Raw genomic sequence first — 72,089 nt, forward strand, 5'->3', positions numbered from 1 at the left:
TCAGGGAGGGGCGCAGGAGAGAAAGGATAATTAATGGGTACAAAAATAGATAAAATGAATAAAATCTAGTATTTGATAGCACAACAGGGTGACTACCGTCAACAATAATTTATTATAAATTTAAAAAATAAAGGATTATAATTAAACTCTTTGTAGCATAAAGGATAAATACTTGAGGTGTTCAATACTCCCTTTACACTGATGTGATTATTATGCATTGCATGCCTGTATCAAAGCATCTCATGTATCCCATAAATACATACACCTACTATGTTCCAACAAAAATTACAAATTAAAAAAAAGGCAGTGATTTTGCCCCAGAAAAATGGATTTCCTGATAAAAATATATTTTTTCAAAACCAATTCAATAAATTACTGACTGGTCTCTGCAACTCCTATTAATGCCCTGGCCAAAACTAAAAGAGGTTTTGAGGAAAGCATTCCAAACTGGAAATGGTTTTTAAATTCCTATCTTATAGTTTCACTGGTGTTATCAATGAAATATAAACATAGAAATGGGGGTCTAGGGTTCTAGAAAGGGTCCCATTATATTCAACATTACTAAAAAAAAAAGTGTATATCCTAGACTTTCACAGGCAACAGATTATGTAGAGTACTGGCCCTTTGGAGGAACAGATAAAAATTCAAAGTGACATTGAAAGAGTAAAGATGTATTGATGATATAAAAAGGTAAGTGTTTACCAGAAATCAATTAAAAGCTATTGATTCAGGGAGAAAAAAACAAGAAAGGGCAGGAATAATTACATGACATACATGAAATGTATGTTTCACATATTTCATGAAAGATGTATACATGAAAGGATCTTTTTCTCTTGAAGCCGGCCTGGGTGAATTAATACCAATTTTAACATCTTTAGTTTCATGATATTTTGTCTGGAGTCCCAAGTAAAACTCACTTATTGTAATTGTGGCACTAATAATAGTAATTATTATTTGAATGATTACTGTGTGCCAAACACTATGCTAAGTGTTTGAAAAATAGTATGTCATTTAAGTCTTACAATAACTCCATGAAATAGTCATTTAACAGTTCCATTTTATAATTATGATCAATGAGGATTAGAGAGTTAAGTGACTTGCTTAAGGTCACACAGCCAATAAGTGACAAAATTGAAAAGCAGTACAAAGTGTCTACAATGCCAGTTCTCTTACATTTCCCTTTGGGCTCTCCTCAAGGATGCTAAGGAGCCAATTGCTTTACCAGCTTCTTTTCCCTTCTTACATCTATTGATTTAAAGGCTGTCTATTGCTGCTAACTATAAGAAAACAGATGGGTGATAATAAAATATAACAAGTTGGAAAGCTAAAAGAAATCTTCAAGGGTAATGGATTACCCTGCATTTAATTGAAACATAAATTTACTAAGCCCATCCTCATCATATCCCTGGGTATGATGGATGTGTACTGCGGGCTAACCCCTACCCAATGGTCTCCCTAAGCTATAAATCTTGACAAAGTTACCCAGACATGAGCTAAAAGTGGATTCAGTGGAGTACCACTACTAGATAAGATGGAATTCTTAATTTTCCTCTTTAGATGAGCACCTCAACCCCTTGCCTTCAGTTTGTACTTATTTCTTCTCTGCTGCTTCCCTTGGCCCTATCTAGTCCTGAGTATGGACAAGGAAGGCACTTTTCTAAGTGGTATAGCATGGTGAAGAGGTGGTATTCCATAGCAGTTAAGAACAGGAACTCTAGCCAGACTGCCAAGTTTAAAGCCTGGCTTTGCTACTTACCGGTTGTGTAAGCTTGGGAAAATTATTTAATCTGTACATACCTGGTGTACTGTAAACACTATATAACCATTTGCTCTTGATACTATTAAGCTTTCATACATTACAAAGGAAGACCTTGTAATTCTTTTTTTTTTTTTTTGTCCCTGTGGGCAGTTCTGGCCACTGGCAGTGCTACTACTCCCTTTCCACCTGGTTTTATTTCCTATTGAATGGTCACAGATTAGTGGTTAACACAATAGGATATACCACACAGCAATTAAAAAAAAAAAACATCAACCTATTGATACAGGTACAACTTGGATGAATCTCAAGATTATTTTACTGAATGAAAACAGGACAATTTCAAAAGGTTACTTATTGTATAATTCCATTTATATAAGCATCTATATTATTTTATCATTTAAATAGTGAGAACAAATCAGTGGTAGCCAGGAATTAGAGAAAGAAAGTATGAGGTTAGTATAAGGGAGTATCTTTGTGGTAATGAAAAAGTTCCGAACCTTGGTTGTAGTGGTAGTTACCCAAATCCATATACGTTATAAAATTGCTTAGAAATACACTCACACACACACACACACATGAGTGCATGTAAAATCTAGTGCAATCCGAATAAGGTCTGTAGATTGTACCAATGTTAAAATATTTCCTAGTTTGAGTATTGCACTATAGTTGTGTAAAATGTTACCATTAGGGGCAGCTGGGTGAAGGGTACACAGGACCTTTCTGTTCTACATTTGCAATTGTTTATAAGTATTTAATTGTCTCAAAATAAAAAGTTAAGAAAAACTAGTGATTAAAAATGCTTTTACTTGTGGGTAAACCTGGGCTAATTTACTTATTTGGCCAAAGTCAGTATTCACCAAGCTAGTATTTCTGGAACAATATTTAGTTAGGAGAGTGGTTGATAGTTGTGCTGCAGAGAAAGTTTTCTGAGATCAATACAGTTAGAGGATACTACATACTTCCAACTTGAGATTCTCCTCAGTGTTGCTCTATGATTGTCAATCTTGGCTGTGCATCAGAATCACCTGAATAAAAAATAAAAGAAAAAAGGATCTTCAGTGAATCAAAGAAATAGCCACAACCCTACACTACACATTGAAAATAATATCTTCCTGTTACAGTGAAATTTGGACCAAAGCAATGCAGGAATCTGAGTTAATGTCTGCTTCCATAGATTTCAGGCAGGGTGTAGATTCTCTTAAATGTTCAAGCCCTGATGATTTGATTCGGGGCTGTGTTACACAGTGAAAGCAACAGGAATGACCCCTTAGGAAAACAGTCCTATAACACAGAAGGGGAGCTAGAGGAAAGGGGAAATTATACCGAAATATCATCTTCATTTTCTGAGCTCCTCCAGAGGAAGTAGGCAACACACAGTTACACAGATGTTGGCCAGTGAGTCGAAAACAAATTAACTAAACAAGATCACATTGAACACCTCTAAGTCAAGGCATTTCACTGAGTCACGCTGACCTGAAGCTCATTCCACAGATTGCAATGAGCTGTGGAATGAGCTTCCTCTCCTAAATTAAGAGGAAAAATAACCTCAGCGGAAGACGTGACAATGAAGAGTGAGATGATAGTGAGACAAACCTGAATTAAAGCTTCTGAGATGCCCAAGTTCATTTCCTCCCATCTCTTCACATATTGTACTTCAGCAAACAGTTACTTCCATTCAAAGCTGAAAAAAAGGACACAATGCCTAATCATAGATGATTTAAAAGTAACCAGCAAAACAGCATAGACAAAAGACAATCAAGTGGCGGAAAAAGTAAAAAGAAGTTTTTGAAAATGATTCAGACGTTATTTAACAATTAAACTTCAAAATTCTATTGAATGATATAAAAAAGACAATTAAATGGAAAAACACACCCTGACCTTGGATAAGAAGACTGAATAATATGAAGTTCCTGATTCTCTGTAAGTTGGTCTATAAATTCAAAACATGCCAATCTAAATATGAGTAGGTTTTGATGGGAGAGGGAGTTGAAAAAAAGTGATACTGCAAATCATGTGGGGAAAAAATAGGTGAAAATATCCAAGAAAATCTTAAAAACTAGATTTATAAGAAATTATTCTGACTAGATATTAAAATGTATATGAACAAATTTATGTTATAAGATTAACATATATAGTATAAGATTTATACTGCCACAAGAATAGCATCTCTGAATAGGAATACAAAAATAGGCCCAAACACATACAATAATAAATTAGATAATAATGGCAGCAATTAATTATATTGGATATTCAATATTTAATAAATGGTGTTGAAAAAACTGGTTAGTTGTGTTGAGAGAAAAAAAAAGTGGTGTAGCTATCTTGATCTTTACGTCAAAATTATTCCAAAAAGGTTAAGGCTTTAAATAGAACTATAAGAGTATTAGAAGAAACATAAGTAATTTTAAACAATGATCTTGGTGCAGAAAGATTTTTCTAACCAAAATACCCCAATTCCATAATGGGAAAAAATATAAATACAACTATTAAAACTTCTGTAGGGAAAAATATAAAAACAAGTGAAAAAAGTAATGTTTGTAACACATGCAACATTTTTTCTTAATTTGGTGCTTAAAATTACTAATCACATATAAAAAGATGCCTATAGCCAAAATGACATTATAAGGAACTGATGAAATAAATTATAAGATATCCATTTGATGTACATTATATAATGTATACGTGCTTTGAAACATCACACTGCACCCCCTAAATATGTACAATTACTGCCCAGATCGAAGATGGTCGAATAGGAACAGCTCCCTTCTGCAGCTCCTAGCGAGATCAACACAAAAGGCAGGTGATTTCTGCATTTCCAATTGAGGTACTCAGCTCATCTCATTGGGACTGGTTAGACAGTGGGTGCAGCCCATGGAGGGCGAGCAGAAGCACAGTGAGGCATCACCTCACCTAGAAAGCACAAGGGGTCAGGGAACTCCCTCCCCTAGACAAGGGAAGCCGTGAGGAACTGTGCCATGAGGAATGGTGCATTCCAGCCCAGACACTACACTTTACCCACAGTCTTCACAGTCCACAGACCAGGAGATTTCCTCCAGTGCCCATGCTACCAGGGCCTTGGGTTTCAAGCACAAAAGTGGGCGGCTGTTTGGGCAGACACCAAGCTAGCTGCAGGAGTTTTTTTTTCATGCCCCAGTGATGCCTGGAATGCCAGCAAGACAGAACTGTTCACTCCCCTGGAAAGGGGCCTGAAGCCAGGGAGCCAAGTGGTCTAGCTCAGTGGATCCCACCCCCATGGAGCCCAGCAAACTAAGATCCACCGGCTTGAAATTCTTGCTGCCAGCACAGCAGTCTAAAGTCTACCTGGGAAGCTCGAGCTTGGTTAGGGGAGGGGGATCCACCATTACTAAGGCTTGAGTAGGCGGTTTTCCCCCCACAGTGTAAACAAAGCCACTGGGAAGTTCGAACTTGGTGGAGCCCACCAGAGCTCAGCAAAGCTGCTGTAGCCAGACTGCCTCTTTAGATTCCTCCTCTCTGGCCAGGGCATCTCTGAAAGAAAGGCAGCAGCCCCACTCAGGGGCTTATAGATAAAACTCCCATCTTCCTGGGACAGAGCACCTGGGGGAAGGGGCGGCTGTGGGTGCAGCTTCAGCAGACTTAAACTTTCCTGCCTACCAGCTCTGAAGGCAGCAGTGGATCTCCCAGCTGAGTGATCGAGCTCTGCTAAGGGACAGACTGCCTTCTCAAGTGGGTCCCTGACCCCAGTGCCTCCTATGGGGAGACACCTCCCAGCAGGGGTCGAGAGACACCTCATACAGGAGAGCTCTGGCTGGCATCTGACAGGTGCCCCTCTGGGACAAAGATTCCAGAGGAACAGGCAGCAATCTTTGCTGTTCTACAGCCTCTGCTGGTGATACCCAGGCAAACAGAGTCTGGAGTGGACCTCCAGCAAAATCCAGCAGACCAGCAGCAGAGGGGCCTAACTATTAGGAGGAAAACTAGCAAACAGAAAGAAACAGCATCACCATCAACAAAAAGGACATTCAAACAGAAACCCCATCCAAAGGTCACCAACATCAAAGACTAAAAATAGACAAATCCACGAAGATGAAGAAAAACCAGTGCAAAAAGGCCGAAAACTCCAAAAACCAGAATGCCTCTTATCCTCCAAAGAATCACAACTCCTTGCTGGCAAGGGAACAAAACTGGATGTAGAATGAGTATGACGAATTGACAGAAGTAGGCTTCAGAAAGTGGGTAATAACAAACTCCTCCGAGCTAAAGAAGCACGTTCTAACCCAATGCAAGGAAGCTAAGAACCTTGAAAAAATGTTAGAGGAATTGCTAACTAGAATAATCAGTTTAGAGAAGAATATAAATGACCTGATGGAGCTGAAAAACAGCATGAGAACTTCGTGAAGCATACACTAATATCAATAGCCTAATCGATCAAGCAGAAGAAAGGATATCAGAGATTGAAGATCAACTTAATGAAATAAAGCATGAAAACAAGATCAGAGAAAAAGGAATGAAAAGGAATGAACAAAGCCTCCAAGAAATATGGGACTATGTGAAAGACCAAACCTACATTTGATTGATGTACCTGAAAGTGACAGGGAGAATGGAACCAAGTTGGAAAATACTCTTCAAGATATTATCCAGCAGAACTTCCCCAACCTAGCAAGACAGGCCAACATTCAAATTCAGGAAATACAGAGAACACCACAAAGATACTCCTCGAGAAGAACAACCCCAAGACACATAATCATCAGATTCACCAAGGTTGAAATGAAGAAAAAAATATTAAGGGCAGCTGGAGAATAAGGTCAGGTTACCCACAAAGGGAAACCCATCAGACTAACAGCGGATCTCTCTGCAGAAACCCTACAAGCCAGAAGAGAATGGGGGCCGATATTCAACATTCTTAAAGAAAATAATTTTCAGCCCAGAATTTCATATCCAGCCAAAATAAGCTTCATAAGCAAGGGAGAAATAACATCCTTTACAGACAAGCAAATGCTGAGAGATTTTGTCAAATTGGATAAAGAGCCAAGACCCATCAGTGTGTTGTATTCTGGAGACCCATCTCACGTGCAAAGACAAACATAGGCTGAAAATAAAGGGATGGAGGAATATCTACCAAGCAAATGGAAAGCAAAAAAAAAAAAAAAAAAAGCAGGGATTGCAATCCTAGTCTCTGATGAGACAGGCTTTAAACCAACAAAGATCAAATAAGACAAAGTAGGGCATTACATAATGGTAAAGGGATCAATGCAACAAGAAAAGCTAACTATCCTAAAGATATATGCACCCAATACAGGAGCACCCAGATTCATAAAACAAGTTCTTAGAGACCTACAAAGACGCTTAGACTACCACACAATAATAGTGGGAGACTTTAACAACCCACTGTCAATATTAGACAGATCAATGAGACAGAAAATTAACGAGGATATTCAGGACTTGAAACCACCTCTGGACCAAATGGACCTAACAGACATCTACAGAACTCTCCACCCCAAATCAATAGAATATACATTCTTTGCAGCACCACATCACACTTATTCTAAAATTGACCACATAATTGGAAGTAAAACACTCCTCAGCAAATGCAAAAGAACAGAAATCATAACAGTCTCTCAGACCACAGTGCAATCAAATTAGAACTCAGGATTAAGAAACTCACTCAAAACCGCACAACTACATGGAAACTGAACAACCTGCTCCTGAATGACTACTGGGTAAATAACGAAATTAAGGCAGAAATAAATATGTTCTTTGAAACCAATGAGAACAAAGACAGAATGTACCAGAATCTCAGGGGCACAGCTACAGCAGTGTTTAGAGGGAAATTTATAGCACTAAATGCCCACAGGAGAAAGCAGGAAAGATATAAAATTGACACGCTAACATCACTATTAAAAGAACTAGAGAAGCAAGAGCAAACAAATTCAAAAGCTAGCAGAAGACAAGAAATAACTAAGATCAGAGCAGAACTGAAGGAGATAGAGACATGAAAAACCCTTCAAAATATCAGTGAATCCAGGAGCTTATTTTTTGAAAAGATTAATAAAATAGATAGACCACTAGCCAGACTAATAAAGAAGAAAAGAGAGAAGAATCATGCAGACACATAAAAAATGAAAAAGGGGGATATCACCACTGATACCACAGAAATAGAAACTACCATCAGAGAATACTGTAAACAGCTCTATGCAAATAAACTAGAAAATCTAGAAGAAATGGATAAATTCCTGGACACATACACCCTCCCAGACTAAACCAGGAAGAAGTTGAATTCCTGAATAGATCAAAAACAAGTTCTGAAATTGAGGCAGTAATTAATAGCCTACCAACCAAAAAAAGCCGAGGACCAGACAGATTCACAGTCAAATTCTGCCAGATGTACAAAAAAGGAGCTGGTATCATTCCTTCTGAAACTATCCCAAACAATAGAAAAACAAGGACTCCTCCCTAACTCAATTTATGAGGCCAACATCATCCTGATACCAAAACCTCACAGAGACAAAATAAAAAAAGAAAATTTCAGGCCAATATCCCTGATGAATACCAATGCGAAAATCCTCAATAAAATACTGGTAAACCGAATCCAGCAGTACATCAAAAAGCTTATCCACCACCATCAAGTCAGCTTCATCCCTGGCATGCAAGGCTAGTTCAACATACACAAATCAAAAAACGTAATCCATCACATAAACAGAACCAATGACAAAAACCACATGATTATCTTAATAGATGCAGAAAAAGGCTTCGATAAAATTCAACACCAGTTCATGCTAAAAACTCAATAAGCTAGGTATTGATGGAACGTGTCTCAAAATAATAAGAGTTATTTATGAGAAACCCACAGCCAACATCATACTGAATGGGCAAAAGCTGGAAGCATTCCCTTTGAAAACCGGCACAAGACAAGGATGCCCTCTTTCACCACTCCTATTCAACATAGTATTGGAAGTTCTGGCCAGGGCAATAAGGCAAGAGAAAGAAATAAAGGTATTCAAATAGAAAGAGAGGAAGTCATATTGTCTCTGTTTGCAGATGACATGATCATATATTTAGAAAACCACATTGTCTGAGCCTAAGTCTCCTTAAGCTGATAAGCAACTTCAGCAAAGTCTCAGGATACAAAATCAATGTGCAAACATCACAAGCATTCCCAGACACCAATAATAGACAGAGGGCTAAATCATGAGTGAACTCCCATTTACAATTGCTACAAAAAGAATAAAATATCTAGGAATCCAACTTACAAGGGATGTGAAGGACCTCTTCAAGGAGAACTACAAACCACTGCTCAAGGAAATAAGAGAGGACACAAACAAATGGAAAAACATTTGATGCTAATGCATAGGAAGAATCAGTATCATGAAAATGGCCATGCTGCCCAAACTAATTTATAGATTCAATGCTATTCCCATCAAGATACCTTTGACTTTCTTCATAGAATTAGAAAAATCTACTTTAAATTTCATATGGAACCAAGAAAGAGCCTGTATAGCCAAGACGATCCTAAGAAAAAGAACAAAGCTGGAGGCAAAACGCTACCTGACTTCAAACTATTGTACAAGGCTACAGTAACCAAAAGAGCATGGTACTGGTACCTACACAGATATATAGACCAATGGAACAGAATAGAGGCTTCAGAAATAACGCCACACATCTACAACCACGTGATCTTTGAGAAGCTTGACAAAAAACAAGCAATGGGGAAAGGATTCCCTATTTTTTTTTTTTTTTTTTTTTGAGATGGAGTCTCGCTCTGTCGCCCAGGCTGGAGTGCAGTGGCGCAATCTCGGCTCACTGCAAGCTCTGCCTCCTGGGTTCACGCCATTCTCCTGCCTCAGCCTCTCCGAGTAGCTGAGACTACAGGCGCCCACCACCATGCCCGGCTAATTTTTTTTGTATTTTTAGTAGAGACGAGGTTTCACCGTGGTCTCGATCTCCTGACCTCGTGATCCGCCCGCCTCGGTCTCCCAAAGTGCTGGGATTACAAGCGTGAGCCACCGCACCCGGCCTAGGATTCCCTATTTAATAAATGGTGTTGAGAAAACTGGGTAGCCATATGCAGAAAACTGTAACTGGACCCCTTCCTTACAGTTTATACAAAAATTAATTCAAGATAGATTAAAGACTTAAACGTAAGACCTAAAACCTTAAAAACCCTATAAGGAAACCTAGGCAATATCATTCAGGACCTAGGCATGGACAAAGACTTTATGACTAAAACACCAAAAGCAATGGCAACAAAAGCCAAAATAGACAAATGGGATCTAATCAAGCTAAAGAGTTTCTGTACAGCAACAGAAACTGTCATCAGCGGGAACAAGCAACCTACAGAATGGGAGAAAATTTTTGCAATCTATCCATCTGACAAAGGGCTGATATCCAGAATCTACAAAGAACTTAAACAAATTTACAAGAAAAAAAAACCATCAAAAAGTGGGCAAAGTATATGAACAGACACTTGTCAAAATAAGGCATTTATGCAGCCAAAAATCATATAAAAAAAAGGGCATCATTACTGGTCATTAGAGAAATGCAAATGAGATACCATCTGATGCCAGTTAGAATGGCGATCATTAAAATGTCAGGAACAAACAGATGCTGGAGAGGATGTGGAGAAATAGGAACAACTTTATGCTGTTGGTGGGAGTGTAAATTAGTTCAACCATTGTGGAAGACAGTGTGGTGATTCCTCAAGGATCTGGAACCAGAAATACCATTTGACCCAGCAATCCCATTACTGGGTATATACCCAAAGGATTATAAATCATTCTACTATAAAGACACATGCACACGTATGTTTATTGCAGCACTGTTCACAATAGCAAAGACTTGGAACCAACCCAAATGCCCATTAATGATAGACTGGATAAAGAAAATGTGGCACATAAACACCACAGAATACTATGCAGCCATAAAAAAGGATGAGTTCATGTCCTTTGCAGGGACATGGATGAAGCTGGAAACCACCATTCTCAGCAAACTAACACAGGAACAGAAAACCAAACACCACATGTTCTCACTCATAAGTGGGAGTTGAACAATGAGAACACATGGACACAGGGAGGGGAACATCACACACCAGGACATGTCGGGAGGTGGGGGGCTAGGGGAGAGATAGCATTAGGAGAAATACCTAATGTAGATGATGGGTTGATGGGTGCAACAAACCACCATGGCACGTATATACCTATGTAACAAACCTGCACATTCTGCACATGTATCCCAGAACTTAAAGTATAATTAAAAAAAGAATACAAATATAAAAAATGTACAATTATTACACGTCCATTATAAATCCAATACAACTAAAATGAGTGAAGATTTACATGCACTGATACAGATAGTACTTCAAAATATAATAAATGAAATATGAAAGGTATAAAATAGTAATTATCATGTTTAAAGACATATACATAGATATGTTTTCGCATAAAGTGTCAAATTTCAAATAAAGTTTTAAATGATTTTTTACTTTTCAATATATCTTCCAAATTTTCTATAGTGAACACATTTTATAATCAGAAGATCTAATAAAACAATATAACTTTTAGTAAAGCACAATGCAAAGAAAATATGCTTAATCATCTTCAAACTAAGGTGATTAAGCATAATAATTTAAAGATTACAAATATAATTGAAGAGTAAAAGATGAATGAGAAAACCACTTGCAAACAGTAACTTTTAATAACACTACTATGGGAAGTAACAGCCTAATTATTATTATATTTTTCTTTATAAATTTGTGTCATGCAAAATTCAAAACTATAAATAATCTAGGAGAATTTATATTAATGGATTTCTGAAAATTCTTAGCTCTATGTTGCTTTATTCAAGAGGTAAAATTTTGGAATGTACCATTGCGTAATAAATAAGTCTATTTTTATAGCAAAATAATGCAGGTACACCTGGTACAAGATGACTTAAACCCTTCCTACTTCTGAGCTGGAGGCAAACATACACTTGGATTCATTCTTCAAGTGTATTTTTCCTCAAGTGAATATTAGCTTCACTGAAAATTTCTGATAATTTTTACCGTTGCTCTCTAATAGTTATATGATAAAAATACATCATAAGGACTAAACTGCATAGCAATAAATAAAGATTTTTTAGAGAATTTTTTGTGTTCTTCATCTCAAAGAAAGGTATACTTCTAAATACTATGCCTTTTAATACTAAAACATTTCACTTTTGACATTTTGAAAATATCTACAAAAAACACAAAATGTAAAATTTTAACTAATGCATAATTACGTTGAAATATTATACTGCAGGTTATACACTCTGCATCTTCAAATCATGTTGTTTTCTGAGTTCAGATGTTCAAAGTTTTCCAGATCTTGAAAACTCAGCTTTTCCATCTTATAAATAGTTGGGTCAAGATCTGTCAGCCTTTCAGTTTGCTGTCATCCTAGGCTCCAACAGACTCTTCTGTTTAGTGTAAATCTCATTTCTGAATTAACTTAAATCCAGCAATCACACAGTTATAAATGAACCTAACTTTTTTTCTTCATGGGTTCCACTTTCAAGCACTGTATTTCGAGAACTAAAGGAAATAAAGCACTGAAGGAAATAAATAGTCTTTGGGAACTTCTTCAGTTTGGGTTGGAGTGTCAGATTTAAAATGTGATTATCTTACTTTTAGAGGGATGTTTTTTATTTTCCTCTGGTCTACGTGACATTCTTTACAGACCTTATTTTCTGAATATTCAAAAAGGAAGGGATCAGGAAATCTCATTTTAACATCAGCTCCTATCTTCTTCAACACCTTAATTTTGAAATATTTTGTTCAAATAAAATATAAATTATAACTTCAGAAAGTCAGCACATGCTCAGTACTTTAAGGAGTTTTTTCCTAAATCATTTTTCTCCTTTCCCATCTTTGCCCCTCCTTTTGTTTCTCAGCTTTACTAGTTACCTCAGAATCCAGATTCTCCTTATTCAAAACCTCATCACTTTCAGGACATTCACTTTGTAATCTGTAGGCATAATCCCACATCTTCATACATGTGCTGGTGGGCTCAAACACCGCAGAAAGTGAAGATATATACCTTTTCCCAGAGCCTGCAATTCCTGATTAAAAATCAGCTTCTATCTTATCACATCACCCTGAAGCTTTTTAAGGGCAAATGAACTGGCATTGCCAGATAGTGTGGCACCTCCAGGCTTGGAGCACTCCAGGCTGCAGAATGGAACATTTGCATCCTTTGACTGTGTTGTCACTTTCTTCGCTCAGCTCAGGTACCTTCCATTACCATTTCAGTAGTCTCTGCTGCTGCTGCTGCTGCTTAGAGATGTCTCTTGTTATCTGAGTCTGCAACATTAAACAAAAAAGACCTACCTAACATTTAGAATGACTAGGTGGATGCTCAGAGCCCAACTCAGGAGGGAAATGAGCTCATTAACAAGGAGGTGGTCTGGACTGTAAAGGAAGATAAAGAGGGGGTGAAGGAGCAGTCTGGAGGAGGAGGTGACCTTTTCCTTGGCCTGAGGGCAGCTGGCCTCGGCTTTGGGTCACAGCAACAAGAAACAGCAAACCATAGGAAGGTGCAGAAGATGACCCATTGAACACTTCTCACTATCTCACCTTCCCCTTAGCTTAGTTCCCAGCGGGCTTCTCCTTTTAACATCATTCATTGTCTGAGCAAGTGTGATGGGCAAACATGCAGCCCAATACATGTGCCAGTCCAATGAGTTTTCTGGCTCTGCCCACCTTTCTTAACATGCAGAGGTGGTTGAAGCATCCACTGCCGGCTGATTGCATTTCCAGTATCCCAACTTTACTGATGCATAAATCTTTGGCTCTCTGCAACCCTGCCCCATCCCTAGATCTAACTTTAAAGTTAAAAAGAACAGTAATAAAACCTTATCAAGAGATAAACTGGGAAAAAATACACCAATCCACAAAAGAGCATATCTTAGTATAGTGTGCTTCTGAGTGATTTTTATCTTCTGCATTTCTGCTTCTGTTTTGCAAATATTCTATAATAACATGTGTTCCTTTAATACGGAGAACACAGAAAGGGAAGGTGCTAAATACTTTGCTAAGAGTTCTAAGATGCAAAAAGGATATTGCATCCTATGTAGAAGTTTTAAGGGCTCTGCTCTTTGTGATGTCTGGCAAGTACAGTATATATCCAATTTGGACACCTATGCAGCAGGAGCCAGGTGCACTATATTTGTTACGCTCTTCATTTTGGTTTTGGCATATAAGTAAATCTGCCATATCCATTCTTCATGGATGCAAAAATCTCAGAAATAAAATAGGCACTGTAAAAAAAATGTTGTGGGCCGGACGCAGTGGCTCACGCCTGTAATCCCAGAACTTTGGGAGGCCGAGGTGGGTGGATCACCTGAAGTTGGGAGTTCGAGACCAGCCTGACCAATGTGGAGGAACTCTGTCTCTACTAAAAATACAAAATTAGCTGGGTATGGTGGCACATGCCTGTAATCCCAGCTACTTGGGAGGCTGAGGCAGGAGAATCACTTGAACCCAGGAGGTGGAGGTTGCACTCCACCCTGGGCAATAAGAGTGAAACTGTCTAAAAAAACAAACAAACAAACAAAAAAACAAAAACACAAAAACGCTGTGGTATTGCTAAAAACAATAATTTGCTTCCTGATGTTGTGGAAAATCATAAAGCAAACCTAACTATCTGAACACATGTGGTTGGTTAAATATGACATTGGTTTTAATATTTTTACATTACAGAAATTGGGGAGTGACTATCATTAAGCAGAATAAAAGTGAGATGCTAAACTACATATGGTGGGGTATGGAAGACTATTATAGATCACTTTAGGCCTAGAGAGTCAGAAATTCTAAAATCCTGTCTTACTTCGGCTACAGTTTCCTATGAGGTTTTCAAGGAAAACATATGTGTACTGGGAAATGGCAAATGTGAAATAAGGTACCACTTTATTATATGCTGTGCTTCTCCCTTTATGCCAAGTGCAAAACTCCCTGGTAAACTGAGTTTAAGTGTGAGGGAACCTCCTCACACTTATCTCAAACCAAAATCTTAGGATCTCTTTGTGACCAGCTGCATGGTGAAGAGATGACAGCCTGGTGTCACTGTAAGAAAAAATGAGTCAAGGTAGTGTGACCTCCTCCCAAGTCAAGGTGAAGGGTGGGTCCATAGCTTGTCTTATATATAAGTGGCGTTGTGAGTGAGGCACTCCTGCTCTCCTTCCCCTCTTCTCTCCAGTTCCCTTTGCTGCCCCCCCATTCCTTCTGCTACCCACCTTCCTCCCTTTCCCTTTTTCACCTCTCTCTTCTTTCTTCTCCAGCCCTCCTTTTCCCCTCCTCCCTTACCCATCCCCACCCTCTTCTACCTTTCCCTTCCTTTCCCTCCATGCCCTGTTCCTTCTCCTTGTTCCATTGCTCTCCAAAATCTTGAATGAGTGTCCTCCAACAGAAAAGCTAAGATGTGGGAAATACATCAGAATGTTAATAATAGTTATCTTTTTATTAAATTGTCCTTTTCCTTGTGATCCTTTACTTTTTTCTATGATAAGCATCCCTCTTTTATAGTCAGGAGAAAAGGCTAGATTTTTATAGTGTAACACACTTTAATATTTATTTATTTTAGGTTGCAATACAAGAACATGAAAAACAGTATCAAATGAAGTGATCATTTTCAGTGAAAGGGAAGGTAGAACACAATACAAAGAAAACACGGTATCTTTAGTTTACAATTACACAATATAAGATGAAGAAACTTTTTCAAAAATACTATGTTATATTAACACCTCAGTGGTAAACAATAGCATCATTATGATTAAATTTATAGGCCACTATGTCACATACACAATGTCTCAGTTAAATCAAATGTGGTCTTTTCACATTAGATGTAGGCTAATCTTTTTCAAGCAGTCAAACTTCAAAATACACTGTTTTAGTTACTACAAGTACTGGATTTCTATAGCAAACTAATGAAGGCACAGCTAGTGCAAGCAGATTTAAACTCTTAGTCTTCTGGGCTGGAAAAAAGAAAAAAATAAAACACTTGCATTGGTACTTCATGAACTTTTTTTTCAAGCAAATATTTGTTTCAGTTAACAATTCTGACAGTTTCACAGCTACAGTCTAACAGAAACATGACCAACGGACATCACAAAAATCAACACTGTGTAGCACCAAACTAACATGCTTTAGATAATTGACAACAGCTTACATATTTTGAAGAATATTATACTACAACAGCCTAGATAGAATAAACTGGCACTTAGACACTTTTTAGGACAATTTTTAAAATACAGACTACCAAGAAACCACAAAAACATGACTATAAGGAATAATAGTGTTCAGGTTACAGGTCAGGGTTTTACTTTTTTCAAGGCTGTATGAATCTGCTTCACTTCTTGAGATTTTAAGATTCTTGAAAAATCTTTCAGATTGACTTATTTTCTGTATTTCTTGTTTCCATAATGTTTGCCAAATTGATAGTAGGTACCATTGACTTCTCCAGTATAGTAATAGACTGATTTCAGGATGACATTATCATGTAAAATCTGCCCAATTTCAAAGTCCTCATCCAGAATAGCATCTTCCCGTGGTTCCAGCTTCCCAATCACAGGAATCTCAGGAGGACTAAAGAAATTGAAGAATGATGCATTAGGAACCACTCTTGGCTGGATTTCAATTTCTCCAGTAGCAGTTGTGCGACTCTGGGTAGTTGTCACAGTAACATCTTTTCCTCTTCTCCAGTCTATCTTGCAGCCTTTGCAATCTTCAATTTCCCATCCCCAAGAAAAGAAGGGATCATTGTGATCTGGTTTTGACTTTATTATATATGTCTTCACCAGCACCTCATTTCTGAAGTATGGATTAGGTAGAAAATGAAATTCAAAGGTGTAACTTACAGGCTGGCCAGGTTTTGAGAACTTCAGGCTAACATCCGACAAGAACTTCAGAATGGGCTCATCATACTTCTGAATCATAGGCCCGAGCTTGTCAACATTCTTTAAAACAATCAGCCAATAGTCAGGAATGCCTTTAGGGTCTTCTCTTTTAGGCTTTCCCTTCCTAGCTCTTTTAAGATCTACACTGTCCTGAAGCCTTTCCTCAGGAACTCTTTTATGAGCCTCTCTTACTGCAGCCCTTGCCTTAGCCTCTGTTGCTTTAGGCTGTTCTTTACCATCTGCCTTTACCTGGGGGGCTTCTTTAGGATCTTCTTTTACTTCAGGGGTTGCCTCCATACAGTCTTTAGAATCTGCTTTTTCTTCAGCCTTTACCTCAGGAATTTCTTTAGGAAGTTCCTTTTCTTCATCCTTCACCTCAGGAATTTCTTTAGGAACTTCCTTCTCTTCAGCTTTCACCTCTGGGTTTTCTTTAGGGTTTTCTTCTTCCTCACCCTCTAAGGGAGGCATTTCACTAGGGGTGTTATCCAGCACCTCCTCATCACTGCTGAACTCCTCATCCTCTGAATTCCATTCACATTCTTCTTCTGTAGGCTCGTATTCTGCATTGATGATTTGAAACCGCCTATCATACAGAGGCTTGTTGAGTTCAGCATATTTTCTTTCAAGATCATGAATTGCTTTTAAGAACAGGGTATCTACCTTGTCACATTCATCTTGAATGTTTCTAAGCGCTTGCACACGATTTTTAACTGCCTGAGGCAGCCTATCCACGAAATTTGTTCCCAACGGGGCCCGCCGCGCCCTTCTGGAAGGCTCAGGTACCCTCTTCTTTCTATACAAGCGGCTGCGGCTGCTAGTGCTGCCGCTGCTGCTGCTGCCGCTGCTGCTGCCACTAGTGCTGCTGCCGCTGCTGCTGCCACTAGTGCTGCTGCTAGAGCTACTGCTGTCAGATTCTTCCCCAGAATCACTAGTCGAGCTAGCCATCTCCTCTTCGGCAACCCCATGGGCGACAGGTTCCGAGACCATTTTAAAATCTGCTTCTGACATCTTGCAAGCCTACAAACTCTACCGCGGAGACCGCGCGACCAGAGATGGGCAGAAAACGACTCACGGATGCTTGAGTGGCGGCGGCGGCGGAGGCCCGGGCTGCGGAGGTGGCAGCGGCGATGGCAGCAGCGGCGCAGAGCGGAGCTGGAGCTGGGGATGCAGAGGCCGGCGCTGAGGTGGCAGCGGCAGTGGAGGCCTGGGCGACAGCGGTGGCGGCAAGGCCTCTCCCGGCTGCAGCTACAGAGTGCCGAGATGTACCGCAGCCGAATGGCGCAGTATGAGACCCCGAGATCTCTTCTCGTTTTAGATCGCGAGCCCCCTCCCCTTGCAGTCAGACCTCCCGTTAATTTCGTTCCCAGTGTGCCTTTAGTTCGCTCCTCATTTGCTGGTCCACCTTAATTGACAAACCGTACGCCCAACGAACGGCCAAACGCCACTACTCCTGGCTCCGCCCACCTTCCCAGACGCTGCTCGCTGGCTGAGGTGCGACCCCCTGGAAGGTGTCCCCCTACCCACCAAAAAGTCTATGTTTATAGTTTTATAATTAAAAAAGGAAAAAAAAAGCGTAGACATGAGGTAAAAACACCAGCCATAGTTCCTAACAAGGGCAGAAGAGGCGTGTCTTCCTTCTCCCATCCGCCCACCCTGAATTCCCGTTTAGTTTGTCACGGGTCTCTTGACAAAAAACTGTAAAAAAAAAAAAAAAAAAAAAAAAAAAAAAATTGAATGAAAATGGTCCAAATGGCGTCATTGGGTAGTGTGACTATGGACGATTTAAAAACAAAACGATTTTCTCTAAATATTCTATGAGCGTGCATTTTTACACTGGATAAAAAAGGGGAGAGTCGGTTATTGGCAGAGGAGGGAGGGACTAGACAGCAGGCGTATTGCATTCCACGAAGCTGATTTAATAAGTGCTGTCTGTGATGTTTGGCAAGCCTGGTTTATATCCATCTACAAGGTTTGCGAACCCATGTTGCCGTGAGTCAGTTACACCGTTTTTATTATATTTCTCTTTTTAGGCTGGCATATTATATACCCCAACCTTGCTGCTAACTTGCCACGTAGCCCTTCTCAATGCTTGTAACAACCTTGTAGATAAAACAAAGAGATATTAAATGTTAGGTAGTATTGTTAAAAAGCAAATGATTTGCGTTATACTTTTGTGCAGCAGGTTTCAATTCCAAGAACAGTGGGATGGGAGGGGGAATTTGTGCTAATGAATGTGCATCTTCTGTCAGTGTATGCGATGTCATCTGCCACCAATTTCCTTCTAATGTTGTGAAATTCTAGCCATACTATAGTATGATTTACGAGTCCAGTAATATGTGAATAAACTTTTGCAAAATGAAGTTTAAAAACGGGTATTTGTTATTTTTATTTACAGGATTTTTTTTTCTGCTACAGAACAACTCCCTTGGTACAATAAAAAAGACGAGTATTTACTTTTCATTGAAAGGTAAGGATCATATTTAGCACATTTTAAAGAATGACAAAAATTACTCATCTCCATCTGAATAAAAGTTTACAGGATACAGTCATTTAAAGATTTATTTTAGAGAATTATCTTGATAATTCTATGGAAACAGGAAAATCCACAGAGGTAATTTGGCATACTAATGTAGACAATTACATACTTAACCGCATTAACTATCTAAACCTGGTCATAGAATACAAGTGGTAAATTAAAATATGAAATATGATAAATTATTCATTTCAAATGAGGAAATGTATTAAAGTTAGATTAATCTTTATAGAATTTGTGCTTTGTCATGTAATCACGTTTTTTAAAAGTTAGGAAACGCTTTTCTGTTTCATAAATGCATTTATTTTTATTGTTTATCTCTAATTGTCAAAGTCTGTGAACATTGCAAAGATAAAACCTCAATATAGAAAATTCCAACAGTAGTAAAAACACACAATCTTAACCAGCAAATGATAAGAATTACTAGCATTTTGATGCACTTCCTTCCAGAAATTTCCTTGTGCATATACATACATGTCTATTTATGTATACTGCTTTCTCTATGTGACACCATATTATGTTTTGTAATCTTTTCATTTAATTTCTCAATTACTAATGGCTATATTTTCATGGCAAATGATCGACATCTTATTTTTAAATAAGTGCATATTCCATGGAAATAATTGCCTTAATTTATTTGACCAGATTCCTGTTATAGGGTGGCTATTTCTATACCATCTCTCCCCTTAAATACTATTTTCCTGCTATAATAAAAGTGTCCCTGGATACCTAAAGCATGTATTTCTATGCACTTGTGAAAATTGGTCATAAGATAAATTCCTAGAAATGGATGGCTTGGGGATGATCATTTCATATTATGAAATTATTATTGTATACATATTGCCAAACTCTCTGCAGAATGATTATCACAATTTACAGTTCCATCAGTGCATAAAGGTTCATTTTTTTGTCATTCAACTAATATATTTTTGTGCCTGTCATATGCCGGGCAAATGTGGTAGAGGATTGTAGTATAATGGTGAATGAAATTTACTAAGTGCATATCCTTTCGTTGAATAATTTTAATCAAAACATATGTTATAGAAACAATGATTTACATCATTGGTGTTATACCATAAATATTGTTCTGAAACTTACTATTTTCATTTTAAATTGTGGAGATTTAAAAAAAATGTATGCTCTTATGTTTTAAACTTCGTAGCATCAGGAATTAGTATTTTAGAGTCAGTCATGAGTTAGGGATCCAGATTTTTAAAATATTTATTTTTATTAGCTAGCTAATTCTTCTAGTACCATTTATTTGGTAATCTTTCTATCTCCTGCTTACTTGAAATGCTATTTTGATCACATTAAATAAATTGCTTGGGTCTGTTTCTAAATTCTTTTCTGATCCATTGGTCAGATGTTTTCTGCAAACAACTAATGAGTCGGTTTTAAGATAACTTTACATTTTGTGAAAATGATATGTGTTCATTGATAAAGTCAGACAATACATTGAAATACAAAGAAGACATTAAAAGTAACTCAAAATACCACTGAGAAGTAATCACTACTTACATTTGTAATCAACATCTCCAAATTAATTTATCAATATTATGTATTTGTATTTCTTAGTGGTAAGATTGTCTTTTCATATGTTTATGTTTTTTTGAGAATTGTCTATTCATATTTTTTGTTTTCCATTGAATTAAGCAAGAAATTAATAAATGGTGAAATCCTAAAGGTAAAATGATTTTGGCCTTGACTTACTTAAGACAACTATGATTTCTTCAGGAAATAACGCATGATATTGGGCAAATGTGACTAAATTACTTTCAGTTACTTTCATATTAAAATTGGTTGGCTTTTTTTTGGATGCTTGGGGGGTTTTTTGGATGCTTTTCAAGGATTACAGATTACTACTTAACCACTCACACTGATCCTGGAAAAGTTTGGAATGGAACATGGAGATGAAAAATAGAAAAAAGCTTACAAAAACATCATACAAAAATAATATACTAATCAACAATTGTTATTTTCAATTTGGAATTATTTTTTCCTAGATATAGGCAATGAAAATGGTTGAAAGTAGATGACTTTCTAATCACAATTCTCTAATTGTGTATACATAAGTATCTTGTAACACACTTATTTTTGTAGTCTTTTTTTTGGTCGATTAGTTTATTTAATTTTATGTAGTAGGTATCTAAAAGAAAATAAGCTTTTTCTTCATAATCAATTTAATTGATGCATTATATCCTATTTGTTCTACTGTGAAATATAAGTATTAGTTTTATCATATCATATGCTTGTTTTTCTTAATAAGTTTATATATAAATTATTTGCATAGTGATATGTTTTTTGTTCAATTAATAGATGATTTTTGGGGGGGGCTAAATGTTCATGCTTCTACATGAGATGATACATAACACAGAATCTGATAGTATACTCAGACTGAACATGGTACATTAACATCTGTTGATACCTCCCTTAATATGAACATACACACAATCCCTTCCACCACCCACTCCTACCACACAAACACACAAAGTATATAAAGACAAGTGTAGCAGCATTATCTTTTTTTGTAGGTATCTAAGAAGCAAAGCATTGCAAGTTCATTTATTTTTGAATGACTCTTCCTCCTGTTCTTCTTGGACAAGTTCTATCTGAATACACAAGTTAATTCTTTTTTAAAAACCATTTAATTGATGTATAATAGGCACACAATAAATGTGTGTATCTGTAAAAGTATCACCACAGACAAGATAATGAAAATTGTATCATCCCTGAAAGTTTCCTCATATGCCTTTGAATCCCTCCTCTTGTCCCTAGACAATCACTGATCTGTTTTCTGTTCCTATAGATGAATTTGCATTTTCTAAAATTTTATATAAGTGGAATAATGTAGTATGTTCCTCTTTTTGCCTCTCGTTGCAGACTTATTTTGAAATTTACCCATGTTGTTGTGTGTATCAGGAGTTTATTTTTCCTGTTTACTGCTGAGTAATTATTCATTACTTGGCAATATTACAGTTTGTTGATGGACATTTTTGTTGTTTTGAGTTCTGGGCTACTACAAATAAGGCTGCTATGATCATTTGTATATAAGTTTTGTATGGACATGTTTTAATTTCTTTTAGAAAAATACATAGGAGTGGAATGACTGGATCACATGGTAGGTGTATGTTTCACTTTTTAAGAAATTACCTATTTTCCAAAGGGGTTGTTTTGCACTTCCACCAACAGTGCTAACATTTGATATGGGCAATGTTTTAAAAGTTAGCCATTCTAATAAGTATTCAGTAGTATTTCATTGTGATCTTAATTTATATTTCTTTGATGGCTAATGATATTGAATACCTTTTCATATGCTGATTTGCCATCCACATATCTTTTTTGGTGAAGTGGCCATTTGTATTTTGTCCATTTAAAAAATAGGATTGTTGTTTTATCATTAAGTTTTGATAGTTCTTTATATACTCTGGATGCAAGTTCTTTATCAGTTATAGCTTCTGCAAATATTTTCTCTCAGACTGCATATTTTCTTTGCATTCTCTTAAGGGTGCCTTTTACTGTTTTTAAAGAGGAAATGTTAGTAATTTTTATATTGATACATCATATTTTGGGGGCACATGTGATTTTGATACATGAATACAATGTGTAATGGTCAAATCAGGGTAATTGGGATAAGAAGTTTGAAATTTTGGTGAAGTCCAGTTTATCTTGTTTTTCTTCTATGGAGCATACTTTGTGTGTCATCTCTTAGAAATCTTTGCTTAACCCAAAGTCACAATTATTTTCTTCCTTTTTTTAAGTTTTATACTTTTAGGTGTTGCATTTAGGTCTGATACATTTTTGCAAAAAATACAAGGTATGGATTGAAGGTTTCTTTCTTTTGATATAGATATGCAGTTGTTACAGCACTATTTGTTGAATAGACTGTCTTTTCACCACTGATTTGCCTTTGCACATTTGTCAAAAATTAGCTGTCCTTGTATGTGTGGGTCTATGTTGGACGATCTAATCTATTCCTTTGTGTACTGATTTTAATGACACAATCAGTAGTTATCCATTTGTTAGATACATTTGGGAAAGAATGAGAACAAAATTGTGTGATAACAGAATTTCATTGCAATGGAGACAGTCACAGGAGCTGGATCTTCATTTCATCCTTGACATTTCACTTCTGCTCCCAACTATGTGAGATAAAGGGTCAGATAACAGCAGTAAAAACCTAGAAAAGAAATAACAAAAAGAAACATAAATGTTCTTCAATTTTGTGGAGTTGCCAGTGTGTCGATGTCCATAGCCCAGCCACAAGAATGGTAGTTAGCATTATTCAGGAGCACAAATAATGCTCTTGTTTTTCTCACATCTGATAAAGAAAGACCTGCTTGTAAAAATGGAAATATTGAATAGAAAGTATCTTCAAGCTGTTAATAAATTATAGTTAAAAAAAGAATAGTAATAAAACATTGGTTGTTATGATGTTACTATTATTAATAGTAATAAATAAAACATTGGTTGTTTTATAACATTTCAAACCATAGCAGTGGTTTTCAAACAAAAATATTTCATTTTATACTTATTCCTATAATACGGATATACTCAAATTAACAGAATATGGTATGTTGTTATAGATTTTTATTTTTTAAGGAAATATTTCTGAATTGCGTTTCTAGCAATATACCCTTAACTGCATGGAATTTAAAAGGGAAGTTTAATGCAACATAAGATAAGGAAAATTGTTTCCCAATTTGGATATTTAACATAGCGCTATTTTTTCAAAGAAATTTTAATTGTCATGTAAAAATTACATATATTTTTGCCATATAACATGATGTTTTGGTATATGTATACATTGTTGAATGACTAAATCAAGCATTTTAACATATATAACACCTTAAATACTTATTTTTTTCTGGTGAGAACACTCAAAATCTCTCGTACCTCACTCCTGTCTAACTGAAATGTTGTGTCTTTTTTTTTTTTTTTTTTTTTTTTTGAGACGGAGTCTTGCTTTGTCGCCCAGGCTGGAGTGCAGTTCGTGATCTCGGCTTACTGCAACCTCCACCTCCCAGGTTCAAGTGATTCTCCTGCCTCAGCCTCCCGTGTAGCTGGGACTACAGGTGCATACCACCACTCCTGGCAATTTTTTTTTTTTTTTTTTTTTTTTTTAGTAGAGACAGGGTTTCACCGTACTAGCCACGATCTGATAAAGAAAGACCTCCATCTCCTGATCTCATGATCCGCCCACCTTGGTCTCCCAAATTGCTGGGATTACAGGCATGAGCCACTGCACCAGGCCATGTTGTTTCTTTTGAACAATATCTCCTCAAACCCCAAACTCCCAATCATCTAGTAACCACCCATTTTACTCTTTGTTTCTATGAATGTGACATTTTTATGCTCCACATGTAAGTGAGATCATATGGTATTTGTCTGTGCCTGGCTTATTTCACTTAGCATATTGTTCTCCAGATTTGTCTATGTTGCCACAAATGACAAGATTTCCCTTTTTAAAGTCTGATCAATACTTTACAGTGTATACATATCATATTTTCTTTATCCATTCATCAATCGATGGACACTTAGGTTTATTCCATATCTTGGCTATTGTACCTAATGCTGCAATGAAAATGGGAGTACAGATATCTCTTCAATGTATTGATTTCATATCCTTTGGATATATACTCAGTACTGGGATTACTGGATCATATGGTAGTTTCATTCTTACGGTAGTTTTGAGGAATGTCCATACTGTGTTCCATAATGGCTATACTAATCCACATTACCAGCAACAGTTTACAAGGGTTAACTTTTCTCCACATCCTCACCAACACTTATTCGTCTTTTTGATAATAGCTGTCCTAACAGGCGTGAGATGATATCTCATTATGGTTTTAATTTGCATTTGCCTGATGATTAGTGATGTCAAGTATTTTTTCATATACCTATTGGCCATTTGTATGCCTTTTGAAAAACATCTCTTTAGATCTTTTACTCATTTTAAAAAATTATATTTTTTTAAATTACCGAGTTGTTTGAGTTCCTTATATATTTTGAATATTTAACTCCTTATCATATGTTTGGTTTGCAAATATATTCTGCCATTCCATATGTTGCTTCTTTACTCATTTACTTCCTTTATTGTGCAAAAACTTTTTAGTTTGATGTGATGCCTTTTGTCTATTTTTGCTTTTGTTGCTAATGCTAGTTTTGAATGTACAAACAGCATACATTTTTCAAAAACGTAAAACCACATCATGGAAGAATACTTTTACAAGGGTAATTAAGAATTTTTTGCCTGTAGTACTCATCTGAAGAATTTCCATCCTAAAATTCAAATAAAGCAAGCCTTTTTATTGCAAGTTTGAAATTATTTTATTTGATTTTACTAAAAAAGAAGGAAAAATCCAAAGACTTTGAAAAATGAACAATGAACAATGTTTACAATATATATAGATAGATATATCTTACGTGCATATGATATATATGTATATATCTTATATGATATCTTAGATATATTCATTCTGTCTATCTATCTATCTACCTATCTATCTATCTATCTATCTATCTTTGCAATGGCTATTTCCCCATTTTGCAATTTATTTGGACAAAGTGGAGGAAGCCCAAAGTGACATTTTCTGCTGATTTTTTTCCAGACTATCCAAATATATTTAATTAATTTCATTAGGTACCTCCTCTCAGAAAAAAATTAGTTGTTCTCCATTCTGGCAGATGTTTCTGTGAAAGTATATGTTTAGTAAGTAGTATAGACTAATGCTTCGGCAAATCTAGTATTGATACTTTCAAGGTGATGATAGCTAACACTTCACAATTCTCTAAGAAGTGAGTAAACAAACAAGATGTCAATGAACTAATTGTTGCTTTTGGTTAAAAAATCTGCTTCTCAGAGAAAGAAGAAATAAAGGCATACATTCTCTAGATTCATTACTTTGATTTAGCAACTCTCTAATTCATTACTTTGATTTAGCAACTCTCAGGTGTAAACAAAATTTTAAAATTATAATATTGACCACATTTGTCTGTCTTCTCTTATAATCAGCATTTGTCTATCTAAAAGAATAAGCATTTTTTTGTTTGTTTAGAGGTAACTGGATACCTTAATTAAAACTGTTTCATTATCTACATCATGAGAATGTGTTTAGCCTTCTTTGTAAGAAAGATTAAATATGACATGACAAGAGAATTACATAAATGATTAGACTAGCTGACCAATCTGCTTGTAGCAGCCCCCAAACTGCTCCTTAGCCTCTCAGATATGCTATACATAGTTCTTTGAAAGGTCTTTCTGAAAACACTTATATCCTTGCTCTAATCCCAAACTTTTAGGGATACTTCACTGTCTTGAATCAAACCAGTGTATAAGTACAAGCTGTGTCCTTTACCCTCCAGTTTGGGCACATTTCTTAACTCTCTATGCCTCGATTTCCTCATCTGTAGAATGGGGATAATAATAGTACCCATCTCACAGAGCAATGGTGAGCTTGAAATGACATAATACATGTAAAATTCTGATAACATCGTGCATGTCCAAACAGTTTTTACTAAACTTATCTTCTCCAGGAATAGTTACCCAGTGGAACATAGTTCTTTAACTCTTTCTTCCCTTCAGAGCTTATTTGCTTGGAGTGTATTACATTTTTGTGTGCTTTATGATAAACATTATAACAGAACCACATAGGTCATTTATTGTGTGTACACACACATGTTCTTTTCCTATGTATATTTTAAATTTACCTAGGAGAGGGACCAAGATATTTTCTTATTTATAATCCTCTGTCCTTGCTTAGAGTATTGCTCTGCACAAGAATACATTTAGTACTGTACTAATTAACTTCTTAAACAAATGAACTGGCTTCCTTACAACAGTACCATTTTTTCTTTTTTGAGACAAAGTTTTGCTCTTGTTGCTCATGCTGGAGTGCAATGGTGTGATCTCAGCTCACTGCAACCTCCATCTCCCGGGTTCAAGCCATTCTCCTGCCTCAGCCTCCCAAAGAGCTGGGATTACAGGCGTTCACCACCATGCCCACTAATTTTTGTATTTTTGATAGAGACGGGGTTTAACCATGTTGGTCAGTTGGTCTCGAACTCCTGACTTCAAGTGATCCACCTGCCTCGGCCTCCCAAAGTGCTGGGATTACAGGAGTGAGCCACCACGTTCAGCCAGCAGTACCATTTTTACTTGCTGTTCAAATAAAATTCATTTTTAGCCTTTAATTGCACTCTAATTTTATTTAACAGTTGTCTCTTAATTGTGCCTGATTTACTAATGCATAATTGTCATGCAACAAATTACATTAGTTTACTAAATTTTCAGGTTTTTTTAATAAATTTAATAAGGTGATTTACTATAAACAAAGCATAACAAACACGACATTATGAGTCACATTCATACAAATTGAATGCAGTACATCTTTTTTTTTTTTTTTTTTTTTTTTTTTTGAGATGGAGTTTTGCTCTTTTTTTTTTTTTTTTTTTTTTTTTTTATTTATTTATTTTTTATTATACTTTAGGGTTTTAGGGTACATGTGCACAATGTGCAGGTTTGTTACATATGTATCCATGTGCCATGTTGATTTCCTGCACCCATTAACTCGTCATTTAGCATTAGGTGTATCTCCTAATGCTGTCCCTCCCCCCTCCCCCCACCCCACAACAGTCCCCGGAGTGTGATGTTCCCCTTCCTGTGTCCATGAGTTCTCATTGTTCAATTCCCACCTATGAGTGAGAACATGCGGTGTTTGGTTTTTTGTCCTTGCGATAGTTTACTGAGAATGATGTTTTCCAGTTTCATCCATGTCCCTACAAAGGACACGAACTCATCATTTTTTATGGCTGCATAGTATTCCATGGTGTATATGTGCCACATTTTCTTAATCCAGTCTATCGTTGTTGGACATTTGGGTTGGTTCCAGCTCTTTGCTATTGTGAATAGTGCCGCAATAAACATACGTGTGCATGTGTCTTTATAGCAGCATGATTTATAGTCCTTTGGGTATATACCCAGTAATGGGATGGCTGGGTCAAATGGTATTTCTAGTTCGAGATCCCTGAGGAATCGCCACACTGACTTCCACAATGGTTGAACTAGTTTACAGTCCCACCAACAGTGTAAAAGTGTTCCTATTTCTCCACATCCTCTCCAGCACCTGTTGTTTCCTGATTTTTTAATGATGGCCATTCTAACTGGTGTGAGATGGTATCTCACTGTGGTTTTGATTTGCATTTCTCTGATGGCCAGTGATGATGAGCATTTCTTCATGTGTTTTCTGGCTGCATAAATGTCTTCTTTTGAGAAGTGTCTGTTCATGTCCTCTGCCCACTTTTCGATGGGGTTGTTTGTTTTTTTCTTGTAAATTTGTTTGAGTTCATTATAGATTCTGGATATTAGCCCTTTGTCAGATGAGTAGGTTGCAAAAATTTTCTCCCATTCTGTAGGTTGCCTGTTAATTCTGATGATAGTTTCTTTTGCTGTGCAGAAGCTCTTTAGTTTAATGAGATCCCATTTGTCGATTTTGGCTTTTGTTGCCATTGCTTTTGGTGTTTTAGACATGAAGTCCTTGCCCACGCCTATGTCTTGAATGGTATTGCCTAGGTTTTCTTGTAGGATTTTAATGGTTTTAGGTCTAACATATAAGTGTTTAATCCATCTTGAATTAATTTTTGTATAAGGTGTAAGGAAGGGATCCAGTTGCAGCTTTCTACATATGGCTAGCCAGTTTTCCCAGCACCATTTATTAAATAGGGAATCCTTTCCCCATTTCTTGTTTTTGTCAGGTTTGTCAAAGATCAGATAGTTGTAGCTATGCGGCATCATTTCTGAGGGCTCTGTTCTGTTCCATTGATCTATGTCTCTGTTGTGGTACCAGTACCATGCTGTTTTGGTTACTGTAGCCTTGTAGTATAGTTTAAAGTCAGGTAGCGTGATGCCTCCAGCTTTGTTCTTTTGGCTTAGGATTGACTTGGCGATGCGGGCTCTTTTTTGGTTCCATATGAACTTTAAAGTAGTTTTTTCCAATTCTGTGAAGAAAGTCATTGGTAGCTTGATGGGGATGGCATTGAATCTATAAATTACCTTGGGCAGTATGGCCATTTTCACGATATTGATTCTTCCAACCCATGAGCATGGAATGTTCTTCCATTTGTTTGTATCCTCTTTTATTTCATTGAGCAGTGGTTTGTAGTTCTCCTTGAAGAGGTCCTTCACATCCCTTGTAAGTTGGATTCCTAGGTATTTTATTCTCTTTGAAGCAATTGTGAATGGGAGTTCACTCATGATTTGGCTCTCTGTTTGTCTGTTATTGGTGTACAAGAATGCTTGTGATTTTTGTACATTAATTTTGTATCCTGAGACTTCGCTGAAGTTGCTAATCAGCTTAAGGAGATTTTGGGCTGAGACAATGGGGTTTTCTAGATATACAATCATGTCATCTGCAAACAGGGACAATTTGACTTCCTCTTTTCCTAATTGAATACCTTTTATTTCCTTCTCCTGCCTGATTGCTCTGGCCAGAACTTCCAGCACTATGTTGAACAGGAGCGGTGAGAGAGGGCATCCCTGTCTTGTGCCAGTTTTCAGAGGGAATGCTTCCAGTTTTTGCCCATTCAGTATGATATTGGCTGTGGGTTTGTCGTAGATAGCTCTTATTATTTTAAGATACGTCCCATCAATACCTAATTTATTGAGAGTTTTTAGCATGAAGGGTTGTTGAATTTTGTCAAAGGCCTTTTCTGCATCTATTGAGATAATCATGTGGTTTTTGTCTTTGGTTCTGTTTATATGTTGGATTACATTTATTGATTTGCGTATGTTGAACCAGCCTTGCATCCCAGGGATGAAGCCCACTTGATCATGGTGGATAAGCTTTTTGATGTGCTGCTGGATTCGGTTTGCCAGTATTTTATTGAGGATTTTTGCATCAATGTTCATCAAGGATATTGGTCGAATGCAGTACATCTTCATTGACTACTTCCAAACTACAAAGCTCACTGCAAGGTGTTCTAGGGATTGAAAAGAGTAAGGTTCAGGCCTTATTGTTTTTTTTTCTTTTCTTTTCTTTTTTAATTTTTTTATTATTATACTTTAGGTTTTAAAGAATTGGTGTTTTACCAACCAACTTCTAAATAGTAACACCTCACAAACTATTAATAGGAGGACACACAGGGTCTTCAGAAGAAAAATTTTGGAATCTAATGATGATCCACATTTAATATTAAATTAAAATTTCTTTATTTAACCCTTTTATTTCATTAGTATTTTCTTTCTAAAGGACGATATTTTAGATAATTATTGCAAAATTGCTTTACATATAATGAGCATTTAAAGGAAAATATATATCAAATTACCAGAGCTGCTTATTTTAATAAACAGTACTCTATCTCATAAAATGGCTACCCTAATAACCCAGTTACTTTTATTCTTATCAGAATCTGTTGCTTGAATTAAGCATAATCAAACTTGCCACATTGCATTTTCCTGTCTCATAAATTACTGAAAACAACTTCCCTCCAATTTCTTTATTGTTTGAAAGATACTTTTCTTTGGAAAGTCAAATCATATTTCTATTATAATTATAAAAATTATACATGCTTGTTTTTTGAGGAACCTCCATAATGTTCTCCCCAGTGGCTGTACTAGTTCACTACTTAAAGTGTGTAAGAGTTCCTTTTTCTATGCATCATCACCTGCATTTGTTAATTTTTATCTTTTTTATAACAGCCATCCTAACTGGCGTGAGATGATATCTCTTTATGGTTTTGACTTGCATATCCCTGATGATTAGTGATGTTGAACATGTTTTCATATATTTGTTGGCCATTTGTATGTCTTCTTTTGAAATGTCTATTCAGATAATTTGCCAATTTTTGAAATGTGTTTTTTTTGTGGCTGTTTTGAGTTCTTTGTATATTCTGGATATTAATTCCCTGTTGGATGAATACTTTGCAAATATTTTCTCCCATTCTCTAGGTAGACTTTTCACATTGTTGATTGTTTCCTTTGCTGTGCATAAGCTGTTTAGTTTGATATATTCCCATTTGTTTATTTTTGCTTTTGTTGCCTGTGTTTTTGAGGTCTTATTCATAAAGTCTTTTCCCAAACCAGTGTCCTGAAGCATTTATTCTATGTTTTCTTCTAATAGATTTATAGTCTTGTGTCTTACATTTAAGTCTGATCCATTTTGAGTTTATTGTTGTGTAGGGAGAGAGGTGGGGGAGTCGAGTTTCAGTGTTCTGCCTATGGTTATCCAATTTTCCCAGCACTATTTATTGAAGAGTCTGCCCTTTCCCAGTGAGTGTTTTTGGAGCCTTTGTCAAAAATCAGTTGGCTGTAGATATGTGGATTAATTTTTTGATTTTCTGTTCTGTTCTATTGAACTATGTGCCTCTTTTTATGCCAGAAGTCAAATTTTTTTAATACAAAAATCAGTTATTGAAACATTTAGATGGTTGGGAAAATGCCAGAAACCAGAACTTGAGGACATATCTGCCTTGGTAACTTAAAACAAAAGAGCTGGTTCTCAATATGTAAAAAAGATGTCCATAATAGAGTTTCAAATGAAAAAAGCAAGTTGTGAGACAATATCAATTATTTTCTCCATCTATATAAAAAGTATAGATGTATATATGTTATGTGCATGTGTGTTTGTTTTCATTTACATAGAAAAATGTCTGACAATATATACACCGAACCAGTGAAATTAGATTGAAGGAAAAGCTTTAACTTTTTATTTTCTATTCTGAATCAGTTTTTGAATTTTTAAAACAAGCATGTATTATTTTTATAATAAAAAAACAAACATTTAAGACAATAATGAATAACATTGTTTAAATTGGGTCATTATTTGGTCAAAGTTTATATAGAGAGCTGAAGTACTGTTTCAATTACTACTTTTGCAAAGGAGGAACTATCTTTCACTTGAACAGCACTCATACAGGCTGCTCTGAGGTATCATCATACATGGGTGCCATGTAAATTGTACCATTTTTAAACAGTTTATGCTTTATTGTGATTGGTATTTGAAGCTTTTATGTATCATTGTTCTTTCCAAAAAGCATGATATTTTCTTGGGATGACAATAAACTTATCAGAGGCAGTACTATCCTCCTCTCCATTATGTTCACAGTCTAAGTTCTGTGAAATTACTTTTATTTTAATTGTTTCTTCTTATTTCAAAACTTCTATTCTTTTTCTTATTGACTCGTACAGCTGTTTTTAATGGAGAAAAATGACTCTTGCTTCTAGAGACTTTTCTTACCTTAAAAATGAAGATCATGAGTTGGCTAACCATTCTTCTGAAAAGTTTATTTTTACTCTTGTAGGAAAAACTTGAGCCAATTTCTACAAATGTCTATCTTAATTTTATGATACCCTTTTTTCCTGTAGTTTTGTGACGATTTGAAGAAATTTCAACCTATAAAATATTGCTTGATCATAAAATCACTGGGCAGATTGCACTTTTTCTGCAAATGATGTGTACCTAATTTAGCTGCAAATGATCTATGCATGCTTTTAAGTTTATAATATGCTTACCAAGAGATTCTGTTTAATTCAGTAAGACTTATGCTTACTGGACTGAAATTTGAAGTCATTGGACCAAAGTTATTATAAAATAGTAAAAAGAAAAATTAATAGGATGCAAATTTCAGAGAGATAGCCATGAAAACTGATAGAATATTCTAATAATTGTTCCCTTCTACACTGTCTTATGTTCCAACCATCATTTCTCTGTTTAGACTTCTGTCATTTCCCACATGGATTATTCACCTCACCTTCTTCATTTATCTTCCAACCTCAAACTCTCTTGCTTCCCTTCCAGCCTACATACTCTGAAATTAACCCTTTTGCCAGGCATGCTGGCTCATGCCTGTAATCCCAGCACTTTGGGAGGCCAAGGCAGGCAGATCACCTGAGGTCAGGGGTTCAAGACCAGCCTGGCCAACATGGTGAAACCTGGTCTCTACTGAAAATACAAAAATTAGCTGGGCGTAATGGCAGGCACCTGTAATCCCAGTTACTCGGGAGACTGAGGCAGAAAATCACTTGAACCTGGGAGGCGGAGGCTGCAGTGAGCCTAGATGGCGCCACTGCACTCCAGCCAGGGTGACAGAGTGAGACTCCATCTCAAAAAAAAAAAAAAAATCTTTTAAAATGTAATTTTCTTTATATCATACCCTTCTCTAAAATCTGCAATCACTTCTCATTTAAAGCCAGAATGACATAGGGATAAGAACATCAGTTTTGAAGATTTAAATTACAGTTTAAACCTTGGCCTGACACATAGCCTCTAGTAGGTAATTTTATACAACTTAGATTCCAGAGTCAAACATACCCACATTTACCACTTGCTAGCTGTGTGGCCTTGGGAATTTACTAAATTTCACAAATACAAAGTCTTCTTTTCAGTGAAATGTGGAAAATAATACATAGCTATGTCAATTAGGACTTTTTAGTTACAAGCAACAGAAATAGACTCTGGCTAACTTATGTAATATTTAATTCATTGGAAAAATATCAGGGTCTCACAGAATCAACGGGAGGCTAGTGAGTCAGGTGTGGAAACAGGCAGAAACTGAAGTATCCCTGCAGACCAAAGAAACAGGGAATACAACATGGCCCCATAGCCAGAATAGTCTAATCATGATGTTGAGGCTGAGATAAACTGGAACGTCAGTCATTTTAAATTCAATTACTTGCTACTTGGCTATAGGAGGATGAGGCTGCTAGTCATAGTCTCACTTGGCTACTCTCAAAAGAAAACAAGAGTGCCATGAGACAGAGGAAATGGATTTCCAATATCTAATGTACAAAAGATGCCCACTAGGCATGTTACCCACCAGTCACATAATAGTGCTTAGTAAAGGGCTATTTTAACAAGCCTAGACTCATTTATCAGACTTTCATGGCCATTCACTGTCTGGCTTCAGCCTACTTTTCCAAACTTAATTTTCCTCTGCATAAGCCCTGAATTTTCCTATCTGCTTTTCTCACTCAGCCCATTCCCACTGCCTGCAATGCTTTTGACCTGTTACTTTGTAAAAAGATGTATGACTGCACATGCATGTTTAATAGCAGTGTAATTCACAATTGCAAAAATATGGAACCAACCTAAATGCCCATCAACCAATGAGTGGATAAAGAAAATGTGGTATATATACAACAGCCATAAAATGGATTAAAATGGCCTTTGCTTCAACTTGGATAGAGCTGGAGGCTATTTTTCTAAGTGAAGTAACTCAAAAACGGAAAAAGAAATACCGTGTGTTCTCACTTATAAGTGGGAGCTAAGTATGAAGATGCAAAGGCATAAGAGTGATATAATGGACTTTGAGGACTCAAATGGAGGGGTGGGAAGAGGTGAGGGATAAACAACTACATATTGGGCACAGTGTACACTGCTCAGGTGATTAGTGCACCAAAATCTCAGAAATCAGCACTAAAGAATTTATCCATGTAACCAAAGACCACCTGTGCCCCAAAAACTATTGAAATAAAATTTAAAATGTTTTAAAAATTTAAAAAGAAGTGTGATTGACACATAATGGTTATACATATTTATGGGTTACAACATGGTGTTTTGGTATATGTATATATATTGTATAATGATCAACTAGAGCAATTAACATATGCATCACCTTAAACATCATTTCTTTGTGATGAACATTCAGTAACCTTTCTTCTAGCGATTTTGAAATATACCATGCATTGTCGATAACTCTAGTCATCTTACTATGCAATAGAACACCAGAATTTATTCTTCCTAACTGAAACTTTGTAGCAATAACCAATCTCTTCCCATCTGCCGACTAACTCACTACCTTCCTCATCCTCTGGTAACCACTGACCTACATTCTACTTCCATAAGAACAACTTTTTAAATTCTACATATTAGTGAGACCGTGTTGAATATTTCTCTTGATTATTTCACTTAACATAATCTTCAGATTCATCCATGTTGCTGCAAATGACAGGATTTCACTCTTTTTATGGCTGAATAGTATTCCATTATGTTTGTATATCACATTTTCTTTGTCCATTCATTTGTTGATGGACATTTAGGTTGATTCTATATCATGGCTATTATGAAAATTGCTTCAATAAACATGGGAATATAGATACATCTTTAATATACTGATTTTTCTTTTTTTTCTTTTTTTCTTTTCTTTTTTTTTTTTTTTTTTGGCTAAGGGATATGCACCCAGCAGTGGGATTGCTGGATCATATGGTAGTTCAATTTTTAGTTTTTTAAGGCACCACCAAACTGTCTTTTCAAAATGACTATACTAATTTATATTCCCATCAGTAGTGTGTAAGGGTTGCCTTTTCTCCAAATCTCTCATGTTTTAATATTCAACTTCTCTTTTCTAAGACTTCGCTTTCCTTTTACTGGTCTGTGAATCACTGATTTTCTGTTTCCTCATTTTCTTTTAATCATGTATTGCTTGTTAGTATCTTTTTTGAATGGTAGTCTTGTATATTTGTCTATTTATGTGCCTTACTTTCCCCATATAGATTATAAACCCCTTGAGAGGAGAGATCATGTATCATTTATTTATTTGTTTTCTTGATAACCCAGTGTTATGTATGTAGTAGATGTTCATTAACTTATAATAAATGTTTTTCATTTCATTTCACTTCCTCCAAATCATTTTTGCCAGATGAACTTATGATGAATGAATGCAAGAATGTGAGTCATTAATTTAAATCAATACTAATTTAATTACCTACTGTATATGTAGCACTATATTGATTGCTTTGTGGGGATAGAAAAAACAAACTTGAAAATTGCTTTAGGAGTAGCTCACAATCTAATTTAGGAGAGAAAAAAATACAAATATGAGACAGCCCCAGAACAATTATATAAATAAGTAAAATAAATAATCTAAAAATTTTAAATATCAGTGCTAAGGATATAAGAAAATGTAAATGCATGACTTAACTATATATATATATGTGTGGTACAAGCAGATTGCTTTGTCTGGCATAAAGGGATTATGTTGGAACATATAGAGATGGTATTGGAGAATACAAGGGTTATACATTTAGATTTAATATAATAGGTAACAGCAATCTTTTTTTTTTTTTTTATGAGACAAAGTCTCACTCTTGTCTCCAAGGCTGAAGTGCGATGGCACGATCTCAGCTCACTGCAACCTCCGCCTCCCAGGTTCAAGCGATTCTCCTGCCTGCCTCAGCCTCCCGAGTAGCTGGGATTACAGGCACCTGCCACCATGCCTGGCTAATTTTTGTATTTTTAGTAGAGACGAGGTTTCACCATGTTGGCCAGTCTGGTCTCGAACTCCTGACTTCAGGTGATCCTCCCACCTCGGCCTCCCAAAGTGCTGGGATTACAGGCATGAGCCACTGCACCTGGCCACAGCAATCATTTTTTAATTAATTTTAAAAAATTTTGGTAAAAGTAATAGTTGATTAAATAAAGTCCATCTATCCAAAGGAATACTAATCTGCTATCAATAGTGATAAGTAGTTATTGACTTAGAAAGATGATCATGATATAGTATTTAGTCATGCAAACAGGTTACAAAATATTATGTATATAAACTTGTTTTTTTAAATAAAGGGTATAAATATGCATTAAAATATCTGGAAGTATAATCAACAAGGTATGTTTACATATCAGTAGTGTACTCCATGGTTATTTTTTGTTTATCTGTATTTTTTTCAGCAGATATTTTTGGTTGAAAAAATGCATATGTAAATTTAAAGACACTACAAGTTTTCAAGGACTGTAGTGATATGAAGATAGAACATGAGGTTGATTGCTTTAGCACCTATGCATAAGGATATCAAACCAGCAAGACTTATTTGATGAGATAATGGAAAGGGCACATTTAAGAGATGCTTTGGAGAAAATCAGTTTTACTAGGTTTCTAATTTAATGTGGGATTAAGATAAGGAGACTGAAAACAACACTGAATTGTGAGAAACATAGGAAAATATAGGTGCCATTAATAGGTATGGGAAAATTGAGAAGGAAAGCAAGAGGTGGAGGAGTTAACTTTTGCCAGGAGTAGTATAAGAGGTAACCAACTATATGAGATGAAAACTGGAAAAAAAAAAAAGGCTTAGAAGTCAGGGCTGGAGATACAGACTTGGGTGTAAGAGTGTTAGTATAGAAGTAGAAATTATGAAAATGGGTGCATACGGTGAGCCTAAAAAAGCTAAGTAAGGACTTAAGAAAATCCACTAAATTGTTTTTATTTACTATATCCCTGTGTGTTTTTTAAAAACCTTTATTGAAATATAATTACATACCATAAATTTCACTCATTATATAGGTATAATTCAATAATTTTAGTAAATTTATAGAGAGTTGTGTGACCATCACCATAATTGTTAGAATTTTCCTGTCTCCCCAAAAAGTTATCTAGGGCCTGTTAGCAGTCAATCCTTGTTTTTACATCCAGGCTTAAGCAAACACTCTTCTGTTTTCTGTCTATATGAATTTGCCTTTTCTGTACATTTTATCTAAATAGAATCATACAGTGTATTCCTCATTGTGCCTGGCTTCTTTCACTTATGTTTTTGAGGTCCGTCCATGTTATAGCATGGATCAGTAGTTTTTCTTTTTAATTGATGAATACTATTCCATTGTATGACTGTATCACATTTTATTCATCCATTTACTATGTGGTGGATATTTGGACTGTTTCCAGTTATTTTTGTTATTATGTGTAATGCTATTGTACATGTTTACATACATGTATTTCTGTAGACAGATGTTTTTGTTTCTCATGGATATATTTCTAGGAGTAGAATTGCTGTGTTGTATGGTATATTTGTGATTAATTTGTTAAGAAACTACCAAAATATTTTCCAATGTGGCTGTACTACATGACATTACCACCAGCAAATGCACCATGGGCCACTTTCTGTGCGTCCTCATCAACACTTGGTATAATTTGCTTTTTTTATTATGGCCATTCTAGTGTATGTGTAGTAGTTTCTTGTTGGACTTCTGATTTGCATTTCCCTAATGTATTTTCTTTGAAGAACGATTTATTCAAGTTATTTGCCAATTTTTAATTTTTTGGTCTTAATAATTATTGACTTGTAAGAGTTTTTCAAATATTCTGGATATGATCAGATGTATGATTTGCAATATTTTCTCTTATGTTCTTTTAATGATGACTTTTGAGTAACACAAGTTGATGAAGTCCAATTTATAATTTTTTTCTTCTTTGAAACATGCTTTCAATATTTTACCTAAGAACTCTTTGCCCAACCCCAACTCATGAAAATGTTCTCCTATATTCTCTTCTAGAATTTTATAATTTTAGCTCTTATCTTTAGATCTTACATTTAGGTCTGTGATCTATTTTGAGTTAACTTTTTATATATGGTGTGAAGTGTCTAATTTCTTTCTTTTCAAAAAAGATGGATACACAAATGTCCATTTGTTGAAAAGACTATCCTTTTCACCACTGAAATGTCTTTGTCCTTTTGTAGAAAATCAATTGACCATAAATATATGGATTTGTTTTTAAACTATCAATTCTGATCCACTTATTTATATGTCAACACCACATTGCCTTAACTGTGGCTTTATAGTAAGTTCTGAAATCAGAAAGTATGAGTCATCCAATTTTACTCTACTTTTTCAAGATTGTTTCAGCTATTCTGAATCCCTTGTACTCATATGAATTTTCCAATCAATGTGTCAGTTTTAGGATCAACTTGTCAATTTCTGTGAAGAAGCCAGCTGGTATTTTTATAGGGGTTGGATTTAATCTATCAGTCAAACTAGGGAGAATTGCCATGTTGACAGTGTTGATCCTTCCATCCCAAGAGTATGAAATGTCTCTTCATTTAGTTAGATATTCTTTAATTTCTTTCAGTAATGTTTTGTGTTTTTCGGTGTATGAGTCCTGATAGAACCTCTGAGCTAAATGAGCTAAGGGTGGGGAGTTATGGGAGCTGCTGTAGGCCACTGTTACCTACTATTCTTATCCAAAAGTCAGAGATTTTTCAAGCATAAATGCTTCTCAGATGGAGGTATGTTTTTGGTTAATTTCCAGAGTACCAAAATGGTTGCTTTTGTTAATTTTGTCCAGGCTTATACAGGTCGAATATTCCTTATTCAAAAGACTTGGGACCAGAAATGTTTCAGATTTTGGATTTTTTGGATTTTGAAGTATTTACATTATACTTACCGATTCTATAGCCCTAATCAAAAATTCAAAATCCAAAATGCTCCAATGAATATTTCCTGTGAATATTGTGTTGCCACTCAGAACCTTTTGGGTTTTGAAGCACTTTGGATTTCTGATGTTCACATTAGGTATACTCAACCTGTAATACTTCTATGGGAAAGGATTTCCTGATCTCCTCATCTAGTCATAACTGAAAGTTCTGTCGTCTGTGTATTTTTATGAGAATTTATGTTCCAAGCGCTTCTAGCTCCAAATGCTCAGTAACATAATATGTATTGAGATGCCAATTCAGTCAAAAAACATGTTAAACTACCACTTGTGTTATAAAGACAAAACATTTAGGTTACTGAATAATTTCCTTTTTTTGCATTGAATAGACTATGTTTAGCATGGTGATGAAACAGTTACTGAGATTGGCTATGTAATTTAAATAAACAAACAGATATATTCCAGCACTTCTTATATGTTCAATACCACAGGAAATAATGGATTAATAAATCATCATTGCTGCCCTAAGGATCCTGTAGACTAGGTAGTAGTTATGTGCTGCCATTGAACCATTATGGCACTGTCATATTTTTAATTATGTAGTTACTTGTGATTTATTTAATATGAACATCCATAAAATCTATGAGGTTAGGAACCATGATTGTATTGTTTACTTCCATGTTGTCAGCATTTCCTAGCACAGTGTTTGGAACATAATAGACACTCCGTAAATATTGTTTGAATGAATGAGTGAACAACATGCCATGGAAATATAGGGTAGAAGGAAATTATTTCCTACTAAGAGGATCAGAAAAGTCAGGGATTAAAGGAAAGGTTTCCAGCCAAAGGAAACAATATGATTGTTTAAAGTCAAAGAGTTAGAAAAGACCCAGAAATATTTGAGGAACTGTAAGGTATTTTCTAGGGTTGTAGCATAGGAGTCATAGTGATGAGTCAAAGAAGAAAAGAGAATAAGAGGAAGGAAGTTAAGGGGAGATGAGTTTGGAGAAGCAAGTGGAAGCCAGGGTCTTTCTGACAAACTAATGACATTTTAAAAAGTCAGGGTTTTATTTTAAAGTAGGTAACTAGAGTTGGCAGTATGGAAGATGGACTGGACAGAGAAAAGAATAAATAATATGTATGCAAGCTGGGCAAACCCAGTGTACAATATTTGTATAGCCATCTGTATTATGTATAGGAGCCTCCTAAAAGCTTACGAGAGAGAGAGAGAGGGAGTGTAATGTCACTGAGATATATATTCTTTAATTTCAAAATTTGCTTTGGAATTTTTGTTAAATAGAGCCACATGGTCCTCCCTTTATATCCTTGTGACAGCCTGATAATTCTTAATATTAACAGTTCTAACAATGTGAAATTACATCAGTATGACACATTTGCCTTTTTGAAATGTGCCCCTATTAGTACTATATTTGATTTTCACAAAAACCCACAAGGTAGAGACAGCATTTTTCATTTTACCAATGTGAAGACTATCCTAATAAAGACTAAAAGATCAGCCTATGGTTTCATAACCAGTACAAGTTAAGATGCAACATTAGAACCCTTTTTGAAGTCCAAACCCCTTTTAAAGGTAGCATTCATCCATGCATTTTAGTGCTAATTTTACTGCTTTTGCTTTTTGTAACTAATGTTTCTTATAAAAGTTTTATAAGAAAATTTTAACTTTGAAGTAACAACAAGGTTAGCATTTGCTTCTTTCAAATTGCTCTTTTGAAGTATTTCCACAGTGTAAAAGGTTGAATAAAGAATTACCTAGATAATAGATTATGAATATAATATTTGTTAAAATTAAAATGTTGATTATTATCCAGTACGATAAAGCACCTGTATTTTAGACCTTTTACAAAACCCAAGGTGTGTATATATATATATATTTTTTTTAAAGGGAAAGAACAAGTGAGCACAGAGAAAAAATAACATTGGGTTGGCAGCACAGGGATCATCTTGTATGTTTAGAAGGTGAGAGTAAGATCAAGAGAAGCAGAGGTAGAAACGCAAAATGCAGATGAAAAATGTCAGTATTACTGAGCATCTTTTGAGAAAGATGATATTACATTCTTGTTTATAATATTTTCATATGGAATATCTTTTGATGCAGTAAACCACTTTGAAAATATTCTCCAGTTAATATAACACAATGAAAAACTTCTGCCATGGGATTTTTCCAATTAATAGACATTATACTAAACATTCTTGAGATCTCTTTAAAAGTTGATTGCTTGTACTTTAAAAATTCAATGTATCGTGTGAAATCAATACAAAGGGGTCAGAAATTCAAGGTGAAATTAGGAAAAATTTAAATCCCCAGTAAGATAAAACACCTGCAAAATTAACCCAAGAGATGACTGGTGAGTAGATAATTCAATTTGGAAACACCCAGAGTTTTTGTTGAGTCTGAAGGAGACACAAATAGACCGTGATTATAAATTGAAAAAGTAAAATCTAATCATTTAACATGAGAATGAATTATCAGAAAGAAAACTGCTCCATTAGGGAAAGTCAGAGAGCTAGTTGGAGGTTTCCAGCACTGTCTGGGAAAGAGGGTGTCCTGATTAGTAGATTGGAATATTCCAGTCCCTATCTCAATGATAGAGATGGGTAAGTACATCAAATTAAACCTTGAGGCAGTGATCATTAAAAAAATCTACTGACTCTCTTTTTAATGATTCCAGGCTCACCAAGGAAAACTCTGCTTATGATTTTAATGTATGATGTACATACAAAAGTATGTATATCCTTTAATAGAGACATAATATGCTGGTTATCAAACTAAACATTCCTGTGTTTATAATATTTCCCAGTATAAGCTATTGCATGGGCATTCTAATTTACACTTAAATATCTTATGACTTTAGACAGGGAGAATTAGCCGCACTCCTGGTGCTACTGGGACACTGCAGAATAATAGCGTCTAATTGGAAGAAAATAAATATATCTATATAGAAGGGCATGTTGATGACAACATCCATCTGTTTGCAATTGGTAAAAGAACTAGGTGATGATAGAGAATATGCATATTTTTCCTATTCTCTGTATTGTTTTTATGTGAAATTTTTCCTATGGCAATGGTTTTCAGACTTTAGTTTCTATCATAATAACCTGAAGACTTTTTTTTTTTTTGAGATGGAGTCTCACGGTTGTCGCCCAGGCAGGAGTTCAATGGCGCAATCTTGGCTCACTGCAACCTCTGCCTCCTGGATTCAAACGATTCTCCTGCCTCAGCTTCCCAAGTAGCTGGGATTACAGGCACGTGCCACCACGCCTGGCTAATTTTTGTAGTTTTAATAGAGATGGGGTTTCACCACGTTGGCCAGGCTGGTCGCGAACTCCTGGCCTCAGGTGATCTACCCGCCTAGGCCTCCCAAAGTGCTGGGATTACAGGCATGAGCCACCATGCCAGGCCCCTGAAGACATTTTTTAAATTCCTAGGTCTTATTCCCAGAGATTCTGATACACTTGGTCTGGGATGAAACACAGGAATCTGCTTTTTTTTTTTTTTTTGAGACGGTGTCTTGCTCTTTCGCCCAGGCTGGAGTGCAGAGGCGCGATCTCCACTCACTGCAAGTTCCACCTCCCGGGTTCATGCCATTCTCCTGCCTCAGCCTCCCGAGTAGCTGGTACTACAGGCGCCTGCCACCACGCCTGGCTAATTTTTTTTTTTTTTTGTATTTTTAGTAGAGACAGTGTTTCACCATGTTAGCCAGGATGGTCTCGATCTCCTGACCTTGTGTTCCACCCGCCTCAGCCTCCCAAAGTGCTGGGATTACAGGCGTGAGCCACCGCGCCCAGCCAGGAATCTGCATTTTTAAACATCACTCTGTATAATTCTCATCCTGAGGGTTAATGAACTATGAGCAGCACTTTTATACAGAGGAAAACTTTCTTAAAAGGATGGTTCACTGCTGGGCAAAATTTCATGGGTTTCTGTTAGGTTTCTGTTAACTGACTGAATTGGTAACATTCTAACCAGTTCTAAGCCTGTGATTGGTCAAAACTGTGTATTCAAACCACAGCGAGCGTTGAGGAGTTAGCAGGTAGCTCGGTAAGAATAACTGATTTGGGTTGGGGCTAGGGCAAGACAAAATGGCTGCCATCCTCGCCCGCCGTATGCTTGGAGGTGAAGAATAGAAAATAAAATCCTTTGAGGGGGCCCTCCCTGTCCAATAGCAGAAGCAAATAGGTAAGTGTTGATGCCAAGGAGTAGCCTGGGAGACAGAATCCCATTAAAATCGCCACCATCTTCTCATAGCCACCTCAAAACAATTTAAGTAAAAACAACGCGCTTCTTATGGAAGTGCAAGTTTCCTTTCCAGTGTTCTTTCCCTCAGACCCAGATTACTGCCTCTAAAACTTCTCTGATAGAAAATCTTGGAGCTTCTCCAAGAAATGAGCAATTATTTAATTGAGTATATGCAGTTAGAATAGGATTCGGGACATAGGGGGAGGGGAAACTAAGAGCTGGAAATTGCTTAAGAGTAGTATAGGCGGCCGAGTGCAGTGGCTCTCGCCTGTAATCCCAGCAATTTGGGAGGCCGAGGCAGGGGGATCATGAGGTCAGGAGATGGAGACCATCCTGGCTAACACAGTGAAACCCCGTCTCTGCTAAAAATGCAAAAAATTAGACGGGCGTGGTGGCGGGTGCCTGTAGTCCCAGCTACTCGGGAGGCTGAGGCAGGAGAATGGCGTGAACCCGGGAAGCGGAGCTGGCAGTGAGCCGAGATCGCGCCACTGCACTCCAGCCTGGGCGACAGAGTGAGACAACGTCTCAAAAAGAAAAAAAAAAAAAAAAAGTAGTATAGGCTGGGGTTACAACCAGGAAGTGTCCGAACTAGAGTTTGAATTAATCAGACTTCAAAGTCTATATACCCCTTCCCTTGATTTTTCTAATTTTTTTTTTTTTTTTTTTTGAGACGGAGTCTCGCTCTGTCGCCCAGGCTGGAGTGCAGTGGCACAATCTCGGCTCACTGCAAGCTCCGCCTCCCGGGTTCACGCCATTCTCCTGCCTCAGCCTCTCCGAGTAGCTGGGACTACAGGCGCCCGCCACTACGCCCGGCTAATTTTTTGTATTTTTAGTAGAGACAGGGTTTCACCGTGGTCTCGATCTCCTGACCTCGTGATCCGCCCGCCTCGGCCTCCCAAAGTGCTGGGATTACAAGCGTGAGCCACCGCGCCCGGCCGATTTTTCTAATTTTAATGTGTATAAGAATCAACCGGAGACCATGTTGAAAATGTAAATTCATGACAAGTTCCCCCAAAATTATGATTTAGTAGGCATTCTGCAAAATCAAAAATCTGTATTTTTAATAAATATAGGCAAGTTATATATATATATATATAATAGGCAGGTTAATATATTAAAAATAAAAATATGGGCCAGGCACAGTGGCTCATGCCTGTAATCCCAGCACTTTGGGAGGCCGAGGCGGGCGAATCACGAGGTCAGGAGATGGAGACCATCCTGGCTAACACAGTGAAACCCCGGCTCTACTAAAAATACAAAAAATTAGCCGCGTGTGGTGGCGGGCGCCTGTAGTCCCAGCTACTCCGGAGGCTGAGGCAGGAGAACGGCCTGAACCTGGGAGGCGGAGCTTGCAGTGAGCCAAGATTGCCCCATTGCACTCCAGCCTGGGCGACACAGCGAGACTCCCTCTCGAAAAAATAAATAAATAAATAAATAATAAAAATATGTTTTTAATAAAAAGACAGGTGGTCAGTGGGTATTATTTGAGAAACATTTTTTCAGAGTGAAGTTTCTCAAACTTTTTAGTCTCAGGATTACTTTACACTGTTAGAAATTACCAAGAACCTTAAAAAGCATTTATTTATGTGGTAAATAATATCTGATATATAGTAGCTATTGATATTTGTGGTATTAAAAGTAAAACTGAGAAATGTTTACAATATTTAACCCGTTTGAAAATACCAAGAATAAACCCATTACCTGTTAACCAGGTAACACTTTATAAAATATAACTGTATTTTCCAAATTAAAAACATTTAGTGAAAACAAGATATATTATTGCATATTTTTAAAAATCTCCTTAATGCCTAGCTTAATAATTTTCTTATCTGTTTCTACATTCAGTCTGTTGTGATATGATATTTTAGTTGAAGTATATGAAGAAAATCAGACCTTACACAAATACATAGTTAGAAAAAGGAGAACCTTGGAGACTCCCTGAAAGGATCTTGAAGATCCCCATGGTCATGGGACCATACTTTGAGTTCCTGTTTTGTAGAAATAGCTGTTTTTACTGTCAGAGAGTTCTATATTCATCAGTTTTTGTTGGCAATCAAAGTTTAGGGACACTGAGGAACATTAAAAATGAATTTATTTCTTAGATTACTTAGGGTGGGGAAAATTATTTTATAAATATTACCCCAGTCGCTCTTTCATTAATTTACTTTGTTAGGTTTAAAGCACTATTGAAATATAAAATAGAAGTGTAGGTGATGGGGAAGAATTTTGTTTAAAGAAATTGGGTTTTAGAACAATGATTAGATTGAGGGTAGAATGGTTTCAATAGGCAGTGAGGAAGGAATACGTTAGGTAAACAATTATAGGTAGAAAAAGTGGGAGAGCAGGGAGCAATCTATAGTTATTTATAGTAGATAGTTGTTTACAATTGAATAAATAACAATAATGGTAAGGAAGTGCTAATCGTAACTTTCTAAAAAGGGCGATTAATTTGCCTGATAAAACAATATTTTCTTGTGGTCACGTAGCTCCTCAAATTTTCTTACATTTTTTGTTACTCTAAGTTTTAGTTCTGTAACCTAAAACTTACTGCCATGTTAGTGCAATAACTTTGACAAACATTATCTTATTTCTCATTTATCTGTGGTAAAAGTGGAGAACCTGAAAAGGAACCTGGAAAGAAGCAGCTGGAAAAGGTGAGAGGAAAACCTAGAGTGTGTGTTATCCTGCAAGCCAATTGAGGTAAGTGTTTCAAGGAAGAGGGAGTGATCCACTCTATCAAATTATGCTGATCCATGAGGTTAAAATGAAGAATAATCATTGATCATGAGATTTAGTGACATGGAGGTCATTCATAACCTAGAGAGGAAAAATTCCCATGGAGTATTTGAGGTGAAAATGCCATTGTTATGAGTTCAAGAGAGACTGAGAGGAAAGGAGTTGAAAACTTTGTATAAGTAGCTATTTCCAGTTTTGCTAAAACAGTAAGCAGAGAAATGGAGCAATAGATTTTAGAGGAAATGAGGTTAATACAGGTGGTTTCTTTTGGTTTGTAAATGAGATAAATAATAGCATGTATATTTGCTTATTTTTTTGAGAGCTTCAGTGGTGAACTCTCAAGACGTGAATCCTTTCCTTATAGAATCCATGATCTAGTGGGGGGAAATGGTATTAAACAAATGATTACACAAATAATTAGAGTATAATTACCACACCTAACTTTTTCAAGGACATCAAGAAAGGCTTCCCTATGTAAATGATACTAAAGTTGCACTTAGGGAGGGAATAGTACTTGAAAAGGTCTTGGGCAGAGGGAATATGGCATATCAGGGATACTGAAAGAAAGAAGCTACTGAGCTTGAAGTACAGACAGAGGGGAGAATGAATTTGGCAGAAGATAAAGAGGAAGAGTTAATCAGTGGCTAAATTATTCAGGTTGGAGTTCATAGATTTAGTTAAGGTCTTTGGTTATTATGCCATGTACCTTAGGGATTCTTGACTTCGTGTGTTTGGCATAACAAAAGTAAACTAGCCAAAACTGAAAGGTAAAAGATGGGACAGATAGAAAGCAGAAAGGAAAGGTGAATTGCATTACCACTATTCATACTGCCGCACACATGACATTAGGCCAGGTCTATCTGTAGCTTCATCATCAATTATTTTTTCTAATAAATACTAAATTTATTCAGTATTCACAGCATTGAGATATTTCTGTCTAACTGATCAAATCATATAGTAAGCAGGTTCAATTTGTTTGTTAATATGACCAGTAACAACAGATTGTCATTCCCTACCTAATATCCTCCAGCGACTTTCTTTTAATCTCTTAAAAATAATATATTTTCCAACTTTTTCTTATGAAATTTTTAAACACTTGGAAAACCTGAAGACTAACACCTATATACCCGCAATCTAGAGTCAAGAACTTTTATCATTTTGTTCTATTTGCTTTCTCTGTTTTGCTGCATAATTTGAAAGTAAGTTACAGACCTCATGATGCTTCATATGCACATATTGCAGCATATATTGCCTAAAAATAAGGGCATTCTCTGTAATCTCAGTATTACCATATTTAAGCTACTTAAAGTATTTTCCTGTCATCTAATGCCTAATCAGTATTAGATATCTTAGATGCCTCCCCCCAGTTTTTAGCAGTTTTATTGGAGTTTTTATACCATGAGAATTATTTATTTTAGGTTTACAGTTTGATGATTTACTGCAAATTTACAAAAGTTGTACAGCCATCATCTTAATCTGAGAACATTTCGTCATTCTAGAAAGAAGCCTCTGATACATGTTTTTTTTTTAATTGAACTAGGGTTAAATCAAGGTTATGTCTCTTTAAAGTTTTTTTCCTAAAATAATTTTTCTTTTAGTCCAAGAAATTTATTTTTAGAAGAAATCAGCTGTTTTATGGAATCTTCCACATTCTAGATTTATCTGCCTGTTTTCTCATTATGTTATTTAACTTTTTCCTCTATCTATCCCCCAACCGCCACTCCCAATATTTTCTGTTAAAGTCCTGGTTAGACTCATTCTGATATATTTGGAATAAAACCCAAATTTGCTAATTATTTTCCTCCTCTGCAATGTAAGCCCCATAAAGCCTTCTCTAATACCAGTGTGTGGTTCACAGTAGGATCTCAATAAAAATTTGTTGAGTGAATGAATGAATCACCTACATTCAGGTTATATATTTTTGCCATCCAGTTTCAATCTCAGCCTAAGACATTTTTCCATTTTAAATTTTCTCCCTCTGATGATGAATACTGAGTGATCCCTCCACATGTTTTTTCAAATCATGCCAGTTATGGAAATATAGTCCTTTTTGGTTCCAGTATGATAATTATAATATAAATTTGGACAGTTTTGATGCTTCTGACCATTCCATGCTATTATTTTCAGTAGCCATCTATAATTTAGTTATGTTAACAAATATACTCTGGCCTTTGGATTTTAAGGACATGTACATATACATAGACATTTCTAATGTGAGAAAATCTAAAACTCATATAAGTGTATCCAGCTTCAATAAATAACTGTAGTACTTTTGACTGTTTCTCAGCCAGTATATTTACATCGAATTCTATGTTCTGTTTTCAGAAATACATTAAAAAATTTACATGGGGGTGGCAGTTTGCAGAAGGCACTGATACATGTAAAACCAAGTAATGCTATTTAAAGCAATGCACAAATAGATATGTTTTGAATTACGTTCACTGGGAAAAATAGTAAAGAACTCCCCTGGTATTTTGCTTCCTATGCTTAAGGCCTTATCTTTGATAAGTTGTTAGGCGAGATGACATGTGTATCTTGGCACAGCTAGATGCTAGGGAAATGTTGACATATTTTAGATTGCAAATCGGTTTGTATGCACAGTGCATTGCCTCAAAGTGCATATTATGGTCCTCTACTATAAAATATATTGCTTTAGTTTAAAACTAAAATGTAGATGAAATTATAAGAAATAAATGGAAAGTCCAGTTTGATCTCAACCTGAAAGTCTGAAATAATTTTTCATTTGCATACTGGTCAAATCTAAATAAAATTGATTTTAGGTGTTCAGTGCTGAACAACACTGGCTTAATAAGATTTGTAATTTGAGGAACCTTGTCAAGGATTTCTACAAAACTTACAAGACATTTGTTAAATAGGAACTAGGACAATGGGCAGAGAACATAGGGCAAACCTTATTTGTTTGGGGTGTATTTTTATATAAGTAGTCATATCACACAGATGGAAATAGACTAGTATTTAATTAGATTTGTTTCATGTAAGGTGACCCGTGAAATAGAGGGGCTGGAATTTTCAGGGCTCTAGGACATTTTCGTTACTTCATATGTAGTCATGTCCCACTACATCTGAACATAGGGCTCTAGAGCAAAATCTGTTGTCAAGAAAGAATCAAGAAAGTTGCTAGTGAATATCCAAAACATATCAAATGCATTTTCAAAACAAGTACCTTCTTGGAAAATGCATATTTGAAGTTGGTATTTATGTATATAATGGTTTTCTACAGAGGATTTCCTAAAGTATTGACACTGGAACTATAGAAACTATTGTTATTTAGTTCATGGCTTCTTGGCCAGGGTAAAGTGCTAAAGGGACAAAGCTTGCGAATTTAGTTTCTCTGAGGGCCTTTACTCTTTTTATTAGACTATACTCTTAGACTTTCAAAGAATTTCAGAAGTATATGCAGGACAGATCCATTCCTACTACTTGAGAAATAAATGGACTTTGTCAATGATGACTCAGTCATATCACCTAGATGTCCATTATAGTCAACACAGTATTCTATATATCATCTTTAAATAATTCCTGATTCGTGCAAAGTGCTTAATTTAAACTTAATATGTGATTGAATGAATTAAAAACATTTTACGTATTTTGTAGCTCTGTCCATTGAGAAGGCCTGGAAGAAACGATATCCCAATAGCAATAAGCACACCCAGTGCCAAGGTCTTGTTTCCTATTATTGTTCTGCAGTAAAAGGAACCCGTGCTCTGTAGAAATAGCTGATTCTAGGGCTAATGCAGGGGTTATACAAAATGATACTGGAGCATCTTGTAAGAGCCAGCAAGTAAGAGAGTACTTAAGAAACAAAATGAGGGAGTTAATGGCAGAGGGACACAGGAGCTAACTAAAAGAGCTTTCAGTGGCCAAAGCTGGAATAGTTTAATCAACAAAATAAAATTGTATTGGAATATTACCCAAAGTATAAAATTAATACTCATGAATCCATACTGGTATAAATAAATGACTTAATGCATGGGGATAAATGGAAAAATCTGTACAGATGAGTTCCAGAAAATTTATGTAGGCATACCACCAACAAGAAGTTGGAACGTAACTTCCCATTCTTTAAGTGTGGGCTGCACATAGTGACTTTTTTTCCAAAAAGTACAGTACGGAAATGGGAGGAGAATAATCTTAGAGTGGAGAAAACTGATAAATACTACTTTGGTCAGGTGATCAAGGTTAGTAACCTTAGCGATAAGTTAGTAGTACATACCCTTGATATGATGTGATGAGAATGGTACTTTGCCTTTGTGTTATTTCTCCCAAAAACTTACAATCTGATTATAGCTATGATTAAAAAAAAAAAAAAACAACAACAACAACACTAGACAAACTCAAATTGAAAAGCATTCTAGGCTGGGCACTGTGGCTCACGCCTGTAATCCCAGCATTTTGGAAGGCCAAGGCAGGTGGATCACTTGAGTCCAGGAGTTCGTGATCAGCCGTGGTGACATGGCGAAACCCTGTCTCTACGAAAAAATACAAAAATTAGCCAGATGTGGTTGCACATGCCTGTAGTCTCAGCTACTCAGGAGGCTGAGGCAACAGAATCGCTTGAGCCCAGGAGGCAGAGGTTGCAGTGAGCCAAAATGATGCCACTGCACTCCAGCCTGGGCAACAGAGTGAGATCCTGTCTCAAAAATACAATAAAATAAAATAAATATAAAATAAACCTTCTATAAAATAAATAACTGATGATTACTCCTCAAGACAGTCACGGTCATCAAAAACAAATTCCTGTGCCACAGTTCAGAGGAGCCTAGGAGACATGATGCCTACTTGTAATGTGGTATCTTAGATGGATTCCTGGGACAGTAAAAGGACTTAGCTGAAAACTAAGGAACTTTGAATAAAGAATGGACATTAGTTAACAATAGTGTGTCAGTACTGGTTCATTAGTTGTGGTAGATGTTCCATATCAATGTAAGATATTAACGGTAAGAGAGACTAGATACAGGGGATACAGGAATTCTCTGTACAGTATTTGCAAATTTTCTGTAAATCTAAAACTATTTTAAATAAAAAGCGTGTTTAAAAATACATATCACTTGATTGGCATAAAAGCTAAACAATAGTGATGATTTGTTTTTCTGAATACAAAATTCAAAATGTCTTACTATATTAAGGTAAATGAGAGGGTGAAGTGCTCATTTCTTTAAAACAAACATTTGACAAAGATTTATACTTGGAGCTTCTACCCTCTCACGTCATTCTTTTCTATCTTATCACTTGCATCTACAATATTTTGTTGCTTCTATAAGCTTTCAGATATCATCCTTAAGATGGCAGAGATTGACTGTTTGTCACTTGACAATTCTGTAGAGGGAAGAAAGAGGAAGAGATATTTTAAATTCTCACATTTTCCTTAGAATGACAAATGCTCCATGACAGAACTATGCTGGAGGGAGTATACATGAGAAGAATTGTTTCCACACTGCACAGTTTTCTCCCATGTTGATTCCAGTCAGGATAAGAGTGATAATTTCTGCTTCAGAGCAGTCATGTTGACAACTAGAATAGGATGTGTTCATGCTTGGCTTTTATTTAGGAAAAAAAGCATATTATATTACACACCCTTGCTAGAGCTATGTATTTCCTGGAAATTAATATATATGATTAAATTTTCCAAAAAACCCTCTTTATTTTTCATTTCTCCTGTGACTTAGATTGCACTATTGTTATTTTCTATATTATCAGCCAATGTGAAATGGCCAAACATATTGTGGTAATTAAAGATATTGTTATATGTGAAGATTATTATCATTTTATAATTTGACAGACCCATTCCTATCTTGAGTCCTTTAATAAACTTTCTAAGATACATTTGTTTCAGCAGCATGGCAATTTACATGAGCTAGTGTGAACAAAGAACATTAAGGTGTTTTTTTTAAATAGGAGCCTCATCCGAATGTCCAGATATTTGCAGAAGAGTTGAATGCTTCAGATTAAGGTTTAGAGGAATTGCCAGCTACTTTGAAAAAGATGTTTCAACTCAAATTTATGTATCTGTGAGAATTTATCTACAATTATACATCTCAGTGAAAATTCATTGGAATCATTTGTAATCTTTAAATGATTTAGAGGTGGCCTTTAAAATAACTAGTTTTAGTGATATTTGTGGTACAAACTACATTGTGAAACATTTAAATATCTTTTCAGTAATCTTACATTTATATTGACATTTACCTAAGTATGTTTCATAAGAGATAGTATAATCACTTTCAAAAAGGAGAAATTGAGATGATTACTAGTTTATAAAACAATATGAATGTTTTGCACTGTATTCAGCTTTTCTTTTGTACCTCAAGGCCTTAGCATCTGATATTCCTTCTGCTTGGGGCATTCAATCAATTTTGGCTCTTTTATTACTCCCATCCTGTTTAACTGCTTTTTCTGGCTAGCTCTGGTTTATACCACAGGTCTCAGATGACATGTCAGTAACTCAGACTTGACTTTCCCTTCTGAATTAGGTCTCTGTTTCTTTCATAGCATCCTGTACTTTTCCTTCATCTCCCCAGTCATGATTATGATTATATACTCATTTGTTTCATATTTGTGTAATAAATGTTACCTTTACTAAACTGTAATACCCATTGCATAGTATCTTGGCACATAATAGATTATCAAAAGGGAATTGTAGGAATCAATGAACAAATATTATTATAATATCCAGATTACTAGCATGATTGTCACAATTTGTATCTAACCTTTACAGGATTTTAGCATATTTCATGAAAATAAGTAGATGTACAGAAAATCAAGTTACTCTTTGTTCTATAATAGAAACAGAGAAGGTAAGCCACAATGCTTTTAAAACAGAGTATTTGAGCAAAAGACTTTGTTGGTGTTACTTCTTCTCTTTTCTCAATTTGATTTATCTTCTAAGAAAGGATCATGCAGATTCTTCAGTTCAGAAGAGCTCCAGCAACACTTATATGGTGACAACACCCTCTCCCATTCTCTGTTGTTACTCCAAATTTTAATTACTGGTCTCAAAACTCCTATCCTGCCTTAATCTTAGCAGACGACCTTGGCACCTACCACTGAATGAAAATGAAGGCTATTATGTGAGAAATACTTCATCTTTCTCCCTTTTACCTCCTACCACCCTCCAAAAAATCCTGCATCCATTCCCTTTCTTTATTCTTTGCCTCTGCTCTTGGGAGAAGAAATTCTTTCTATCTCTGAGTTTAATTTCATTCCTTTCTGTTTTCTCTGTGATATTGCCACATTAGTTATTTCTTCTCTTACGTATGTTTTTAAAACATGTTTTCTTTGTACTTTATCCTTCTAGATGCTCTATGAATATGCTCAAGTTTCTTTCATGTAAAAAAAAAAAACCATTAAAGAATTTTAACTCCGCATCTTTCATGGTTGCCTTCTTATCTCTTTACTTTCCGTATCGACTGTGTCTATGTACTCTAGGTCTCTACATTCTCACTTTCAATTCAGTCTTTTAACCCACTGTCACCTGGCTTCTGCCTTCACCACTTAGCCAAGATTACATTAGCAAAGGTTACTAATGACTTCTTAATAGCCAAGTATAATGGACATTTTCAGATCTGAATTTGACTGATCTTCTGCATTTAATACTGTTGTCTGTAACAAATCTTTTCTGTTTTTATGAATTTTTCAAAGGTAAGGATAATACTTGTTTTTTGTAGAAAATTTAAACATTACAGAGTCATAAGGATTCTTATGCTCACCTTGAAACTTTATTCACCCTGTGTTTCTTGACTCTTTCTTTTCTGATACTGGTCCAGCTCTTACTACTCTGGCTAAATTCTTAATGCATACTTTGTAGGTTTTTCATTCACTGCCAACCCCTTGCATGTTGGTGTTCAGTTGGATCCAGTGCTCAAACTTTTTTTTCACTTGAAATTTCCCTGCAAAGTAATTTAGTTTTCTCTCATGACCCTAGCTATCACTCAGCGACTGCCAGTTCAGTATCTCTAACTCAGATCACTTTCCAAAGTGCCAATTCCCATACATCCTCTTTCTTACATGCATAATTGTTCATAAATCTCACAGGCACTTCAAACTTCAGGAGTCCAAAATGGAAACTAGAACCTTTTCTCAAGGTCTGTGCCATTTTCTCTATTACCTAGTCATTGTCATTGCCTTTGGTCTAATGTGTCGAGCCAGAGCCTTACCCCAGATTTCTTTCTCTTTTTCATCCTTTGTATCCAATTTGTCACTAATTTCAATAGAATCTTCTCAACATGTCTCATATATTTCTCACTCTTTTCATTCACAGTGTCGCTGTTTGAGTTCAGACTCTTTCATTTCTTGTCTACATGAATTTTTAAGTGGTCCCATTGCCTTCTATCTTAACTTGACTTCAATCCATCTTTCACTGTGCAAATAATTGTCCTTAAACACTCAAATATGACCATATCATTTTTCTGCTTAAAATAGTGTCTCCCCATTAGCTTCACTGTAAATCCCACAGGAGAGAGTCCAACCTCCTTAGCATACCACCCAAAGCCTTTGTAAACTGGCCTTTGCCTATCTTTCTAGCTGATGTCAGGACTGGGTCTCAAGGGACTGAAATTAGAATGGATTATTCTATTGTAAGTGTCAAGTAACAGAAAGAAGCTGCAAGTTGAATACGAACTGAAGTATTTAAGAGTTTCGAATGGTCAAATCAGAGACACGATGATATTTGAGACGTGGTTAGGGTAAGACTAAGAATGAAAATTACAGAAAGACCTAAAAGGGCTGCCTATAACTAAAGAGGAAGGAGAATAAGATCAAGAACACAGAAAATAAGATGTTGGAAACTATCATCAAGAGTCACTGAAATGCCTATAGCATTGAGCTTATGATGGGTAGGTATGTTAGGTTGACTTAAAGTATCAGATTTAAGATGGAGATTGATAGAAAAATCTATAATATGTCTGATCGTCTTTCTCTTCTGTATAAAAGACTTTATTGGCTCTCTATCAGCTGGAGGACAAAATTCAAGATTTTCAAATGACCTAAGAGGGCTTCCATATTTAGGCTTCTTTTTATCTCTGCAAACTTACCTCCTTCCCCCTGCCCTCTTGATCTTTAGGTTCCATCAACTCTAAATACCTGCTGCTCTTTTCTCATGTTTCCTCTGCCAAGATTGTCCTTAATTTCTTCATTTTCTGGGTAAATGCCTGTTCATTCCTTAAGACCTTATACAGACATCACCATCTCCAGCACACTCCCTCTGAATCCTCCTTGCTCTCAGAGTTACCCATCCATCCATCCATGCATTTATTTATTTGTTTATTATTAAGAAAATATTTATTGAGTGCTTAATATGGATCAGATTCTATGTCATGTAATGGGAACACCATGGTTAATAAGATAGGCCACACATGACCTTTACCCTTCTTGGTCTTACATTTAGCAGTGGATACACATGTATAATGCAATAATCACAAATAAAATAATTACCAATTTCATAAATGCTATGAATAAAATAAACAATGAACTATCATACAGAAAAATGAGGATGAAGGGTAGACAGAGAGGCAAACCACTTTAGTATAAGGTTGAGCCATAAAAAGTTGTTGATCTTTAAGCTGTTTGTGTCCCATAAAATAGTTTTACATAGTTTAACCTAATGGTTGACTTTCTGAGGAATTGACATTTAAGCTGAAACCTGAAGGATGAGGTGGAATTGGCCATGCTGGCTAAGCCTATAATTCAGCATGTTCCAGGAACCAAATGAAAAGAATTGAGAAAAAGGGTGAGTGAAACAACACAAAAGTAAGAGACAGAAGTAGGGCAGATCATATAGGACCTTATAGGAGATTGGATTTGTTTTTCATTAAAATGTAAAGCCACTGGAGTTTTTTAAGATCCTTGTGTTTACAGTGTGGGACTAGAATAAAAGGGAGTAAGGTTGGAAAAATGCTACCTATTAAGAGGTTGATGTAAGGAGACAATCTGGTGTTGCCTTATTTGTGCAGTTTGGAATCAGGCTGCCTTTGTTTAAATCCTGGATATGCCATTTATTAGCCATGTTACTTCATGTTCAAATTTTGAGTTTTACTCGAATTCTCTAAGCCTCAGTGTATCTGAAATAGAGACAACGATAGGATCAACTTCATGGGTTTGGCCTTGAGATTGAATGAGATAATCCATTGCAAACACTAAGCAGTCCTTGACAGAGAATAAACACTTACTAGGTACTAGAGATTAATAGCCCAAGCGAGAGATGATAGTGGCCTGGGCTAAGTTGATGACAGTATATTTGGAGACAAGTGAATGGATATGAGGCCTATTGTGGAGGTTTAAATATCAGGATTTAGTAATGTATTGGATTTGACAGTTGAGGGAGAAGGATTTTTCAGTTATGACTCCTGGGCTTCTGTCAAAAGGAGTGGAGAGGGTTGTGTTGCACTTTCTTGAGTTGGTGAAGGTCTGTCTGGTACAGATTTTAGTTATATAAATTTCTCTCTATATACTACATAAAGCAGGAATGAAAGAGAGGAAAAAGGTAAGTATCATACAATGTAAGAGAAAATGGCTATTAAATATTTTAGGTATCTGTCAGAATCTTACATGAGGTATATAAAACACTTTTAGTTTATACCACAGTGTCTGTAATATGTTTATACCACAGTGTCTGTAATATGTAAAATTTTAAAATGTGTATATTGTTTGTTCTCATGGTATAAGATTTTGGAAATTTCTACTGTACTGTGTGATAGGCAGTGAACAATTAAGCTTATATGTTTATTTGTCTTTATGTTAAAGGTGATTTGTAATCATTCCATCTGCTTCTCTTACAGAATGGAGCTTGCTTGATATTTCACTAGATAAAGAATTTAAGGAGAGCATCTATCTTTGTTCTCCTTGACAGCTGAGAGTCTGCCCTTGGAAACGTCAGGCACCATGGGGAAGCGGGATAATCGGGTAGCCTATATGAATCCTATAGCAATGGCCAGATGGAGAGGCCCAACTCAATCTGTGGGCCCAACAATCCAAGATTATCTAAATCGACCAAGACCCACCTGGGAAGAAGTAAAGAAACAATTAGAAAATAAAAAAACAGGCTCAAAAGCATTAGCTGAATTTGAAGAAAAAATGAATGAAAATTGGAAGAAAGAACTTGAAAAAAGCAGAGAGAAATTATTAAGTGGAAATGAGAGCTCATCTAAAAAAAGAGAAAGAAAGAGAAAGAAAAAGAAGAAATCTTGTCGGTCTTCATCTTCTTCATCAAGCTCTGATTCTTCAAGCAGTTCTTCAGATTCTGAGGATGAGGAAAAGAAACAAGGAAAAAGGAGAAAGAAAAAGAAGAACCGTTCATACAAATCATCGCAAAGCTCTACGTATGAATCAGAATCTGAGAGCAAGGAGTCTGTAAAAAAGAAAAAGAAGTCAAAGGATGAAACAGAGAAAGAAAAGGATATAAGAAGCCTCAGCAAAAAAAGAAAGAAAAGTCATCCTGATGATAAACCTTTATCATCTGAGTCCTCATCTGAATCAGATTATGAAGAGGATGTGCAAGCAAAAAAGAAGAGAAGGTGTGAAGAGCGAGAACAAGCAAAGGAAAAAGTAAAGAAGAAGAAGAAGAAACAGCACAAGAAGCATAGTAAGAAGAAGAAAAAGAAGTCTGGATCAAGTCACAAGTCAAGGTAACATCAAGAAAAAAAGCAAGAATGAGTTTGTCAAGTTCCCCTGTGTTAGTAGAATTATTTCTGTACTTTGAGTTGCCTATCAAATCCCACTGTGCCAGAAAGGGGCATAGTGGCTGCTGGCAACTTCAATATACATTTTTGTTTGCTTGTCCTTCCTTCCAATGGTTAATTCCTCTGAGAGCTAAAATTCTGTTGTCATACCAGTGAATAAAATGTTTGAAATTAAAGTAAAATGTGTTAGATAATGAATAACTTTGACAAAAAAAGTGTATCTAAGATTAAATGTATCTAATTCGAATACATCTTTGAAATATCACCATAAATGAAACATAAATGTAATTTCCAGACAATTGTAGTTGGTATTTTTGATGCAAGCACTTAATATTGATGTCTCAAATTCCTTGCTTTTGTAAATAAGTTTAGTTCATTTTCCTTTTTTCTTTAATGAATATTTGTTTACATGGGGAAAGAGCATGTGGGGTGGGAAGGGCAAGTGTTTGCTAATCACTGTGGCTAGCTGAATAGTGTGCCTTTGACTCTTACACATCCTATTTTTGCCAGAGCAGCAGCCGTCCTTTTCTTACTTTATGAAATTCTGGGGTGTTGTATGCTGCTTCAAGTGAACAAGAAGGACAGAAGTTTACAGCATAAGTAAGCCCCCGTATCTATGAAATTTACCTCTTCTTCAGCACTGTTTACTATACAGTACTGAATAATATTTAGTATTACAATATTACATGATTTGAAATAACTTTATACCCATTTTGTATGGGAACCATTCTAAACAGACCCTGATGTTGTTTGATTAAGAAATATTCTGAAATTTTTTTGCATGTTTTATACTGTTAAGTTTTAATTATCTTACCATATTCTATATAACTGATGATCCTTTTTTAAGATATGATTTATGCTTAGGATATAAGTTTCAAGTTTTTAGTTTCTTAACCTTGCTTATATTAATTTCATTACTGTGTTTAATTGCACCCTTGCCAAAATATTTAGCATGTGAAAAGGTTTTTTTAAAAAAATATGTAATGCCTTCATATTGAAGCTGGTTACTGTAAGCAAGTTGAGTGCCAGACCTCTAGTACGCCGTGTGTTACATGAAACTACTGCCAAAATCTTAGTAAGATTGTTGTTGAAAAGATTGTTGTCTTAAGCATTAATATTGAATTTATATAGAAGTTAAATGTAGGTGATAATGACATCATTGATCTTCCTGTGCCCATATTTTCCTACAATTTGGTGCCTTGTATCTGTTGCTGACTCACTTTTACCACTAGTGTAAAAATAAGTGAAAAAATATTTTTACTTTACATTTTTATATATCAGAGTAACATAAATTATAAATTTGTGTCTCAAAAACCACCTGTGATGGAGGATGTGCTAATTGTAATGTAACAGGTACAAAGTATTTTGGCATGATGAAAAGCTCAATAGCTATTGTTTTTAAATAGCAGATTTTATCTCAGCTACCTTCAATCACAAGTAAAATTATAAAGCTAAAAAACATCTACAATAACGTGTTGGCTGCCAAATTTTTTGCATTGGAAATACTGGAATCTCTTATTAAAGTTCTTGGAACATTATAGTGATGCCATGTTAGATTACCTTGGAGCTTCATAACTTTAGCTTTTTCCTAAAAATATATGTTTATGCTGATAAAAACTATTACATTTATGGGATATTTTGTATCCATATAGAGTTTTTCAGAATTGTTCATTAAAATGCTTTTTATAAGCTTATATTATTTGTAGAATATGGCAAAAGCATTTACAGCTCATCATATATCTATCTGCTCCCGTTCACTTCCAAACCTCTTGTAGTTAAGCAATGACATTTGACTACTTCAAGCAGAGGGATTGTAAACAGAAGTGATTTTCTATTTCCATGTTGGACTGTAAAAAGTTCTGCATGACCCTCCAGTTTTCTTTTGCCTGTCATGGTGACCTGAAAGCAAGATGTTCCAAATGGCATACTTACAAGATGGATGCAACCTGGGTCCTTAGGTCGCTGTTTAGAAGGGACCTGACTGGAGTGCTGATGGACTTGCAGTAAACTTTTTAAGTGTAAGAAATAAACTGTTATGTGTTAAACCACTGTGATTTGGGGTCTTTTTATTACTGTGGAATCACCTAACCTAATCTGACCGATAACACAGAACTCTAGAACATCTATTTCATTATTTACATAAAATAACTCACCTTATTCTATCACATTCTTCTGTAGTCTACAGATTGACTCAGAAGTGATTATTATGCCATAGTAGAAGGAAATACTCATTATATTTGCATTGGTTTTTATGTAATGATTGAGGGAGAGAGTGGTCTACCATGTTTCATGCTTATCAGAAATGCTGCCTAGGAAATAAAACTACATTATTCTGTTGATTGTAGTAAAAAAGTTCCGGTAAAGTTTTTGAGAAGGAAATTTTAAAAGTATTCATGAGGACTTGATGAAGAAGAGGAATGCTATTTTTTATATTAATTATAGAACTTACAGCAGAGAAAAGTGCTATAGAAATATGGAGGATAATAGACTGAATAGATTTAGTTGAACATTAATATGTTGCTTCTAAATTAAAAGCAACATAATTTTGTCCCTATTTGAAAAGCACTAAAGTTGTTATTAGTGATCTGCCTATGTGCTTAGTAAGGAGTATAGCTTTAGATATAACATGCAACTCGCTTTGGCTATGGAAAGGGCAGCAGTGAGAAAGTAAATAAGAAAGAAGATGGGAGATGTGAAAAATTGATACACTCTAGATTCACAATTTAATTTTGATCACAAAAGGAATTTGAAACATCTCAGGCTTCAGGTGGAGATTTAGATTGGAGATAAGGAAACAAGAAAATTTAGAGTTCTTGTTTTTAATCTTGTGACAACTCTCTTGATAATTATAAATTTATTTTGAAGAAAAGTTTCATTTGACATTGTGACGTTTCTGTAGTCATTTCTGTTTGGCCCTATTTATTTTACAAAAAAGACATATTTAATCTAAGATGTAGGTTTGTAACTGCATCATGTCTCATGAAAATATAGACAATCATTCAAAATCACCTATGTAATTTAAAGTTGAACTGACTTTCTCATTCCTGCCTGAGCTGCAAACAAGGTGTGTTCTTTCATCATATGGCTCTAGCACTTTTTCTTGACTCTTCATGCCACTTAAGTTTAATTTGCTTTATATTATGTATTTTGTAGACTCATGGACCCTTTGTATTATGAGCCTCAGCTCTCAGCTCAGCACTAGGTTGAAATTTTCATTCTGCCATTTCTTGACATGTGACCCAAAATAAGTTATTTCACCACCTCTATGACACAATTTCTTCATATACAAAATCAGAGAAAATGGTATCTGTATTAAACCATTTTTGCGTTGCTATAAAGAAATACCCGAGGCTGGGTAATTTGTAAAGAGAAGACGTTTAATTGGCTCACGGTTCTACAGGCTGTGCAGCATGGCACCAGCATCTGCTCAGCTTCCGGTGAAGGCCTCAGGAAGCTCACACTCGTGGTTGATGGTGAAGCAGGAGTAGGCACCTTACGTGGTGAGATAGGCAACAAGGGCAGGGGGAGATGTCCCAGACTTTTAAACAACCAGATCTCTTGTGAACTAACTGAGTGAGAACTCACTTGTCACCTAGGAGACGTTACTAAACCATTCATGAAGGATCCACCCCCATGATCCAATCACCTCCCACTAGGCCCTACCTCCAATATTGGGAATCACTTTTCAATACGAGATTTGGAGGGGACAGACATCTAAACCACATCAGTACCTATATCTAGGATTGTTATGAAAATAAGATAAAATAACATTTAAAGTATTTAAACATTCCTGACACATAGTAAATGCTCAATAAATGTGTTTTTTCATCCTCCACCTCCAATTATCATCATTATCACATATGACATAATAATGATGATTACATTATTATGATATCGCCACCTCCTATGCTGCATTTTAACTTTTTTAAAAGTAGTGCCTGCTTCATCTTTTATCTCTAACAATGATAATACATGGTGTTTTGCATATGATGGGTGTCTCCTAATTTTCATTAAATTGAATTAGTTGAACAAGACTTGGGAGAAAGGAAACTGAATGAATATAGTATACTAGATGTGTGTAAGCTCCTTGCCTTACGTTTTACAACAGCTGAATTGAGATATAATTCACACACCATAAAATTTACCTCTTTAAATTATGCAATTCAATGGTTTTTAGTGTATTTACAAATACATGGAAACATAATCAGACTTAATAAAAGACATACTATGGCGATTAAACAGTCACTGCTCCTGCTTTATGGACATATATTTCTGGACCTAACCAAGAATTCCATATAACCACAATGTTAGAACATGTAAATAATCTCAAAAAGAAATCTTGTACCTTTTATCTTCCCTACTCACTCCACCCATCCTCTCAAGCCTTAAGCAACAACTGACATACTTTCTGACTCTGTATATTTCCCTGTTGTGGACATTTCATATAAATTGAATTATATAATTATGGTTTTTTGTGACACTTCTTTCACTTTGTATAATATTTTCAATGTTCATCCATTCTTTAGCATGTATTAAGAGCATTTACATCAAGATAAAAAGAAAGAAAATCTAGTGCAGTCCATAGAATTTCTGCTAGAACCAGGAGAAAAAAATCTTCCCTATTTAAATATGCCAGACATCATTAATCCGATTTGCACTGATTTAAAAATACTGATTATACAGAAGGCTATTGAGCATTTATACTTCTTGGATGTAAAAATGTTCGAATATTAATTAATAGAGAAATTGCGTCAATTTTTATGATAGGTGCAGATAACATCAACCTAGCATGAGTATGATTTGTGTTCAGAAACTTGGCAAGTTTAAATTGTTTTAAGGAGAGCATGGATATGCTTATTTTCCTTCCAATAAGCTACTACTCTGAATGATTTACTCAAGATCTCTAGTGTTTTGAAATGTCTTTTCTAAGAAGCTGTTTACAAAGATCAAAGATACCGATTATCTCCCTTCAAAGAAGACGTTGTAATCTGCTTTTCTTTAGTGTCCCCAAATAGCTTTATTACTTATTTATCTATATGGTATCTCATTTTCAATCCATCCACCGACCTTCCCATCTTCATTCAATTACTTTACCTAAATTTGTTTTTAAGATGTGTCCCATTTACCGGCTACCCAAACCTTCACAGGATTAATTTATCTAGACACTATTCAGATATAATACACAAGAATATATTTTCTCTATTGTAGTCTCTTTACTGACATAAATATTTCACCAATACAACAAACATAATACAAAGTAAAGAACCACAGCTAAGGCCCTATTATATCTGTTACAAATGAACAGGGGGAAACCAGTGGAGGAAATCCATGAGCTAGTATAACTCAAAATGATCTTAATAATGTTCCAGTACATAAAAATAAGATAAAATAGAGATAAATATCAACAAAAAAAAATGGAGACTTTACAAAAGACATACTATGGTCATTAAGCAGTTACTACTCCTGCTTGATGGACATGTATTTCTGGACCTAACCAAGAATCCTATATACATAATTTCTATGAGTCCAATGATCTTTTGCAATACCACATAGATCTTTATCTATCATATTCTAGAAGTCATTACAATCAATTAGCAGGGCAAGATGTGATTATCCCCAACATACAACCATATATGCACATGTATAGATTAACCCTTTAAAAAATTGCTTGGAAATATCTGTCATGTACCTGCCCAGCCACTGATAGTAGGCTGTACCAAGAGCATTCTCTGGGAGATTGCATCAATCAGAGATCCAATCATTTAACAGATGGCACACTCCAGATAATTTGAAAAGGGTTTATTTACAAAAGGGCTATTTACAAAGGTGTTTGCAGAGTATAGGAGAACCACAGGGCTAGTGAGTGCCGTAACCTTGGGACTAGTAACAATGAGCTATCACTACTTTTAGGCCCAAAGAGACTAAAACTAAGAAAGAGAGTTGTGTATAGAAGGTCACTTTGAGCTAAGCATAGTCAAATCAACCTGAGCTGTCATTAAACAAATAAATACTCTGAGTTCACTTCCTTTCTTCTGAACTTTTGTCCTGCTTCCCCATTAGCTGAACCCAATTGGAAATCAGAAGTCATGGGATCTCATTGATGTTATCTATACAGGTCAGCCTCCTCAGGCACAGGGAAGGTGAAAGAAGGATAGACTGGAGCTGGAGGGGCAAATGAAATATATACCCAGAACTGCACACCCTTTTTGCACGTCAGCATTCATTCTTGTCCTTCGACTGAGTGAATATTTTATGTCTCCAGCCGAGAAGTTTCATGAAGTCACACAAGTTTCATATCATCTCAAGGTGATGTCAGTTTGATCACACTGCAAGTAAAATATTAGCCACCACTGACATTATTCATTAAAATAGTGATGGGGTATGGGAAGGTGAGAGCAAAAGGAACATAAAACATAGTGCTACATCTTTCTCTTCTATAACTGTCCATGAAGCTAAATTGGTTTCCATAGCTACCTTTCCTCTCCATTCCATGCTCCCCTTACCCACTGCCAGCACCTGGATGGATGGGGTTCTTTACCTACTCGGGTGTAACAACCTTTATTCCTGATGGATCTGAGTCCTTGTGATCCTGCCTTTATTGGGTTGTTGCAGTTTTCAGTTCACAAGGACAACTGGACAAGGGAGTAAATAACAAGAGGCACCCCAGTGAAGTACTTGGATTTTAAACATAATCCTCTTGGTGCCATTGTGTAGCAACAACCCAATTTTCCCCTAAAATTACAACCAATTACCTAGTCCGATACAGTGACTCCCTTCTGTGCCTGTTGATTTAGTGGCATCAGGAGCTCAAAAAAAGGCCACTGGGGTAGTCTCAGCTTCCTACTCATCAAACCCATGATCTTTTTTTCTTTTTTTCTGGTGGAAGCATTCTTCCCTTGTACACTAGGATTTCCAAACATACCAAGACTGTGAAAATGGGAAAAAAAATTGTTCAGAGAAGTTATGAACTTTACTAGTAAGAAGAGCCACTGCCACCTACCCTTTAATTCTTTGTTATGAAAGAAATTGCACCACTTATTGGCCACATGGTTTAAGCCACATATTGTATTGTTTACCACAGCATCCTAACCTTGCAGGTTTTTTTTTTCTATTTCAAATAACAAATTAATCTTTACTAGATCATATAAGACCAGTTAATTCTGTGGGTGTGAACTCATTACTATAAATGTGTCCTATGGTTAGAGATAATATTGTGTGGGATGCCACGGCAATGGATAAAGGCATTCTATAAGTTCAAGAACAATTGTGCTGACCTATCGCATCAAGGACAAAGTTTTCTCCTCAATAAGGGAAGGGGTCCAATATAATAAATCTGCCACATGCTAACGCATGGCAAATTATACCATATTAGGAGTTCAACGTTGGCCTTTGCTATTAGCAGGTTGGGCAGTCAGAAGAGGTGGTAGCCAAGTTAGCTCTGGCAATGGAAAGACCATATTGCTGAGTCCACACATAGTCTCTATCTCTGCCACCATGTACACATTGTACGTTAACCCATTGAATAAGCATCAAGGTAACTGGGGAAAGGTTGACTCATTGAAAGAACAGGTCATCTTGCCCAGGTGATTATTGAGAGCCTCCTCTGATATGGATACCCCTTGGTTGGCATTTGCATGGGCTATGAATGTGTTTACACTATTGTAAGAGGAACCATTCTAAGAGTTCCATCCAAGTACCTTCCCCCGTTCCCATGACTTCTTTTTACTGATTTCCCAATTATGATCTTTCCAATTTCCTAACCAGCCTGTTAGCCTTTGCTCATTAATTGAGCTAGATCTATATGTCAAGCTATCTTTCCTTCCACTGATGTGTAAAACCACATATACTGCCAAATATTCTGCTAACTGGAAGGGTTTCCTTTCACCACTGATTTTCACAACCATTTCTTCTTGGTCATATTGGCATAGCATGCATATGCATAGGTAAATCAAGCCCACATTTTCTCCTCCTCGTTAGCTACTCATGAGGAACTCCTCATGGGGTAATAGGTGTGGTTGAGGGCAAGTGGTAAAACAATATAATCAAGTAACATAAAAGCCTGAGATAATTGTCCATAATTTTAATAGACTATTTTTAGAGTAAGTTTAGGTTCACAGAAAAGTTAACCAGAAAGTATAGAGTTCTCATATACCTTTTTTCCCATACATACACAATCTCCCTCACTACCAATATTCCATACCAGAGTCGTACATTTGTTACAATTGATGATTCTTCACTGACAAATCATCATTACCCAAAATCCATAGTTTACATTAGGGTTCACTCTTGGTGTTATACATTCTACTGATTTTGACAAATGTATAATGGCATGTATCCACCATTATAATATCATACAGAATGGTTTCGTTGCCCTAAAAATTCTCTGTGTTCCATCTAATCATCCCTTGCCCCTCTGTAACCACTGACAACAACTGAATTTTTTATTGTCTTCACAATCTTACCTTTTCCAGATATCATAATGTAATCATACGGTAATGTAGCCTTTTTAGGTTAGCTTCTTTCACCCAGTAATATGGATACAAGTTTCCTTCATATCTTTTCACAACTTGATAGTTCATTTCTTTAGAGCACAGAATAATATTCCATTGTCCAGATGTACCACAGTTTATCTGTCTATTAACCTAACGAGGGGCATTTTTGTTACTTCCAAGTTTTGGTAATTATGAATAAAGCTACTATAAACATCTGTAGGCAAAGTTTTATGTGGCTATCAGTTTTCAACTAATTTGGTTAAATACCAAGAAGTGTGATTGCTGGATCATCTGCTCATAATTTTTAGGTTGCCTTTCAAATATATTTAGGCCAGGTATATACCACTTCTATTTTATAATGAAAAGTTTCTGTGCACATCCAAATTCATGGTTATCTGAATCAGATATCACCAATTAATGATGAGCAATACAATCTCTTCTAGGGCCCATTCATAAAGCAGGAGCTGCTTTTCTTTTTTTTGAGACGGGGTCTCGCTCTTTTGCCCAGCCCAGAGTGCAGTGGCGCAATCTCGGCTCACTGCAAGCTCCGCCTCCCGGGTTCACGCCATTCTCCTGCCTCAGCCCCCCGAGTAGCTGGGACTACAGGCGCCCGCCACTGCGCCCGGCTAAGTTTTTGTATTTTTAGTAGAGACGGGGTTTCACCGTCTTAACCAGGATGGTCTCGATCTCCTGACCTCGTGATCCGCCCGCCTCGGCCTCCCAAAGTGCTGGGATTACAAGCGTGAGCCACTGCGCCTGACGAAGCAGGAGCTGCTTTTCTAATGGAAGTAGGGTAAGACTTTTCTCTTAAACCCAGGAATTCTGTGCTATTTTTCTCCAATTGGAGTTTCCAGACGCTGAATACAACATCTCTTTCTCCCACAAAACTTTGCATACCTTCAGGACCTTTGGCTCATAAAGGCTTAATAGTCAAGCATGTTGCACTGCAGCCTGGAACTCAGGGAGACCCCATTCTTTTCGAGCACTCACTTAAAATTAGAAGCTCTACAGATCATCAAATAGGCTGTCATAGCAGCATGCCAAATATATTATATGTTGCCTTCCAAATCCAAAGAGGTCTGCCAAGCATTATGTCTATTTGTGTGTGTGTGTGTGTGTGTGTGTGGTGGGTGGGTGGTAAAAGGTAAAACAACTCGTCCCTCATTTTGAATAAATTTTCCCAATATACCCTAGACCACTGGACTCTTCCCTAATGTGGCAGGTCTTGAAATTCTGTGTAATGTATCTTCCACTCTCTGGCATTCACGTGTCTTACTAAGGCATCTATGGCAGTATTATTGAAAGTAATGGATTCATGTCGGTTCATGAACTGTTTGTCATTAGTCTACGATAAGATAAATAAGAAAATTGACATTTTTAAACAATCATACAGAAATAATGACATACTTGCAATATCCAAGCACATAAATATTTTTCTAGTACTTTATGTTTATTGTATTTTACAAACCAAATACCACATGTTCTTACTTATAAGTGTGAGCTAAACACTGAATACACATGGACACAAAGTTGAGAAGAATAGACACTGGGGACTGCTTGAAGGGTGAGGGTGGGAGGGGGTCGTAGGTTGGAAGGCTACTTATCAGGTACTATGCCCACTACCTTGGTGATGGGATCATTTGTACACCAGGCCTTAGTGTTATTTGATTTACCCATGTAACAAACTTGCACATGTCATGTAACCCTTGAACTCAAAATAAAAGTAGAAAAAAGTGTCAATCTTTGATGAAATTAAAAATAATTAAAAATTTTTAATTGAAAATTTTAAAAGATATCCTTTGCTAGTGAAATTTGGTAAGAACTGATCTATGGTGCTTGCTATTTCTCACTCAGTAGGTCCAATTGACATAATTTAACCAGTTAACATCACTCTAATGGGCCAAAGTGATAGTCTGTGGGATATAATGATCAAAGTCTCTTTGGACTATATTTTGACCTAGAGCAAGAGAGCTTTCAGTCCTGAGGTGATACAGTAAATAATATATTATTGTACATGCTATGGAAATATACACTCTTTCTGATAGTCATTACGGATTGGAAGGTTAAGGGAAAACATTCTACAGGTCAGTAGTTGCGTACTTGAATCCAGGATCTGTGTTGCTTTGCTTCAGTAAAGATTCCACATCTGAAATCATGCCTGTAATTGGCATCACATCCTGATTATTTGCAATAATTTACTGTCATTTTCCATCATCCATCTGGCTTTTGCACCAGCCAAACAAGCATAATAAATGGAAATGTTATAGGAATCATTTCCTCTGCATCTCTAAATTCTGATGGCAGCACTAATCTGCAAATTCCTTCAGGGTTTTTGGTTTGTTATCTTTGAAGGATCTCCCCCTTCACATTTTCTACCATAATAGTCCTTACCCCATGGGAAAAGGAACCATTGCGGAGATCTTGTAAGTTACTTTATATGCCTATTCCCACTATATACTTTGCAGCCAGTGAAATAACCACGGAATGATCCTACATTTCAAATGAATATATTGTAAAATAAAGCCAAGACTCCATCTATCATCTGATTTTACTAAGCCCATACTTCTACCAGTGGAATACAGTGGCATTTTCAAGTATCTAGGCATCAACCCAAATTCCAGGTAAGTAACTATTAATCCCCAGAAGCTAAGGCTATCTTTCATCCCCCAGTACCCCACTCAGACTAATGGCTGCAGGGTTCACTGGAGAAGAACTGAGGAAAGGTTTATGGTATAAGTCTGTAACCATATTGCAGGATCCCTCCTCAAAAGTTCAGTTTGCCCTCATTTGAAGGTCTTTGACCTGACTGACCCTGAGGAATTGGAGAAGAGGCCATGGATTCACACTGTGGTAACTAAAATCAGGATTCTAATTGTTTTAGAATTTTTCCACCTTTATTATCAACTAGCAACTTAGTAGGATGCCAATCTACTGAATTTCTAAGGACCCTGTGATCAGGTGGCCATTGCCACAGTTTGTTTTAGGTCAAAACACTCTGATTATCATTACAATCCCTGGCTTTTTGAGAAATTTCACAGAACTTGATAGTTAAATGCTGCTACTTCATCTCTACCACACCAGGATCCCATTATTTCCATTGACATTAGGGAACCTAAATCCATCACATTTCATATTCTTCGCTGGTTTACAGAGTTCGGCCACTACAGAGTTAAGATTTTACATAATTGATGCACCAGTGTTTCCATTTCCCTGGGTCTTTGGCCTTTTTCCTCTAGTGCAGTGGTTCTCAAACATCAGTGTGAATCAGAATCACCTGGAGGATTTGTTAAAACACATATTACTGGGTGCTGCCGCCAGTGTTTCTGATTAAACAGTTCCAGCTACCCCGGAACTAATAATTTAGAATGATAACAAGTTCCCAGGTTAGGCTGATGATGATGGTCTAGGGACTAATTTTTGATAATAATTGCTCCAGTGTATGCAAGGAAAATACTAGCATTTTAACCTCATTAACTGTAGTCCACTATTGAATCCAGAATTTAATTATCCAATCTAGCAGATTGTTATTAGCTAATCCAAGGTTCTTGAGCTGCCATATCAACTACTGTGTCCTAGGTAAACATACGCATGTCAATGCATTTAGTTCATTGAGTCTTAAATTTCACCTGCCTTGCTGAAATATTCTTATAATTCACTCCCATACATGCCCTCCACACTCTCTTACGGGCCCAAAGACAGTGAAAGATGGTAACTTACAAGGAGGAATAATTCCAGTTTGTGAGGCAACCAGTCCTGGTGCTACTACTGAAAGTGTTTTATGCAGAGAGGCTGCCTTTACAGGCAAGAGAGTTGAATGGACACAAGAAACTTGAACTGACCTCAATGGGAGAATGCCAAGAGAATAAATATGCTGGGCTCACGATGCTCCCTCTCTCTCCTGTCTGTTTCGAGGATTCTCATTTCACTAAACCCAAGGGGAAGCTAGAGAGCATGGGAGCCTATTGATGTAACCCATAACTGTTAGTATCCCAGGGCAGAAATCAAAGGGTAGAGTAGAGCTGGTGGGGCACGTAGATATTGAGAATAGGAGGAACCCATCCATTGGTGATCAGTCTATTCCTGAGGAAACTTGAGCCCTAATAGGTCTTCTCTTCAGTCTGCTCTCAAATGTTATTCATCTTGTTGCCTATGTCCTGAATCTGACTTGACACATTATCAGTTCACAATTTGACTGTCAACTGTATAAAGTATTCAACCTGCTAGTTGCCTAATATGTTTCCCTTGGCATGGTAATCATTAATATTATTCAATAGATATTAATGGTTCCCCTTCTGAGCACATGGTAAGATTACACTTGTGTACCTCCTTCTAGTTTGAGGTCACCATGTCTATATGCCAAAACAGATGCTGTCTCTATCCCATGTATATTTAAAAGTATTCATAAACAAAGATTTAGAATAATCTCAACCTTTAAGTATAGAAAAATTATTTGCATGCCTATTTTGAATGCTCATTTTAATTGTAAAAATGACTTTATATAAATGAGTATTTAGAAAGAACTAAGAAAATTTGATGGTAGCAGTAGAGAATGGGACGAACTTGAGCCACTAAAGTTTGTCAAAGGAAACCACACAAATTAGGAATATTAACATTTTAATATCTTGGAGCTAAGAGGTTAAAACTGAACAGCATAAAAATTCTGCATTGAAATAAGAATGGCAACATTAACATGAGAAAGGAAAAATAAATTGTAGTACAGGCATGCAAAAAATAATATAAACAATTTCATATTTTGCTCATTGATAAATGCATATCTGATAAAAGTAGAAAGTTATCCATGGGAATGATAACTACCAAATTCAGGATATTGGTTACTTTTGGGTATGAGGAGGGAAAGTTGATTGGGCAGTGGTATACCAGAGTATAACTGTATATGTAATGTTTTATTTCTTAAACTAGGTGGTAGGTACAAGAGTAGGTATGTGGTATCATTCTCTCTACCTTCTTATATATTTAGCATATCACATAATAACAAAATGGAACTGCAATCATGAATTTCTTTATTTTATTTAATCAAACAGTTATAAGTGTTTATGAGCAATTGAAAAAAATTTCTGATATTTTGCTGATTAGAAAATTAACTGCTTCCACTCTTGATTCTTGGATAAAGCTGTGGAAGAAATCAAAATCCTGTCATATTGGACTTTTGTTCTGAATTACGGATATAGCTATATTTTCCTTTTGCGCAAGACACTGCTATCAACATCTTCAATTATATTTAGAGATACTGACAAATCATTCTTATAAAACTAACTTTGACATGACTTAATCACGGTTAATTGTGACAAAAATCCATGGCGGAGATGAAAGATGCTAAAACAGTCATACCAAATAGGTCTTTCGTTACATTCTTTATAAATCACTAACCTAACTTTATTTCAAGCATTTAACTTAAGGAAATGTTTTTCAAAATATGATGCTCAGGCTACATGTATCACAATCACATGGAGTGATTGTTAAAAATAGATTTCCAAGCTCTGAGCTGCATGCTAGACTTTCTGAATCAAACTTTCTAAGTATAGGTCTGTGATTCTTCATTTTTAACAAAGTTTTAGGACAAAACTTGAAGACTGAC

The 72,089-nt window shown here is 36.1% G+C and overlaps 2 protein-coding genes across 2 annotated transcripts; one reads left to right on the forward strand and one right to left on the reverse strand.

Moving 5' to 3' along the window:
• Window positions 1-15,293: 15,293 nt before the first annotated feature.
• Window positions 15,294-18,033, reverse strand: NAP1L3 (nucleosome assembly protein 1 like 3). The gene has a single exon (XM_003274979.3). It carries the CDS (start codon window positions 17,651-17,653, stop codon window positions 16,145-16,147), a length of 1,509 nt encoding a protein of 502 aa, XP_003275027.1. The 5' UTR covers window positions 17,654-18,033; the 3' UTR covers window positions 15,294-16,144.
• Window positions 18,034-18,560: 527 nt separating this feature from the next.
• FAM133A (family with sequence similarity 133 member A) lies at window positions 18,561-60,046 on the forward strand. The gene is made up of 4 exons (XM_003274981.3): window positions 18,561-18,634; window positions 19,041-19,112; window positions 46,184-46,272; window positions 57,102-60,046. The coding sequence occupies exon 4, from the start codon at window positions 57,205-57,207 to the stop codon at window positions 57,949-57,951; it is 747 nt and encodes a 248-aa protein (XP_003275029.1). The 5' UTR covers window positions 18,561-18,634; window positions 19,041-19,112; window positions 46,184-46,272; window positions 57,102-57,204; the 3' UTR covers window positions 57,952-60,046.
• Window positions 60,047-72,089: the final 12,043 nt, after the last annotated feature.

This window comes from Nomascus leucogenys, chromosome X, assembly GCF_006542625.1.
Source record: "Nomascus leucogenys isolate Asia chromosome X, Asia_NLE_v1, whole genome shotgun sequence".
Lineage (NCBI taxonomy): Eukaryota > Metazoa > Chordata > Mammalia > Primates > Hylobatidae > Nomascus > Nomascus leucogenys.

Excerpts from the sequence above, each read along its gene's own strand:
- NAP1L3 (XM_003274979.3), bottom strand. The coding sequence starts at position 17,653 with ATGTCAGAAGCAGATTTTAAAATGGTCTCGGAACCTGTCGCCCATGGG.
- FAM133A (XM_003274981.3), top strand. The coding sequence starts at position 57,205 with ATGGGGAAGCGGGATAATCGGGTAGCCTATATGAATCCTATAGCAATG.